This window comes from Boleophthalmus pectinirostris, unplaced genomic scaffold (genome assembly GCF_026225935.1).
Source record: "Boleophthalmus pectinirostris isolate CB_2022bp ecotype Guang Dong unplaced genomic scaffold, ASM2622593v1 HiC_scaffold_22, whole genome shotgun sequence".
In the NCBI taxonomy this organism is placed as follows: Eukaryota; Metazoa; Chordata; class Actinopteri; order Gobiiformes; family Gobiidae; genus Boleophthalmus; species Boleophthalmus pectinirostris.
The window spans coordinates 3,622,777-3,694,865 of NW_026571190.1; the positions used below are offsets into that span (position 1 = coordinate 3,622,777).

General features: G+C 41.2%; 1 protein-coding gene across 1 annotated transcript; it reads left to right on the forward strand.

The window, feature by feature from the left end:
* Nucleotides 1–11,601: 11,601 nt before the first annotated feature.
* LOC110165650 (beta-1,3-N-acetylglucosaminyltransferase lunatic fringe-like) lies at nucleotides 11,602–45,390 on the forward strand. Its single transcript, XM_055158684.1, has 8 exons — nucleotides 11,602–12,121; nucleotides 36,469–36,517; nucleotides 36,735–36,837; nucleotides 37,171–37,327; nucleotides 39,483–39,565; nucleotides 41,132–41,291; nucleotides 41,802–41,887; nucleotides 44,587–45,390. The coding sequence occupies exons 1-8, from the start codon at nucleotides 11,768–11,770 to the stop codon at nucleotides 44,645–44,647; spliced, it is 1,053 nt and encodes a 350-aa protein (XP_055014659.1). The 5' UTR covers nucleotides 11,602–11,767; the 3' UTR covers nucleotides 44,648–45,390.
* Nucleotides 45,391–72,089: the final 26,699 nt, after the last annotated feature.

A 72,089-nucleotide genomic window follows, 5' to 3' on the forward strand; every position in this document is an offset into this window, starting at 1 on the left:
TGAAGGACAAAACATTAGATAATGACACAAAAATTAGACAAATTAAATTATATGTGAAGGAGCTGCGAGAAACACAATGTCAAATGTTACGAGCCAGCTCTACTAGGGACAGGGAAGTAACAAAAATAAAACCCAAGATGTAAAATAGAATAAATTTAATAATGTTTAATTAACAGTGGTGTAAAAGGTAAATTAACAAAAGACTAAAATATACCGAAAATAACCTAAACTAAGAAACAGAACAACAGAATAAACTGAGCTTTGTGCCACAAAATGGCTCATGCAGGCTTACAAAAAAGGTAAAGTTAAGGGACACACATGAACTAAAACACAAGTTCCCAAATTAAACCACATAAACCACAAACAGAATCGAGTGACCAAATTAAAAAAGGCACAAAACAGAACTAAACTAAACTCCACACATGAACACAAACACAAACACAAAATGACAGACTGGCCACTAAGGCCAGCGCCCTGAACAGGTGCAGACAATCTTCTTAAATAGGGGGTGTGGCTGCAGGTGAGGTGGGCGTCGACCTGCCCAACCAGTCACAAGCCAGGGCTCCCACAGCAGGAATCAAGGTGTTCCACAAAAATAATTTAAAGCACACTAAATAAATTACAAATTAAGGCCTGGTTCCATAACATCAAATCATTTCATATTAAAGCTTCTGTCACTTTAGACTCACTCACAGTGAGAAGAACCAAACTTTTACTCAAGTAAAAGTATTTTTACTGCAATCAAAACATAAAGCAAGTAGGAGGAAAAGTGTGCTGCAACAAAAGTACTCTGAAACAAAGTTTCTCGAAAAAGTAACTCAAGTAAGTGTAACTGAGCAAATGTAACTGAGTTACATTTACTCAGTTACATTTACTCAGTTACACTTACTTAGTGTAACTTTGTAAATGTAAATAAGTGTAACTGAGTAAATGTAATTGAATAAGTGTAACTGAGTAAATGTAACTGAATAAGTGTAACTGAGTAAATGTAACTGAATAAGTGTAACTGAGTAAATGTAACTGAGTTAGTGTAACTGAGTAAATATAACTGAGTAAATGTAACTGAGTAAATGTAACTGAGTACTACCCACGTCTGTTCATCCTGGTGATCACTGGTGAGGGACAAATCTCATGTGAGTTGTGGAAAGTACCAGAGCTGAGGCCACTTTGGGACAGTCTCTTTGTTTACAGACACTCAAGAATAACGGATCACTGTCCTGGGCTCATTCAAACCGAGGGACCGAGGTTCCAGGGGTATCAGGGGTCCCAGGGGTTCCAGAGGTTCCAGTGAGGATAAGTGGATGGGTGTTGACTGGAAAAAATAATAATATTCCAAACAAAACACTCTCCAAACAGAGCTAAGGCTGAAAAAACTAGTCACAGGCCGGTTTTGCAAAACATGGGTACAAAACACGTCGGTGGGCCTGCATCACATGTTGTCTGATGAAAAATGCCCATTACAGATTTCAAAAGGGCCCCTCCCTACACTCGCCCTGGGTAAACAGTATCTGACCAGATCAGGCTTTGACAAGGAGCTTTGTCCACTACTAATAACTGACTAACTCACACTTCTTCATCCTTGGACAATAAAACGCTTTATAAGTAGACACAGATGAAGAAGAGAAGAGGTGCTTATACAATATATCCGTGTTGGGGCAAGACACATTTAGCAAGTCCCCACCTCTGCTGCAGTGCGCATGCGTCGGCGTCTGTTTTGCTAGTTCGATCGACTCTCAAACTATTAGTTTAACTAATAACCACGGCATCTTTTAGAGGAGAATAATAAACACCTGGGCTACCACCTGAAGTTGTAAATCCCAAAAAATTACACCAACCAACGACATCACACCGGTAGGCCACAAACCGGCTGTGTGGCTGCAGGAGAGTCATGCACCCACTCACCTCTACATCGAGCTGTGACAGCCGCCATGTCCTGAGTCAGAGGATGGCTGAACTGGAACAACGCATATCCATGTTCCAAAGCCGAGTAGAAAACGACCAGAACATCGTCCTGGGCAAGACTCGTGCCTCCACCAACAGCGCCCTGGCTGACACCGTCCACTACTCCAGAGACGCCTCTGAGCACCAGCCCTCACCGCCCGACCCCGGTGTTCCAGCAGGTACAGACGAACACTACTGGCTCCAGTGAGGGGCTAGACCTAAAGCCTCGATCAGCTCTACTCCAGTCCGGTCAGATCCCTGGACTGTTGTACGCCCTAATTGCTCCGGAGGTAAACGAGCAAATCGGTCGCTGGCCCTGTGTTCCTGGTGGTGGTGGACGTCTCTCTGCTCCTGGTGTAGACGGCTCCTCTGATGGTGCTTTCTCAACTGGTTCACCTGTATTCAGCCTCACATTTTACTATGTGTAGTTTTATGTATTTTAGCATGTTAGTGTGTGTGTGTGTATATGTGTGTATGTGTGTGTGTGTGTGGGGGGGTGCATGTGTGTGTGTAGATGTGTGTATGTGTGTGTGTGTATGTGTGTATGTGTGTGTGTATGTATGTGTGTATGTGTGTGTGTATATATGTGTGTGTATATGTGTATATGTGTGTGTATATGTGTGTGTATATATGTATATATATGTATGTGTATATGTGTGTATATATGTGTGTGTATATGTGTGTGTATATATGTATATATATGTGTGTGTATAAGTGTGTGTATATGTGTGTGTATATATGTATATATATGTGTGTGTATATGTGTGTATATATGTGTGTGTATGTGTGTATATGTGTATGTGTGTATCGTATATGTGTGTATATGTGTGTATATGTGTGTATATGTGTGTATATGTGTATATGTGTGTATATGTGTGTATATGTGTGTATATGTGTGTATATGTGTGTATGTGTGTGTATGTGTGTATGTGTGTGTATGTGTGTTATGTGTGTGTATGTGTGTGTATATGTGTATGTGTGTGTATATGTGTGTATATAGGTATATGTGTGTGTATATGTGTGTATGTGTGTGGGTGTTCGTGTGTGTGTGTGTGTGTGCGTGTCTGGTTATGTGGTGTGGGGGTTGGGTTGGTGGAATGAAATGTGGGATTGTTTTAGTCACTGTAAAGCACTTTTTCTTACATTTTTGTATGAAAAGCGTTATATAAAGTTTGATTTGATTTTTGCAAAATTTGGATTATAAACAGTAAGTAGTTCATTTTCAGATTTGGCGTATCTGCAAACATGAATTACGATGATACACTAACCTAAACTACAGGTAAGCAGATCCAAACACACATGTTCATACCACATCCTCCAAAACCAACGGAATACTGTGGAGAGTAGCCGCAACACCACCAGGCCCCGCACCCCCACACCCCCACACCCCGACACTGAAGCATGATCCTGGGCCACATCTTCCCCTCGGCCCCCTCCCCCTGGTGCCTCTGGTGCCTGGTTCTTCTGTGGTTTAAACTCATCTGAGGACAGGAAAGACCTCTCCATGACTCTCCACAGGCCCCGCTCTCTGCTCTGACCACACGGCTCATGTTCACTCAGATGATGCACTGACGACAGCCCACACGACAGCGCTCCTGTGTGAGAGGAGACAGGAAGTACTGGCTCTGGTGGAAAACTGTGACCCTGCACTCCAAAAACAACAGCAGCAACATAAAACCTATTATACTTCTCATAATCTCTCACGGAATCAAAGAGCATTTTAGTCGGTGGTTAGCATGTAGAAGGTTCTTCACAGCAAGAAGGTTCCGGGTTCGATCCCCTGGTCTTCCCTGTCTGGAGTTTGCATGTTCTCCCTGTGTCTGGGTGGGTTTTCTCCAGGCAAAACAATAGATCAAATACTCCAGCTCAGGTAGTTCTGACTGAGCCTAGCAACAAGATCAGACTATGTGCTCATGCTGAAGGATGGGGCAAATGCAGAGGACAAGTTTCTCTACAGGGGCAATAAAAGTTAAAGGGCCCATCTCAAACAAAATAACTTCACATTATATCTTCTGCACTTAAACAAGCACAATTTGGGGTTTGGAACATCCATTACACAATAGTTCTGAAATCTTACTGATTTCTTGCAGTCACAGACCAGGAACTATGAAAGACCGACTATTGCCCGTCCTGAGAAAGCACAGGCTCTGCCCTCCAAATGAGACGTAGGTGACGAGTGAGCCGCCCTTCCTCCATCCATCTCAGGGAGGGAGGGGGAGACAGAAGACATAATTGGGCAAACTTGAATCCTATAATAATGTTCAATCAAATGAAGTCATCATAATCTGTACGGGCGACACTAAACATCAGTGGTGGTAAAGACTGAGGTGTGAGGTGTAATCACCATTTTGTTCTCATGCAGAAGCATTGAAGACGACTCACTAGAATAAAATGACGCCCTAAGTCTGTTGTTAGCATCAATGTAATATCGTAGGACTACGTAATGTTTGTCAAACTAAAACAGGTAGAACAAGGGAGATGACATGCAGACTGAAATTATGTTGGATAATCTTAAAAAATAAACACTGCAGTTTGCTTGTAGTTCTCTTCAGCGGTTTATTTGAGGTAAATTTACAGCTCTAGGATCACCATCACTGGATCCTGGTATCGTGGGAACATCCTTTTCCAAAATTAGTTCTGCTTCGTTGTAAGTCCAGTTTTAAAATACCCGTAGTTCTTGAAGCGTCTTCGGTGAAGTGTCGCTTGCAGACAAAAATATTCTTAAGGACCTTTTTGTCTGTGTTCGCAAAAATAAACTTGGTAACACTTTATAATAACTACACCTTATTTAGCCTCAATAAAGCATGAACAAAGACTTAATTAATAATGATTCACGCTTAGTAACTTAATTACTACCTGAATTAGCACTTAACTTGCACTTAATTCGCCTGTGCTGTAAATCGTAACTCAATACTTCTTAATTACTCATGAACTAACCATTTGCATGTTTACAAATGTATATTTAAGTACACATTTGAGCATTTATTAATGATTAGTAAGTTATGAGAGAATGATTTACTAATAATACAATGCAATGATCATTCAGGCAGCTGTTATCTGTTAGTTAAGTCTTTCTGAGAGCTTTTCTAAAATGAAGACTAATCATGTTTATTAAGCATTCGTTAAGGTTGGTCAAATTCCAGAGAAACAATAATGCATTACTAGTAAATCATTCTCTCATGGCTTAATAATCATTAATAAATGCTCAAATTTGGACTTAAATATACATTTACAAATGCACACACAAATGGTTAGTTCATGAGTAATTAAGTAAGAAATACTTATGAGTAACTATTTACAGCACAGGTAAATTAAGTGCAAGTTAAGTGCTAATTCAGGTAGTAATTAAGTAGTTACTAAGTGTGAATCATTATTAATTAAGTCTTTGTTCGTGTTTTATTAAGGCTAAATAAGGTGTAGTTATTATAAAGTGTTACCATAAACTCCAGCCACTGAGCACGTCTTGCTTCTTCTGCTAGCATGACAAATAATTTTGACTTGCCATCGCAGCCGAATACACACTTTCTCCATGAGGACATGGTTACAAAAAGCGTGTCTGAAGCGAAAAAATAAAGATAAATAACGCAGAACAGCAGACCTGTACGGTGAAGCACTTTCTGCTACGTCAAACAACATGTCATAGGTGTATCTGCCGCGTCATCGTTGTAGCAGCTTTAATTCGTCGTCACGTGGGAGGGTGGCAGAAATAAGCTGCAATTTGTAAAAAAAAAAAACACAGAATCAATCTAAAAACCACTTCAGCGACCAATACAAAAAAGTAGATTTTGCATGAGATGGGCCCTTTACGTTAACCTTAACCTGAACAGACAAGCAGGTGGCTGACCTACTGAAATGTTACGTATGGCAGCTTTAAAGAAAAATCTGTTTTCATCCAGCCCTATCACAATAACCACTTTTGACATATGACGCTGAAGAAAATATACATGATAAACGAGAATATTGAACTGATGACAGGGGCGTGCATCAAATTCTGGGCTCTGGGAACAAACTTTTTTGATGGGCCCCTAATACATAATCTGGTTTATTTTCCAGAGCAAATGTATTATTTTTCCATACACTAATGATAGAAAATACACTTCTACAGAACAATCTCTCGCCAATTTATACATTATCCTTCTTAAGGTTTGTAGGCTTTTTTTAATCTTGCACCATTTCCACTATTTTGATTGACTGAACTTAAGCAAGTGTATGATGTATGAATGTCAACAATGATATAGGCGAGTTTCATTGTTGACAAAAGCGCGCGTTGCATGCTGGGAATTATTTTGGACAGAGTGAGAAAGCACGTAAAGGGTATTGATCCCGGTTATTTATCCACTCTAACGGCAGAGGACCCAAGACCATTTGACCAGAAATTGGTCATAAGCATCGATGGACGACAAATCACCCTTCTCAACCCCGACAAAAGGTGGACCAAACCACATTTCTGGTCAGAATCTCCAACTACCTGGACAAATATTCACTTGGGCGATATCCACAATGACTTGGTGGAAACTCCTGGGCCATTCACAGCAGAAAAGATGAAAACCTCCAAGAGTCTCGATGTGTTGTTGAACTTGTTGGAGTCCACGGTTTGTTAGGATCTTCTACATTTGCTCTGCGAATGTTTGAAAGACATTTAATTCACTCAGAATACGAAAAAGACATCTTCCTTCTTCCGTGCTTCTTTTTGTGCATCCGATAATGCAGCAGGAATTTACCATTATCGGGGAGAAATACACGAGGTTACGCACTGTGTTTGACCACTACCGTGTTTCTTGCCTCTGACCAAAATATTTCCCATCATGCAATGCGGGCTTTTAATAACAATGAACTTGTTCTGTTCATCTTCCTCACTACACTCAGTACATGCATTTCCCTTTCCTCAGCCTCACATTACAAACAGAAGTGTGAAGAATCCCTCCATCGTCCAGATAGAATCCATCGCGAGGAGAAAATTCAGTTTGTTGACTGGACGAAAGTTAGTGTGGTTGAAGACATTTGCTGCTTCTTCAGCTTTGGTCAGCATTCACCACCAGCGTCTAACCAGAAATGAAGAAGCAGCAAACGTCTTCAGCCAAACTAACTTTTATCCAGTCGACAAACTGAATTTTCTCCTCGCCATTACAAACAGAAATATGGCTTATCTGGTAAAAAACAGTCATCAAAAATTTGGAGAATATTGTGGGAAGTGATTTTGACATATGTATAAGCAGTGTTGGGGAGTAACAGATTACATGTACCGGAGTTATGTAATCAGAGTACAAATTATGAGTAACTGTATTCAGTTACAGTTACTGTTTCAGTGAGTGGTAATTGGATTACAGTTACTTTGCTGCAATAAATGGATTACACAGCAGTATTTTCCTGTTTTCAAAATTTGGGCTATATCCTTTTTTTTTTTTCCCTGGTAATTTGACTCATTCTCAGAAACTAAACCAGGTCTAAACTAGATCTAAACCAGGTCTAAAACCAGGACCAAACCAGGTCTAAACGAGGACTAAATCAGGACTAAAACAGGACTAAAACAGGACTAAAAGCAGGTCTAAACTAGATCTAAAACAGGTCTAAAACCTGGACTAATATAGAAAATATAGTGGCTTTATTATTTTTAGAGTTGATATCATTGCTTACAATCATGATTAAAACTACAGAATATCTGGACATCCACAATATACAGTATCCTGTATCCTGTATTACCACATGATATCACTGAAGGATATCTAGTTTACATTAAGCCTTATTAAAATGTTCATTCTTTTTTCATTGAATCTCTGGTGAAATGTGTATAAGGCTGCGTTCACACTGCAGCCTGAAGTGACCCAAATCCGATTTTTTGGCTTCTATGTGACCTGTATCCGATCTTTTAATGACACAGATCCGATTTTTTCAAATGTGGCCCAGGCCACTTGGATATGTGCTCCTGAAACCGACACATATCTGATCTTTTGACATGCGACTTCAGTGTGAACGGCCAAAGCTCATTCATTCGACCTACACGTTATCAACAAGCCACAAACGTCACTATTCTGCGCTGAAGTAGGTGAAAATTATTAATGAACTCCGTGTCACTGAAGTGAAGCACATCACCACTCACCACTCTTGGCTACGTCTCCACATCCACACGTTCCTTTCAACAGACGTCGCTGCCGCTGTCCCACAAAACGCCATGGCCAAAAACCTCGTCCTTCTCCTTCTCAATCTCCTCCTTAAAACAAGTAAGTTGTTCATGTTCTGGCTCCGGTACGAGAGGAACTTTAAAATCGCCAGGTGCTCAATGCTTCGTCCATGTTTTGACAACTTCCGTAAACACAGAGCACGCTCACTGCGGTTGACGACATCGTGTCTCCAGTGCACAGGTGGGACACTTTCGGGCCGTTTAACTTTCACACAGGGGATCACATACAAGTCGCATTTAATTGGAAATGTGAACGACTTCGCAAAAACATTGGATTTCACAAAAAAATCGGAATTAAGCGTTAAGCCCTGCTGTCTGAACGTATCCAAGAAGCCTACCAGCTATAAAAATACAAATACTACAAGTGGGTGAGTGACTCATTTGGCATAATAATTCAAACCACTGTGGAACATTCTAAACAACAACATATGGAGACAAGCAGGTGGCGGAACCTCTACCAGAAAAGTTACAGGGCGTATTTTTTAAAGCCCAAACTAATAAATAATGAATGAAAAGTAGAGGGGCCTAAACACGTGCTTGGGTGATTCCTCACAGATGCTCTGCATGTATCCGGGTTTGGATTCGTTCCCTGGGGCTGCTCGGTCACGCCGCTGCTCGCCCCACCGCTCTGAGCCCTGGCAGCACAACACACACACTTGTGCGTCGCGGTGTGGAGAACATCTGCGCGCTGACCACACCAGCTCCTCTCCGCAGAAGACCAGAGGACAGGCGGATCTGTGTGAGCAGAGGGCACTGCACATTCACATGCTCTCATCTGCTGACACCACCTTACATTTTAGTCACAGTGAACCCCAGTGTCCCTTTTACCAGAGTGTAGCCGGTTCATATTACTTACTGTACCGTTTAGAAAGTCTGCATGTGGCTTTTGAAGAGGTCATCTGCTTTTACACAACACTCTTTGTACAAATACTAATTGTATTCTCCAGTTATATCTGTAAATAAAAACAGGAGAGTTTTGTTAATATGGGTGTTGGACCAAACAGAAAGGCAAAGACAAAGTATAAAAATAAGTTTAAATTTAATAAAGTCCAAAAAAGATATAATTTAACAAAGGCTCAAATTAGGCATATTATTAACAAAAAAAAAGCTGGGCCCAACTGGGGTAACTCCAAATCAAACTGAACAGAACAAAACTAACCCAACCAGACAAAGGAACAGGGGTGTTTAAATACCTGAGGGCCAACTAAAGCTAAACACAAGAGGGAGGAATTACACTATTAATTAAACTACTATATATATTACAGAAAATAAGTGATAATAAAGTGACCTCAACACAAACTAAACAAACTTAGTAAAACAAACTAAATAGTGCTCCCCCCTTTGCTGAATCCTGATGGTCTCTCCCAGGGTCCTCCGTCCGGTGCTCAACAAAAATAAAAAAAGTAGGGGTGTGCAAAAATATTGAAATATCGATATATCTTATCGTTTAATGTGATGATACAGGATCGATATCATCGGCTGCTGTATTGATATATCATCAAGAGTATTTTTTGCTGCATTTTACTAAATTATTTTGTTACAGAGCTACAGTTTTGTTACTTGTTCAGAGGAAGGAAACTCATTTATGTGACACATTTGACATTTTTACCGTTTTGACGATTAAAATGTTTGTGTTTCAGAAGAACTTTGCACAGGAAGTGATTTAACAAAAACTTTTAGTATCACAGACATGATTTAGCAATTATGTTTTATTGTACTGTATGGAATTGATCTGAAATATATCTTATTGAATCGTATCGAATCGAAAGCTCACTGTATCGAGATATGTATCGTATCCTGGCCTATGTATCGAGGTGTGTATCGTATCGGCATCTTCTTAATGATACCCAGCTCAAAGAACAAGTTTAAGTAAATTAGACTTATATTAACTAAAATACGTGCACTCAAATTAGAATATACAGTAAATCTAAATAAAGGAATTAAATTATGTGTAATGTAATTAACTTAATGTAAATAATGCTAATTAAATAATACTGACACTATGGAGCGGTGGCAGAGGGATCCACCACAAGGGGCACGTGGTGTTTTTTGTAAATTGGCCAAACCCTTTTATGATAAACAACTCATTCATTGCTGGATTTTATTGTAAAAAGAATGTGAAGTCTGAAACATATTGCCAGTCAGTTTTAGTGGACATGCAAGCCTGCTTATAGCATAACCAAAATGAAAAAAAAAAAAAATTATATATATATATATATATATATATATATATATATATATATATATATATATATATATATATATATATATAAAATCCTGTTTTTGGCAAAAAGATTACATAAGGTTTTTATGTAAACACTAGAATTACCGTTCTGATAGACCTAAATAGGCCTACTAAAAGAAGTGGGTAGTACTCAATTATATTTACTCAGTTACATTTACTTATTTTTAGTACGGTACTTTTCAGAGCACTTTTCTAGCAGGATACTTTTACTCCTGCTTGAGTAATATTTTTATTTATGTGTAGCAGAGGGGGGCGGGCTATAAAGGGGATCCCCACTTTCATGTATTTATTTAGGTAAGTCTGGCTAAAACACAGGACAAATGTAATAAATAGTGGCAAAAAAATACAATTCTTTATTTTAGTTAATATTAAGAGTTAATTTTACACATTTAAAAAAACAGTATATTCAAAAAGGTGCTGTAGTATATTTCTTTCAGATGTAAAGTGTTAGGTGCGTGGTCTTAAGTGCTGTGACTTTAGATGTTTTAAAGTGCAAAGTGCTACTACACTGCACTATTGCACAAACCACCCCAGCCAATAAATACACACTACAGCAGGTATACTAATTCTACATACTTTGAGAGAGAATTTAAGGTTTACGAGACAATATCAAGAGAATTTGAGAGCAGAAACAAACATTAGCTTGCGCAGCCTTTTCTAATCTCTAATCAGTGACTCCGGGACAGTCACAGTAGAAAAACAGTCAAACCACCTGGTTACATGTAACAGTACTGTAGTAGTTGTGGTTACTTGTAGATGTACTAGTGACAGAAGCTTTATGTGACATGAAATGATTTGAACATTCGTGTTTCTTGAAGCACTCCTTCACATATGATTACTACTCTTTATTTTGAGATTTTTTTTAAATTTCTTTTCAAAAGATATTTTTATCTTTTCAAATACAGAATTGTGTGCATTATTTCATGTTTCATAATTTCAATTACATTCACTTTAAATTATAAAGGAAATGTCCCGTCCTACTCTTACTTGAGTAGTTGTTTTTCCAAATACTTTTTTACTCTTATTTGAGTAATTTCTTGGACCACTACTTTGTACTTCTACTTGAGTAATATTATTCTGAAGTAACGTTACTCTTACTTCAGTACAATTGTTGGTTAAGTTCATGTGAAACACATGGAAAGCAAAAACTTTAGCCCCGCCCATGCTACGGAACCAAACACCCCGCCCCTTATATAAAAGCCTCCCTCCCCCGCTCAGAGCCGAGTTGAGACAAACTTCCACATCGCTCTACTAAACTGCGCTCAGCTCCAGAGTCCCGCGGAGGTGGACGGACACATGTGTGAGCCCAGAGCCGCGTGAAGCCGCTGTCTTAACCCCGGAGAACCGCTGCCAATGCGCGGAACTATAACCCCCCTCGCCTTTGTACGTTTATATCCCCAAACATGAACAGAAAACACCGGACCTCCACCCCTACTCCCGCGGCCTCTCTCCTCTTTCTTACCGGGATGCTGGTGCTCTCGAGCGGGCACCGGAGCAGCTGTCTCCCGCTGGAAGGAGAGACCGCTCCGGGGACGACACGCTCCGCCGGTGCTAAGGTTTTCTCCGCGTACTTCCAGAGGCTAACCCGGGAGAGGAGGACGACGACACCAGGAGCCCGGTCCAGCAGTGTCTCTCCCCGGGTCGTGGAGCAGCTGTCCCCCGCTGACCTCTTCATAGCGGTGAAGACCACGGGCAGGTACCACCGCTCCCGACTGGAGCTGCTGCTGGAGACGTGGATGTCCCGGAGCATGGCGCAGGTGAGGGTGAGGGGTGAGGGGTGAGGGTTCAACACCTCAAACAGTGGTGCACATAGACTGTAGAAGATGTATGGAGCAGTGACGTTTTGCACTTTTCAAATGCTCAAAAAGTGAAAATATAATGACTTGCAAAATGTGTAGATTTATTTTATTTTTTTTTGGTATATTTAAGTGTATATTTTATCATTTCATATATATACTCCTAGAAAAAAAAAAAACTTTGAAAAACATTTTTCTGCATTTAACGCCAGGGACATCGTAAAAGTGTCATTTGGTGCAACGGATTTATTGTTAAAATTGTATCAAATTTAAAATAACTTTATTGAAAATGATGAAAAACAAAAAACTGAGAACTACAAATAAACAGTTTGCTATAAAAAAAAGTTTTTATTTGCCCTAATACAGCATTAACCCTTAACTCTGGTACCATTTAAAACATTTGAAAATTGAATTAGACTTAAGCATGTTAGCGCTTTCCCTCTTTAAATTTAAGATCTTATGTAAATATATATATATATATATATTTATGATAAACAAACTTTTTTGATACTTTTCACAGTAATTTCAGTGTTTCACGGCATGACATCTGCCGTACAGTCTATGGTGGCACCTCAGATGACAAATGAACTATAGTTTGATTGTCACTGGCTTATGCTGAAACAAGTTATTTTATGGTTTTAACTTGTTCAGGCTACAGTCTTTTAGCCTGATTCATCAGCCAGTTTTACTTTGCTTCACTTCGTAGAAACAGTCTGACCTCGCAGCCTTAGATTTCGTTAGCTCTGCGGTAGGCGGGTACGTTTTTATCATTTAACAACGCTGCTATTTGGTCGTGATGTATGTAATGCGCCGCTAACAGGGCTAACTGGTATATTAAGCTTTTCCCAAATCCCGTTGGAAGAAGGACAATAACGTCTTTCCCCTTGATGAAATTCACCAAACATTCTCTTTGTTCCGGTTTTAAATCCTTGATCTCAAGAATCAATGGCAACACTGAATATATGGCTCTTCGCTGATTGACTTCTGCCCGAACTTGCACTTCCGGGGTTTTTGCGAACCATCTAGTAGGAGTGTGCAAAAATATCAAAATATTAATATATTGTATCGTTTAATGTGCTGATACAGTATTGATATCATGGGCTGCTGTATCGATATATCGTCATAAGTATTTTAGGTATATTTTTACTAAATTAGTTTGTGTAAGAGCTACAGTTGTGTTGACATTTTCACTGTTTTGAGTAAAATGGATGTTTTTCACATTCACTTTTCACAAACTTGGTAGACTTTTAGTATTAGAGCCATCATTTTGCCTTTTTTACACTGAACCGTATCAAATCGATGTGAAATATATTGTATCGAATCGTACTGAATCGAAATCTCACTGTATCGGAAAGTGTATCACATCGTGGCCTATGTATCGTATCGGTAACTTCTTAATGATACCCAGCCCTACCATCTAGTGTATTTTGATTCCTGACCTAGTCGCTGGAGAGAAATGAAATTAAGTGGAGGCACTAGGTGGTGCCAGCCTGGCTAACAGGCTTCGCATTTGAAGAGTTAATTAATTTGAGCAATTGAGCTGCTCTTTGTATAGTAGTGTATTCAACAAAAGCAAAAATACATCATCAAGTCTAGTAATTGGTGGGTTTCAGATGACATCACAACATTGTATAGGCCATTGTTATTTAATACAGATGGAGGGGTTTAGTCAATCACCAGGTTCAACATTTGTGACTTTACCTTTTGGATATTCCACAAAAGGGACATCTGGGAGTATGACATCATCACATTCAAGAATCTGAAAACCACCAATATTTAAGAAGGTGTCTAGAAATTGGTCAAGAAAAAGTAGATGTACTTCTCAACAGTTTGATTGTTTTTAAATGTTCCATATGGACCCAGTGTATCTGGAATAATACTTGATTGATGGATTAAATACAATAGGCTTGAACGCATCATATTAGGGTTGTGCAAAAATATCGATATATCGTGATACTAAATTTTTTTGACAGTATTGTTATTGTGGGCTGGCTGCGGTATCGATATATCACCAAGCAGTTTTAGCAGTTTTTTTGTGACTACGTGACAGTTTGGCTGCTTATTTAGTGGAATGAAACTTGCACTTGAAGCACTTGAAATACTGTTGTTAGAATGTATTTGTATATCGTGATATTATCATATCGTGAACTGTGTATCGAATCATGAGGGACTTCTCAGCCCTACTTGAAATTGTCAGTTTTTTCTTAACTGTTGTAGCTTTGACTGAAATGTTTCACAGTATGGCATTAAACTATTATCACCGGAGAAACGTGGGTGACGACATCAGGCGCATTGACAGGTCAGATCTGTTGGAAAGGCGACTCCACAGTGAAAAGTGTGCTTTTTTTTTTTATAGTAATAAAGACACATTTGAATAAATGTGTGAGAAAAGTTGCAGTTTTAAGATACCAATATTAGTGTCTTACTTTTCCCCTCATTTGTTTATTATTTGGAAACATAGCCTTAAGTAATTGCACATTATTGTGTTTAATCAATATGTAGAATTAAAGGTCCTATATTACTGTATTTTTCAGAGTATTTTTATTTTATTTATTTATTTATTTCGGTCACGGTATATTCATATTCATATAGTCATATTTAACATATACAGACCGAAAAGGTGCAGGCTGAAGCTTAAGCTTATTATGCCTACCCTTTATTCCTTTGTCAGAGCGTCGTCTTGACATCAGTTCATCTTCATAAATACAGCAGGAAGAAACAAGCTAATCAGTAACAGAACAACAAAGTTCTACAGCACAAACTAAGTCTCATATTTCATGTATCTGTCCAGAGTTAAACATTTAAACTTCTTTATGAAGTGAAAAAAAGTGGTGCACAATTTAAGGTTTTCTGTACAGTTGTTCCAGAGCTCCACTCCTTTAACAGATTTACAAAATTTCATAATGTTTGTTCTGATTTTCTTTTTAATAAACATGGTCGTGCCTCTGAGCTCATATTGGCTCTTTCGGATTTTGAACATGTTCTGTAACGATTTTGACAGGAGATTGTTGTTTACTTTGAACATGATTTTAAGAGTGTAAAGGTCGACTAAACCATAAAATTTCAGCGTTTGAAGGTTTATAAATAATGCATTGGTTGGTTCGTTATAAGTTGATAATGTGATGCTCTTATTGCCTTTTTTTGCAGGTAAAGACTGGCTTTGTATTCGCCTTATATGTATTGCCCCAAATCTCAATACCGTAGGTTATGTGTAGGGCATTACCAGCGAGTTATATATAATAAAAAGACTGTTATCACTTTGGATAATTTGTTCGGAATTGTATTTATGTGTGATTTCCAGTTTAAATTATGATCTATGGTTACTCCTAAAAATTAGAGTATAAGTCGTACCAGCCAAAAAATGCTTAATGAAGAAGAAAAAAACATAAGTCACACCGGACTATAAGTGGCACTTTTTGGGGGAAATGTATTTTATAATATCAGAGACCAGGAACTGACATTTTATCTTGAAAGTCAAATTCTAGCAATAACAACAGAAGAGAGAAGAACAGACTGTTAACGTCACATATGAACAGTTCTTCAGATAAACTATAACATAAACAACAGAACAGAACAAGTTTACCAAACTCTCCATCTCACTCCAAATCACTAAATCCATTCAATTCTTCATCCTCGGTGTCACTTCTGAACAACTCGACCTCGACCTCCGGAGGTAAACAGAGCGCCGCTTCCTCTTCTGTGTCGCTGTCGTCAGACTCAGCATCAGTTCCAGTTAGAATTATTCGGGTCTTTCTGAATCCCGACAGGATGGTTTCAGTGTCACTGAAGTCCAGACTTTGTCCATCCATCCAGTGACTTCAGGAAAGTTTCATGGTGCATCCTCCTGGAGTCACAAGTTTCTCTCTCACTCCAAACTTTCTTTCTGCTGCTCGATTAACGTTTTCAGCTGCAGATTTCACGACTTGTAGCTTGTAATCTGCAAAATATGATTTTCTTTTTGGAGGCATTTGTGTTCAGTCTTCTCAGTCGTCTTTATAAGTTTGTTTAATGTTAAATTTTCAGTAATGGTGCGATCGACTGACATGATACAGACAGAACAGAGGCTCTTTCTGCAGGAGACATGTGCAGTAGAGTGAAGTGACAGTGGTACAGGAGGAACAGGAGCAGCAGAGCCTCACACACAAGACTAGAACCTCTCACCACTTCAGTGTGAACATTTTAATATATAAGTCGCACCAGTGTATAAGTCACAGGAAACACCCAAACCATGAAAAAAAGTTTGACTTTGTTTGAAAAATACAGTACACAAAATTGACTCTTGTGAGCTTTAAGCCATGTTAGAATGCTTTTACCTCCCCAAAAACATATCCAGAGTTGTGTTTTTTGTTACATTAGTTGGAGTAGCCACTTTATCATTAGTCTGTCTACATCTCCAGAGCTCAAAATGCTCTGTTCCACCTTGTGATGTCATGAAGCTGTCGTTTTGAAGTTACCATTTACCTTTTATTCAACAGATTGACAACTAAATGGCTGAAACTATCCAAATGATTCTAGTGAAGGTGTGTAGTGTAAGAAGCACTTCCTGTATTACCACGTCTGTAACCTAGATCAGAAAATAGCGCGGTGTGGGCCCTTTTAAAGCATTCCACCAAATGTAGGGCCACTTATACTTATTCTGTTTCTCGTTTTTTTAGGTCTAAGTTGAACTAACAACCAATGCCACTGCGAGCCCTCCCCAAATTCAGTTACTAAGTTAAGGACTGAGCTGGAATGTGAAAATTCCTCCACCATTTGGCCTTGTTAGCTCCCCCTGCTCTGCTTGTCAGCGCGTTACGGGGCTGATACCGGACCATTTGATGCGGTGGTGCGGCTCTGCTCCGGCGCTGGTTATAAATAGCTGAGGTGGTGTGAAGAGTCTGCGGGGAGGTGTTTGATGTGATCTTCCGCCGGCAGAGCTCTTCACACCTCTGCTGTGGCCCCGCGGCGGACCCTGCGGTGTGGAGCTCTGATATGAGCGCCCTCCTTTGTCATGAATGAAGCCGTGCGAGGTGTGAGCTGAGCAGACCCGTCCTACCGCTCAGAGAAGACTAAAGACAAGTCCTCTATTACACAAAACTGACTCCTGAGAGGTTTAAGAGCGTTTAAATGTCCAACACTACACAACATTGATTTTCGTGAGCTTTAAGTCATGTTTTAATGTTGTTACCTCCTCAAAAACTGAGCTGGAGTAGTGTTTTATCTCAAAAGACTCATGTCATGAAGCAGTAGTTTTCAAGTGAACAGCTACATTTTAGCTTTAGTTCAGTAGAGATCGGCAGTTCTAGGACTGAAATGATCCAACTGATTCTAGTGAAGGCGTGAGGAATTTAAAAACACTGGAGCACTTCCTGTATCACCATGTACTTTAAAGGTCCCATAATACACGAACAACCCCTGTACATTTAGACTCAGTTCTACTCTCAAACTGAAAACACTCTGTTCCACCTTGTGACTAGGCCTGTAACGATAACAAATTTTACTGGACGATTAATTGACCAAGAATTTATTGCGATAAACGATAATATTGACATTTTGAGACCAATTTCAACTAATATAATGACCATGGAATAAAAATACAAATACACCCTTTTAAAGATCAATAAACCTGACTTTCCAAATAACAGTTAACACAGGAACTGTAAGACAAACAAAAACAACAGGCCTAAATAAAACAGACTTGTTAACACAGGACTAGTCTAATGTGTCTGGCTCACAGCAAAGACTTGTTCACAAAAATGTACCTGAATAAACTATTGCTGAACTAAACACAACCAAAGCATCAAATAAAATGGATTATTAAGTGTCTGTAACAAAATTGCCCTTAAAAGTGATTTTAGTCCCTGACTTACATTGGAATATTGTGTCTCGTCTCTCTGTGGCTGCTGCTGTAAGACTCGTCATTTTGGTCTTGAAGTGTTTGTATTAACCTGCGACACAGGATGTTATTTCCACTGTTCCGTCTGGTGTCATGCTGGTTTCTTGTGGGATTTCGGGTTCTTCCGGGCGCTAGGCTAGTTCTATCACTTGGGTTTGGGTTTATATCAGCTGTTCGTTTGACACATTTCTTCTCGTCGTTTGCGTGCTCGCTGCATTTGAACCATGTGTCTGTTGAGATGTGTCCCGCTCACCAGTGCTGATTCGGCATCGTGACTTGTTTAGGCGCTCTGAGATGAACTGTTTTGTCACTCTGACAGCGGCGCTAGCTTGTGTTGCTAGCACACAGCACAGACAGCAGCGCTTTCTGCACTCGCAGAAAGCGATAAACAAAGTGCACGTTGGTTCAAGTATCATTACACTTGTTAAACGAGAGGAGTCAGAGAGCAATAGAAGCATTCTAACATTCAGTCTCTTTGAGAGTGAGAGAGAATGAGAGAGAGCGAGGAAAAGAAACAAATATGCAAATAGAATTTATCGCAGCCGGAAAAGTTATCAAGCTTGTTAAAAGTACGATAAAATACGATTAATCGATTTATTGATTATTGTTACAGGCCTACTTGTGATGTCATGTAGTCAGGGTTCCCACAGTCACGGAAATCCTGAAAAAGTCAAGGAAACTGAAAAGGTAATTTTCCAGGCCTGAAAATGTCATGAAATTTTAGTATCTCTTTCATGCAGCTCCAGTGTTCTGTTAAGTTATCATTAGACTGATTATTTGTGAACGTTTGTGCCTTTTGTTTAAAAGAGACAACAATAAATGCACTGACAGGATTTTGAATGTTAAAAACTATAATCCCAAAGGTGAGTGGAAAGAGTTAACAATTCAGATTTAGCCCTAAAAGTCTGATCAATTGTACACATGTAGGAGCCGTAAAGTCATGGAAAATTCACTTTAGGTCATGAAAAAGTTATTGAAAAGTTTTGAAATGTTGTCAGTGAAAAGGAGTGGGGGCCCTGTTCTAGTGAAGGTGTGTGGAATTTAAAAACACAGTGGAGCACTTCCTGTATCACCGCATTATTTAAAGGGCTCATATTGCACTATTTTGTGATCCATGTTCTAACGTCATTTCCTCATCACAAACAGACCTGGAGTTGTGTTTTGTTTCATTCACAAGTTTGAGAAACCTTTTATTATTAGTCTGTTTACATCTCCAAAGCTCAAAGTGCTCTGTTCCAATCATGAAGTTGTAGTTTTCAAGTTAACATCTACCTTTTAGACTCTGTAATCTTTTTGCTTGTTTTGAGCTTTTTTTTTTAAATCAAAGGCTTGGTTGCTGGTTGTTCTCCGAAAATCTGTCAACCCTGAAACCAGCTCAGCGTCAGTCTGCGCTGAGGCTCACATGGAGAAGTTTAAACTCAATAAATGCACTTAAGTCATCAATGGAGGTCTGTGTGGAGTAGATAAGAGCAACTAAGGCTACATTCAGACTTGGGATGGGCGTTCGATTAAATGTTCTTAATTGAGCGTTGAAAGAATTTTGATTAATCATTAATGTTTTTATATTAAAAGTACCATCACTATTATTATTACTGTATTTTCCAGGCTATTAGGTGCTCTGGATTATAAGGCGCACTGTCATTAAATGGCCTATTTTCAAACTTTTTTCACAAATAAACTGCACCGGACTAAAGGAAACCCAACAGTGTGATGGGTGAGTGATTTTGTTTGTTTGGCGCGTTCACGGTGACTCTGGGCTTTGTTCAGTTGTGGCGTGTAGGGAGGGTGCTGTCTGGGACCAACTGGATTGTCGGTGTGTTCACAGTGACTCAGTTGTTCAGTTGTGTCTAGAAGCGGCACATTGCACTCGCTTTTTCGGTTCGTTCCTCCGTTCCGTTCCTTTCCGTTCCGTTCCTCGTCGGCGTGGAGTGGAGTGTGGCTGCGGGTGTGTTTCGCTGTGCGGTCTCTGTCTGCTCCGGGTGTGTTTGCGTGTTCTGTGGGTGGTGCGGCTTTGTAGTTTACTGAAGTCGTGCTGGGACACCCGAGTGTTTTCATGTATAGGGCGCTCTGGATTGCGGGGCGCGCGGTTGTTTTTTGATGGGGTTGGAGGCTTAAGAGTGCGCCTAATAGCCCAGAAAATACTGTACCATAAATTCCAGACTATTGAGCGCACCTGAATATAAGCCGCATCAACAAAATTTTAACACAATTTTCAAATTGTACATATATAGGCCGCACCTGAATATAAGCCGCAGGTGTCCAGGTCTTCAAGAATGTTTTCAAGTTCGTACCATCTGCTTTTATCTCCTGAAAGCTTTTGTCTTCTTTTTGCGTTGAGTCAGTTCGTCACGCTGCCGTCGCCAAAATCTCACAATCGACTCATTGATGTCGAGTTCACATGCAGCAGTTCTGTTTCCTTCTTCAACAGCCACACTCAATTACATTTCTCAACTTAAAATCTGCATCATCTGCATTTCTTATTTTGCACTTCATACACACACCCTCCTCATGAAAAACTAACTGTTCAAAACACAATTAAACGAGCATCTTCCTCGACACATCACCCCCGTCTCTCCCCGCGCTCTACTGTGCATGTTTCCTGCAGAAAGAGTCTCTGTTCTGTCTGTATCATGTCAGTGTCTTGGAGGATTTCAGCAGATTTCAGACTCTTGGGGGCGGGGATAGTTCTGTCAATCAGGTATGACTACTGAAGATTGAGCCCTTTCTTCTCGTCATTTACACACACGAGTAAGACGTATCCTCCTCACTAATGTTCATTTAGCATCATAACTTACTTTATCACACGGCGATAAACTATTTGAGTGCACTGACAATATCGTGGCATTTTCTGCACTCAGGCTGCACATGTCCGCTGTGTTGCCAAACCATAGACCATAGACAATTTTGCATGCTTTTTTTTTATTTTTTATTTACACTGTATGAACATGCATTGTGTTCCTCCCCCTGCGTCCTGATTGGCTAAGGGACTCCTCTGTGCCGTGTCTCCTGTACAGTACAGAATGTGTTCAGCTTGACAAATGTACATAAATGTTGGATCAATGTGATTCTGAAGTGCTGTATGTTTGTAAGTTTTCTCTCCGACAAAACCCACAATGTCAACGAAACGTTCTGCACCGAAAAAGGCTCCTGTGGTCTCACTCAAAATACAGAGGAAGATGATAAAAATGAGCATGATTAATCGAATAATCGATAATTGATCATTAAGAATTTCGTTGACTACGTTCATTTCTAATAAACAAACTGAACTGTGAGTTTCTGTGTGTAGATATAAAGCTCTGTGTCTGACAGCACAAACACTGGAGTTGAGGCCTCACAGTCCCACGTTTAGGCTCTGGCTCCTCCTTGAAGGTAACTACAGCACGCGGTGAGTGTGTTTACATGCACATCCCGGTTTCATCATGGTGCATATAGACACGGTATCCCGGTTACTGCAACATAAAGAGCTGCACTAAACCTGCACATGTATGATCTTTGAAAACATCGCAACACACAGAACAGACTCACCATCAGCATCAACATCCCTCTGTCACAGAAAGAACACTCATATTCCACCGAGTCCTGTCCTTTAGTCTGACAGAAGCTGAACCACATCAGCGCACAAGAGGGTTTTTTTTCTCAACTTAATTTATGCAAATTAGCCATGCATTTTTTAGTTTTGTTTCTGTGAGACTTGTGCAAAGCTGCATTAAACACATTCTAATGTCAAACAGGCTGATATGGCTCTAGAGTGGAGATGGTTTATATGTTGTAAAGTTGAGTTTATTTATGCAGATTAGTAATAGTAATAATAATAATGATACTTATTATATAAAAACGTAAATGATTAATCGAAAATTGGTCGTTAATTCTCCCGACAATCGATTAATAAAATTTCATCGAATGCCCATCCCTAGAAGATAATAACCGTCGCACAAAAAGTTGTGGACACGCTGAAGGGAGATAGAAGTTACACAGCTGTAGGCTCCGTTACGGAATAAATGAATCTTCGGTTCATTACATAGAGAAGGAGGAATATAACATAAGGATGACAGCAGCAATAAGTTTTAAGAAGGATGTAAAAAGAGTTGTAAGTGTCCTGTCTGAGAAAAGTGTTTAAAGTGTGTGGTGACGGGTTTAACAGCCTTAAAACAGATATAATAATAAAGTTGTCTACTTCGCGGATTTCGCCTATTGCAAGTTATTTTTAGAAGGTAATCCAACGATAAAAGATTGACCACTGTATTGCAGCTATTGGTCTTGTTTATTTGTGACACTGCAGGTCACACAGCTGCACAGACGTGTGTTCTACAAACTCCGGCTCCTGTCAATCACCACCTGTACACGCACGCCAAGAAAACCAGATAACTGGCCTAGTCCAATTTAAACAGATTTTCCCAGTTTAAATTTAACTACGATTGAGGTGTCGCAGGTCGAATTTCAAAGATCCCGATAACCCACCTGGAGAAGCTGGTAAGTACTCGGATTCCATGTGACAGTGCAGTCAGATTCACATTATTCACTTGGAGAGGCATTCAACTGCAGGGGGTAAGAAACAGCCAGGCAAATATTCCACTTGTGTCCGGACGATAACTCACCCACATGACAAACGACTCTACCATGGGCTAGCACTCCTTATTTTGTTTTGGTACATGATGCTCTGTTAAAGTGAAAATAAATCCCTGGAGCTTCAGTGGTTGTATGTGAGAGAATAAATGAAATGACACTTGACACTCTTTTTTTTTTAAATGAATAATTACAGCTGCAAAGTTTTAGTGGTAACGCAGAGCAGGACTGTCCCGTGTGTGACCCCAGCCCCTCAGAGCAGTGTGTGTGTGGGTGTGGGTGTGTGGGTGTGGGTGGTGGTGGGACGACGTGTGTGTGGTGACCCGCCCAGTGGTGAGGTTTTAATAGGATACAGGCATCAGGCTGTTATAGATACAAGAAAAACAGAAGTATTTCATCTAATTTGACATGCTCAGGCTAGATTAGCATTGTTGTTGTTATTGTTATTGTTATTGTGATGCAGAGTTGTGAAAAGCACTGATGAATTCATTACTGTGAATAATTAAGATGCAATTTGGAGCACTGCAAACTAGGCCTGTAACGATAATCAATAAGTTGATTAATCGTACGATAACTTTTAACAAGCTCGATAACTTTTCCAGCCACGATAAATTCTATTTGTGTGCTTGTTTGTTTTCCTCGCTCTCTCTCACTCTCAAAGAGACTGAATGTTAGAAGGTTTCTGTCAGACTCTTCTCGTTTAACAAGTTTAATGACGCTTGAACCAACGTGCGCTGTGATTATCAACAACGTGGATGCGCGCGTAGCCTGAGTGCAGAAACACAAGCTAGCACCTCTGTCTGTGCTGTGCGCTAGCAGCACAAGCTAGCGCCGCTCTCAGAGTGACAAAATAGTTCATCTCCGAGTGCCAAAACAAGTCACGATGCCGAATCAACACGAGTGAGCGGGACACGTCTCAGCATCCACATACGTCAAATACAATATACAATTAAATACAATAAAATAATCCATTTTATTTATTGCTTTGGATGCGTTTAGTTCAACAATGGTTTATTCAAGTGCATTTTTGGGAACAAGTCTTTGCTGTGAGCCAGACACATTAGACTAGTCCTATGTTAAGTCTGTTTTATTTAGGCTTATTGTTTTTGGTTGTCTTACACTTCCTGTGTTAAATGTTCTTTAGAAAGCCAGGTTTATTGATCATTGAGAGGATGTATTTGCATTTTTATTCCATGGTCATTATATTAGTTGAAATTGGTCTCAAAATGTCAATATTGTCATTTATCGCAATAAATTCTTGGTCAATTAATCGTCCTGCAAAATTTGTTATCGTTACAGGCCTACCGCAAATTCTTTCAAATGCATTAGTTCTGTTTTTCATGTTTTAAGAGAATAAAAATCAGGTACAGCACCTTTGAAAACCCTTCAAGTCCTAAGGGACAATCCTCACCTGGATTTTTTTCTTAACTTTGCTATTAAAACTCCCACTTTTACCCCCTAATGAAGTGTTATACATCCTTTTCTTCAGTACGACCTGTTATTTCATAGTCTGCTGCTGTAGTTGTGTCATATGGATGTAAGAAAAACTATAGAACCAGAAATACAAATGAAAATAAATAAATAAATAAATAACACTCTTTCATACAAAACACAGAGCAAACATGTATAAACAACTTTTTGGATGTAAAAAATGCTTAATTAATGGACGTGGATACAAAAGTACAAAATATCAAGTCTGTAAATAAACAAAAAATATCCTTATTGCCTCAGAACAAAAAAGTGTACTGGTCCCATGAGTTTCCTGGTGTCAGTCATGGAAGCAGCTGGATTCAGGTCCAGGACACAGAGCCACATCACTTTCTGCATTTCCATGGGGTTTATTACATTTGGATTTGGACATTTTGACTGAAATAATCCTGAAAATACAAATAACAAGGGATGTGCAATTGCACAGACCAAGATGCATAAATTACTTGAGAAATTTGAGAAATATCTGCACTTAGAGCGGCTTTTTTAATTGTTATGAACACAGACGCTCAGAGCATTGACCATTTTGACTCACTACACCCTTTGGCAATGTTTGGCCCAATCAAAATAGACAGAGCACATGAGTTTGGCGGAAAACGCTCGTTCCTATTGGACACTTGTTTTCCATAATGCCAGAAATATGCTGGGAAAATTTATTTTTTTTATGGTTGGAAAGTTATGTGTGGTTATATAAAATATATGACCATGTATTGTATACGATACCACTGGGCTGGGAGGGTTAAAGTACATTCTGGGAGGGCTAAAGTGCATTCTGGACGGGTTAAAGTGCATTCTGGATGGGTTAAAGTGCATTCTGGACGGGTTAAAGTGCATTCTGGACGGGTTAAAGTGCACTCTGGAAGGGTTAAAGTGCACTCTGGAAGGGTTAAAGTGCACTCTGGGAGGGTTAAAGTGCACTCTGGGAGGGTTAAAGTGCATTCAGGGAGGGTTAAAGTACATTCTGGGAGGGTTAAAGTGCATTCTGGGAGGGTTAAAGTACATTCTGGGAGGGTTAAAGTAGATTCTGAGAGTGAGTGAGCTGCAGTGAGGTGAGAGGAGCTCCACAGACCTGCTCCGTTCACACACTCACCTGAAACGGGCTGAACACGGCTGACTCATGGGACATCCACACTCTGTTCCCATGGGAAGTCCACAGACAGACACTTGAGTTTCCATGCGGGTAAAGTACTTGACACAATACTGCAGTGTCAAACGGTTCAACAACAATGGCGTAAAACCCTGGGACTGGAATGTGTGGTGTTGTTGAAGTGGCTTAGGAACAATCTAGAATAGGCTGACCAGATTTTCAAATTAAAAAACTGGGACATCCCTGGTTTGTGGTGGGTGGTAAAAATAAAATTGTGAAACGAGTGCACTTGGTTCTAATGTGATTCATTATAGTCACATGTTCTTTATGTGTTGGTCATTTTTAAGCAGCTTTTCTGTATTTTACCTAAACAAATGACAGTTTATGTCTCTCTTTACTGTTGGCAGGGATCAGATTGGTCAAAAATATTTTATTTAATTTTATTAAATTTATTATTATTTTTATTTATATAGCACTTTTCACAGACATATTTTTGTCCCCGAAGACGCTTTACAGAGCATTATTCAGAATTATTCATTCACTCTATACCTGGTGATGATAAGCTACTATTGTTGCCACAGCTGCCTTGGGGCACACTGACAGAAGCGCGGCTGCCATGCTAATCAGCGCCAACGGTCCCTCTGGCCACGACCATCACTCACACACACACACACACACACACACACACCACTTTCATACTAGGCAATGTGGGTGAAGTGTCTTGCCTAAGGACACAATGATTGAATTGATTGTATTTTTTAATTGACCTTGACTATCAACTGTTCTGAAGACCTGTAGCATGTTTTGGGTTGATGGGGGAAACCTGAGCACCCGGAGGAAACCCATCCAGACACGGGGAGAAACATGCAAACTCCACACAGAAAATAGGGACACCTGGGACATTTCTTGTATAAAATTGGGACAAATCAGTGGTTTTGTATAAATCTGCTGGGACAGGGGACACAAGACTCAAAACTGGGACTGTCTTGGGTAAATGGTGATGTCTGGTCACCCTGATCCATTGGGAACTACAAATGCTGCTTTTCTTAAAATGTCCTATTAGTCCAATATAGATTTTTTTTTGGTCACCTTGTCATTTTGTTTAATGTTTGTTCAGTGGTCTGAGGTCCTCACATTTTAGTAATTTCTTCTCATTGACCCTCTGAAGTTGTATTTGGAATGATTTGTGCATGTTTGAGCAATCTTTAATCACTCTTTTTCAAGATACCATTTTGCAGATCAAACCATTTTTACAGTTACCGGCACGCACCACCACTGCTCTGTACGCAAGTAGTTCTCCAATTTTCTTTTGTTAATCTGATGTATGTAGGATTCGGCAGCGTACCATTTTGGCACAAATGATAATGATAATGATAAAATAAAATCTCCTACTCAATAGTGTGATGTGCGACGATCCATGGGAGGTGCCAAGTACTTCACGGATCTTTGCTGTGATGATGTTTACGGCAAACTCATCAAACTTGTTTCCTAAATGATTTTTTTTTTTAGATGAATACTGTGAATACTTTAAAACTTCAGATGATGACATAATGATCCACAGGTGTCATTAGGGATGACACCTTGAAATTGAAAATAATTTTGTGAGATTTTTTCCCCATGTTTTTACATTTGGATTGGATAAAAAAATTGAGTTAAGTACTGGTGAGTTACTTTTTTTTTCTTTTTTTTTTTTTTTAGAAGCTGCAATCCCAAAAAGCAGTGCTGCAAAGAGAGCAAAAACATTAAATAAAATAAATCAAAAAATGCTGAGGGTAAAATTGGGAACTGGACTGTACAATTTATTATAAAAAATATCAAAATCGTCTTGTTTCATTCCGTAGTTCCAATCTCTTCCAGTGTCTCACTCGTATTGTGGAAACTGTACGTCATCCCATGTTATAGATTATCTCAAGTCCTCTTCTTGACTCCTTCTATCACTCTGTCCATCTTTTCTTAGTACAGTATATTTTGGGACTTATCGTGGCTACATTTTCTTTGCATTAGTGCTGAGATTGTTGTTTTTTTTAGTTGTAATACGGTGACACTGGAGTTATATGTATCTTCTATAGTTAATTATTGGTTCATTCTGCATTGATTAGTTGGAGCTCATGCCTTTTAATGATACTGTCTGCTTAAATAATGGTGTATTGGAACTATCTTACTTTATTTTGATTGTCATTGGTTTCAATATTACGTATATATTGGGCTTGGACACTTATTTTCGTGACGTACCTGCTGCTTTCCTATTTTCTGCATTGTTGTTGTCCTTTTGAGACGCCCAAACATTTTCTCTCACTCTTTTCTGTTGTTGTTGCAGAGTCCATTTCCTGTGACAAACCTCCTCCCCCTCCCTCCACCCACAGCTCCCCATTTGTGTTCCCTCCAAAACCACCTCCCCAGACCCCAGCCCTCCTCCTCCTCCTCTGATCCTGGGGTCACATCTCCAGGGGCGCTGCTCGTCTGGAGCTCCTGACAGACTCCAGCAGCTGCTCCTGTCTGCAGCTCTGCCACTCCACAACGTTCTACACACAATAGGCTGTTTCACCAGTTTGTCTTGTTGTGTGTGACTTTTGGCAATTTAATCTGGAAAAATATCTTCTTTTTATTGTGAATCCATCAGATAAACTTTTCCCAGGCTGATTCCCAGTCCTAAAATACATCACACTTTCCCTGAGCAAATTGTTTAGTAAATTGTATATAGTAGTTGTAGTAATGTCTTAGTAGTAGTAATCTGAAATTAATTTTGTGTCATGGCTGTGAAATGGATTAAAGCGGAAAACTAATGCACATTTTCATTTCCCTTGAATTGTCCCTTGGAGCTCTTAGAGCTCAATGGTTGGTTAACAGATTAGGTTATTGCAGTGCATTTTTACCCACAGGAGCAGAGGTGCAGGAGCAGAGGTGCAGGAGCAGAGGTGCAGGAGCAGAGGTGCAGGAGCAGAGGCGCAGGAGCAGAGGCGCAGGAGCAGAGGCGCAGGAGCAGAGGCGCAGGAGCAGAGGCGCAGGGCAGTGACAGGCTCGTGCACAACATGAATGAATAGCAGCAGACAGAAGCAATACGCACTATTCAGGCCAGATTATGAATGAAGCACTCTTAAATAGACGGTGTAAAGCTGCTCGCATTTGTCACTTACTTTATCTTGAGCTGTTTCAAAGATCAATAATTTCCCAACCCAGGCTAAAGGCTGATAACCCACTCTGTTTTCCCCTCTAATGTGACATCTAAGTCAACTCAAACATGTATGATTAATACTGGAGCAAAAACACTGCAGTGTAGGTTTGTTTAAAGTATTGAAAATCAGATACTAATCAATGCTAAAGCTACCATATTTTTTGCACTTAAAATCCTTTAATTTTCTCAAAAATCGACAGTGCACCTTATAGGGATGGGCATTCGATGAAATTTTCTTAATCGATCATCGGAAGAATTAACGATCGATTATCGATTAATAATTAACGTTTTTATATTGAAATGATCATCATTATTATTACTATTTGCACTAATCTGCATAAATAAATTCAACTTTACGACAAATAAACCATAACCACTCTAGAGCCACATCAGCCCGTTTTAGATTACAATGTGTTTAATTCAGTTTTGCGCAGCTCTCACAGAAACGAAACTTAAAACCGCATCGCCAATTTGCATAAACTAAGCGAAGATAAAACTACAGCTCTTGTGTCACTAATGCGGTTCAACTTCTGTCGGATTAAAATACATGACTCAGTGGAATACAGGTTAGTGTGACCATATTTGCGTTTGTCAAAACCAGGACAGCGTACGGGGGGAGGGAGGTGGGGCCTCAACATCGATATCACGCGACTCTCACCTGGTAAAACTTTTTGTCACTGGACACCGAAACATATGTGCTGCTTTGTACACTGTGCACATGGTCTCACACTTGTCCCGAACGCAACGGAAAGCGTGGAATTTCTTGTACAAGTCATCGTTGCACATCGTTCGCATTTAGACTTCAGTACTTTGCAGACTGACCGACTGTTTGTGTCTTGCTCCTTCTGAGTGCAGAGAGAGACACATGTACTGACCCCTGTTTGGTCACGCTACACACCGCAACCTACATTTGGATGGTCGATTATAATGAACATAATCGATGAAATTCTTAATGCTCAATTATCAATTAATCAAGTAATCATGCCCATCCCTAGCGCCTTATAATCCGGTGCACTTTATGTATTAATTCTGGTTGTGCTTACTGACCTCGAACCTATTTCATGTGGTACAAAGATCTGTCAAAATGTTTTAGTACGACTTTTGTAAACTATGAAGCCACACCGTTTGATGGATTGTCAGAGCCTCACTAAGTAAAGGGGAAAGTATAGTTCTGCGTCGGCATTTATGACATCAATGAAATGCTACAGAGAATATATGTCATTCATATCTGTCTGTCTGTGCGTATGACCTGCAGATTTATAATTTCTGAAAAGTTTGACATGAACCATCTCCAACGCGTTACACACACAGAACAGACTCACCATCAGGAGAACATCCTGTCACAGAAAGAACACTCATATTCCACTGAGTCGTGTTCTTTAGTCCGACAGAAGCTGAACCGCATCAGCGCACAAGAAGCGACCTGTTTTTTTCAGCTCTTATAGTTTATGCAAATGAGTCATGTGGTTTTACGTTTTGTTTGTGTAAAACATAAACAAATGTGCACAAAGCTGCATTAAACACATTATTACTCAATGTATATTTGAGTGCTCCTCGTAGGATCCACCCACATTCACATTCATAATTCACCAAGACATGGAGGCAACGCCGGGCGGATTACGTCATGATCTGCCAACGGATCGTGGACGCCTGGGCTAAGGATCAGTCTCAAGTGTCGTCTGTTTGTTTCACTTAATACACCTTATAATCTGGTGAACCTTATGTATTGACAATAGATGAGAGAATTCAACATTATTGATATTGCGCCTTATAATCCGGTGTGCTTTATAGTCCGAAAAATACTGTAATATCGAAACTAGATACTCATTAAAGCAGGTATACTATACTTTTTTTTTCAATACCAGTACTTTAATGATAGCTCATTTTCGATACCAGTTCCTGAACGGTTGGCTCTTTTTTTTTTTTGGTGCCTGTATTTTTTGAATGTAAATGAATAACTTTTCAGTCCTTCTATTACTTTAAAAGTGTTAATTCATATTTTAAAACAGAGCAGGTTACTATACAATGTTCAGTTCTAACTCCAAACAAACACAAAACAAATGGACCAGAGCTGAAGTCATGCGCTTAAGTTTCACTTCAGTTTTGTTTTTTGTTTAAAGCACTTGATATCAAAGGCAGCGTACGGGACACACTTTTTTGATAAATAATTTAACGCTTTTTTTGTGCAATTACCTGGACAGAAGAGGAGGATTATGGAGAACTTTATACAGTCTTGGTTGGATCCATCTTTGCACTCACACGCTCCACACTGGATACACTTACTACCCCACATTTATTTGTGAATTACTGGGGCCAATGAGGAGGAGGACTGTGGATTGTGGCAGAGTTTTGGTTTATAGTGTTTGGCTGCATCTTAACACAGACACATGCTCCACACTGGATATAACCACACTTATTTGGCAATTACACTTTTACCAGGACCATTAGTTTGGTCCATATTATCTGTTTGGCTTCAACTTAACGTGCACACTACAGACTGTGACTGTGGATTTATTATTACGCACTTCGACTTTGACAAGAACCGCTTAGAGAAGAGAAGACTTGTGCAGCAGCGCGGTTCTAAACAGGACAATATCTGGAGACTCAGGAAGAAGAATGGTTGGAATCAGAGAAGATCCTTCAACAACTAGCTCCATGTTGTCACATTCTTGCAAAATAAACACACTGCACTATATTCTATAAATAAAATGCTACACAATTAAAAATTTTACCATTGCACATAAAGTACAACCTTCACCTAGAGTTGTCAGCTTCAGTTGTATGTGCTTTTTGTGTTTTACCAAGATTACGAACTATGAAGTACTAGAAGTGGTAGTGATGATAGACTGATAAGTGTCTTAAGCTGCGTTCACTCTGCAGCCTGAAGTGAACCAAATCCGATTTTTTTTGGCCCCTATGTGACCTGTATCTGATCTTTTAATGACAGTCTGAACCACACAGTTTCAATTTTTTCAAATGTGACCCAGGACACTTGGATATGTGCTCCTGAAACTGATACATATCAGATCTATTGACATGTGACTTCAGTGTGAACAGCCAAAGTGCATTCATCCAACCTACACGTTATCAACAAGCCACAAACGTCACTATTCTGCGCTGAAGTAGGCAAAAATTGTTAATGAACTCCGTGTCACTGAAGTGAAGCACATCACCACTCACCACTCTTGGCTACGTCTCCACATCCACACGTTCCTTTCAACGGACGTCGCTGCCACTGTCCCACAAAACACCACGACCAAAAACCTCGTCCTTCTCCTTCTCAATCTCCTCCTTAAAACAAGTAAGTTGTTCATGTTCTGGCTCCGGTACGAGAGGAACTTTAAAATCTCCAGGTGCTCAATGCTGCGTCCATGTTTGGACAACTTCTGTAAACACAGAGACGCTCACTGCGGTTGATGTCATCGTGTCTCCAGTGCACATGAGGGACACTTTTGGGCCATTTAATGTTCACACTGGAGTCACATACAAGTCACATTTAATTGTAAATGTGAACGACCTCACAAAAACATCGGATTTCACAAAAAAAATCTGAATTGAGCGTTAAGCCCTGCAGTCTGAACGTAGCCTAAGAGGCTCAAACCATGGTTCTGTGTGGAGTTTGCATGTTTTCTCTTGGGCTGGCCCCGTCTTTCTCAAACCCAGGAGAATTCCAGGGGTCATGAAGACCTCTCAACAAAGAGGCTAAAGATAAATAACTCAGAAAATATAAACTGAGATTTGAATTGTCTGCCTTATATTGGGTATTTGATGTTTTTAAGGTAAATTAACTTTTAAAAATATATAAAATACATAAATGCCGCCAAGTGCAGTGGCAACGTAACTTGATTTACAATTCCCCACATGGGCGCATGAGAACTTGCAAAAGCAGTGAGTTAAATGGTATTTTAAAAAAAGACAATGACCAGACTCCAGGGACAGGAAGAGAAAAGAAGACTGTATCACAAAGATTTTTTATTGGTTTCATGGAAGCACTGGACAAAATCAAGATTGAGTGCATCTTTTGTGGTGAGAAACTGGCAAATCAAAGTATGAAACCCAGTGAGCTCAAGCCACTGCAGAACACTAAGCCCCCAGAGACAATGAGGAAACCATGGGAGTATTCTTTTCACAAAAAAGCACTGACTGCAGAATATAAGGAAAAGTTTGCCAGGGCTGGAAGTGACCCAAAGCAAGCCAGTACTGCTTTGTTTTTGTGCTCTCTCCTCATAGCAAAGACTAAAAAAAAACACACAACATCATATTAAAATGGCAGAAATAATGTGTGGAGCTCAGGTGTCTTATAAATTAAAACTGTGCTATTGTCAGACTACACCATGAGAGACAGGACTGACAGAATGCAGCAAATGTTAAAACTGTCTACGAGAACAGTAGTTGTACAATCCCAGTACTTACTGAACCTTTTTGATCGGTTACTAGTTGGAGCAGAGTTTCAGTACCCAGCCCTAGAATACACTCATGGACACTATGCAACCTGCCAGGACGACTGAGGAATTACACACATATAAGACCACATGGGAATAGAAAAGAAAGTACTATTTAATGTTGAAAATCACATTGTATTTTCTAAAGAGTATTTCTATCATCACTGTGAGATTGGAATAGGTCTTGATTCTGTTCTTTGGTATCAAAATGGAGTTTGAAGTTTAGTAGAGTGACAGACTAGTGCAGTGTCACTCAGGTGTTTTTCAGTTTAAATAAGAGAAACCAGTTGTACTGCAGTTCAGATAAAGTGTTTTACAGTTGTATGGGGCATGTGCATGCTCCCTGGTTGTCAGTGTTGGGGAGTAACAGATTACATGTACCGGAGTTACGTAATCAGAGTACAAATTATGAGTAACTGTATTCAGTTACAGTTACTGTTTCAGTGAGTGTTAATTGGATTACAGTTACTTTGTTGAAATAAATGGATTACACGGCGGTATTTTCCTGTTTTCACATTTTGGGCTAAACCAGGACTAAAACCAGAACTAAAACCAGGACTAAACCAGGACTAAACTAGGACTAAAACCAGGACTAAAACCAGACTAAAACCAGGACTAAACCAGGACTAAACCAGAACTAAAACTAGAACTAAAACCAGGACTAAACTAGAACTAAAACCGGGACTAAAACCAGGACTAAAACCAGGACTAAAACCAGGACTAAACCAGGACTAAAACCAGGACTAAAACCAGGACTAAACCAGGACTAAACTAGAACTAAACTAGGACTAAAACCAGGTCTAAACTAGGACTAAACTAACACAATATGACACTAACAGTAGGTGGACATAATTGTGATTTCATATAAAAATAATTTCTCTATCAATAATATTTTTTATGTGGTCAAGTATGAGTCATTTTCAGGATGTGGTTGTTACATTCATGTAGTTTTAAAAAACATGACGATATATATATTTTTAATTTATTTATTAAATGACAAATGGTAATATACAAAACAAGTGAAAAATGACAATATCAAGTAATCCAAAGTATTCAGATTACGTTACTCACTTTAAGTAATTTAATGGATTACGTTACAAACTACATTTTGGGGTATGTAATCTGTAATCTGTAGGGGAATACATTTTAAAAGTCACCTTCCCAACATTGTTGGTTGTGCAACTGTGTGTGCACAAGTATACAGGAAAAACAAGGAAACGTGCCAGTTAACCAAGCAAAATGTTTTTGCTGGGTTAAAAGGACAACTAAACACCAAAACCTGATTATCTGTGTAAATGGGTCTAAAAGGGACGGCAGTAGAGCGTAGGGGTGTGCAAAAATATTGAAATATCGATATATCGTATAATTTAATGTGATGATACAGTATTGATATTGGGCACTGCTGTATCGATATATCGGCAAGAGTATTTTTTGGTATTTTACTCAATTATTTTGTTACAGCGTTACAGTTTTGTTGCTTATTTAGTGGAATGAAACTCGTTTATGAGACACATTTGGCATTTTCACTGTTCTGATGAATAAAATGTTTGTGTTTCATATGAACTTTGTGTAGTTTAACAAAAACTTTTAGTATCACAGCTATGATTTAGCCATTATTTTTTATTGAACCGTATCGAATCAATTTGAAATATATCGTATCGAATCGAAAATGCACTGTATCGAGATATGTATAGTATCATGACCTATGTATCGACGTATGTATCGTATTGGCAACTTCTTAATGATACCCAGCCCTGGTAGAGCGTTTGTCCGCTGATCTGAAGGTTGGTGGTTCGAATCCCGCTCTCGAGATCAGCATCATTGGTTGAGCCTCAGATCCATTGACCCACAGGTCGGCTGGTGTGATTTCAGCTCCCACAGATGAATGCTGTCTTTGTGTCCTTGGGCAAGACACTTAACCCACCTTGCCCCAGTATCTGCGTAGACTGATGTGAATGTGTGTGGGTGTGGGTGTGGGTGAGTGGTTCCTTGTTTACAACAAGACTTTGATTGTATTGAAGGTGGAAAAGCGCTGTATATAAATGTGACCATTTACCATTTTAAAAATAGAAGTGTATCTCTATCTCTGGCCTTATTTTATTTTAATATTTTAGTTAATATTTGTCAAAAAATGGGTTTAAAGTCATGTCTGTAACGGTCTCTTTAAGATCAACTACGGCCATGACATTTGAATTTCCGGGTTGGACTAACGGCCGCCAGTGAGCAAGGTTATTACGGGATGAGCGCAGACACTGGCGTCTACAGGCGGGTCGTGAGGAGCCCCTCTCAGCCCCACCCCTACCTGGCACCACCGGGCACCGCCATGTCCCGCCGTGTCTGGAGAAAAGGGAAACGGCGTGATCTGAGCACAAATGTTCGTTCTGTTTTCAAAGTCTGGAGCATACCTGTCCACGCCATGTTGGATTATTATGGCTGTCAATCAGCTGTCAATCATCGCTCCAGAGCCCGCCCCACACCGACACTCCGATTTTGCTTAGGGGCAGAGTAAAGCTGTTTAATGGCTCTTTAAGATGTCTTGAGTGTGTAACAGAATGACTTGGGTGAAGGTGAATGGTCTTTAAAAACACAGAGGAGCACCCTGGATTACCACTAGATGAGAAAAAGTGATTGTGAAGTTTTGTCAAGTCATTTTAGGGATAATATTGGACTTTCAGTATTTTTACTTTTACTCAGTGGACTTCCCCCTCTAATGAGCGGCTGTGTGCTGGTGAGGCGTGCCCTGTAGCACAGCCGTCTGACAGTGCCATCATTAAACTCAGAGTCACCAGACCCTCATGTGCTTTTCTGACCAGTTTAGACACTGCCAAAATGATTCAAACTGTTAAAAATATCCACCAAATGTGACTGAGACTCACTTTGCCAAAGTGAGTGTACTGGAGCGAGAGTACTGCTGACAGTTGTTGACTTGTAATGTGATACACTGTGATGGTCCATGATATTATTTTGAGACCTTTGACGATACAATACTATGATATTTCAGTTATTGTAGACAAATAGACAAATGTCATGTTTGGGTCTTTACTAATGGCAACACCAGACTGATCTGTGTGTGACTGTGAGCTGAGTTCTACACATGATCAGTCTGAACGGCTCTCACTGAATCTACTGAGGCATCACAAATGATTATTCTGTAGAATGTAATTGGAGTTGGGGTTTTTTAAGTCTTATTTGAAACGTATTCATTTAAATATCAATTTTATAAACAGAAACAATACTTGCATTTTAATGTATTCTAAATAATAATATAATAATAATAATTTAATTTATTCTTTCTTTTTTGTTTTTCTCTTGTTTTTCCTCTTTCTCCTTTTCTCTTTTGCTCTTTCTTTTTCTTTCACTTTCTCTTTTTATCCTTTCTTTCATTATCATTTTCTTTTTTGCGCTTTTTCTTTTTCACATTGCCTCATTTTTTTCTTCTTTCTTTCTTTTTTCTCTTATTTTTTCTCCCTCTTTTTCTTTTTCCTCTTTCTTTTCTTTGTCTCTTTTGCTTTTTCTCTCTCCCTCTCCTTTCATTTTCTCATTTCTTGCTCTTTTTTCCTCTTTCTTTTTCTCTTTTTTCACTTTTCTTTCTCTCTTAATCTCTTTTTAATCTCTCACTCTCTTTCGCTCTCTCCCTCCCTCCCCCTCTCTCTCCCTGTTTCCCTTTCTCTGTGTCGTCAGTCATTTGTGTTCACAGACACAGAGGATCCTCGGCTGCAGCAGAGGCTCGGTGAGTCCAGCTCCTCTGCGACACTCAAAAGTTTTACACAATCGTCAAGTGGTGCTAAAACGATAAAATAATAGCAGAAATATTATCAGCACTAGAATCTACGCATAGGCCATGAACACATCAGATCATTTCTTCATCTTTTCTATCACTTGTCCTCTCCTCCGTGCTCATGACAGTACTTGTGTTGTGTTCTGAACTTCTTGTGTGTGTTTCCTAGGTGACCATCTGATCCACACCCACTGCTCCGGCGCGCACACTCGCCAGGCGCTGTCCTGTAAGATGTCCCACGAGTACGACGCCTTCCTCCGCTCAGGCAGGAAGTACGGCCCCGCCCCTTCACGCGTGACTCCTCCCCCCCATCCAGTGTCTCTGTACCAGCTCTCCACCTCTGTCTACTTTCTGTGACTCTCTCCTTTCTCTTTCCACTTTCCTCCACCCTTTCTCTTCTTTTTCTCTTTCTCTGTCACCCTGCTTCTTCCTCTTTCGAGCTCTCCTATTTCTCACACTCTCAGGATCTCCTCTCTCTCTCTTCATCTCCTCTCTGTCTCCCTCTTCTGTCTCTCCATCTTTCCTCTCTTTCTGTCTCGTCCTCCGTGTGTGGTGTTGTCTCTCTCTCTCTCTCGTGACGTCCTCTTGTGTGCTGTGTATTTCAGATGGCTATGTCACGTCGATGATGATAACTATGTGAACATGTCTGCTCTGCTGAAGCTGTTGTCTCAGTTCCGTCACACTCAGGACGTGTACCTGGGGCGCCCCAGCACTGGGACCCCTCTGCAGGCCTCACTCAGCACACGGGGGGCTGCTCCAAAGGTCGGACCACTACAGTACACCTGTTATCAATATAATGTCTAGTTAAATAGAGCTTTTATTTTTTATTTGTATTGTGTAGCACTTTGGAATCGGTTCTGTTTATGAAACGTGCTGTAGAAATAAAGTGGAGTGGATTACCGTATTTTCTGCATTATAGGGCGCACTCAAAAGCCTTTAATTTCATCAAAAACAACTGCGCGCCTTATATATGAATTTATTGGGGTGTCTTAGTACGACTTTAGTAAACTACAAAGCCACACCACTTGCAGCATTATGGCTCCCGTAGTCAGGATCATCAGGAGTAATACTGATGATGATGATTCCTTTTAATATCAAAATGCACCTGTCAAGAGACAAGCTCACAACGCCCACTTTAAACTCAAGGTTATTATAAAGTGAAAGTGTGAGCTGCGTGGGAGCAGTGGATGAGAGAAGGAGAACACACATTCACCAAGACAGAGAGACAGCACCGAGCCACTTACGCCACAATCTGCCAATGGATCCTGGAGGCCTGGGTTAAGGATCAGTATCAACTGTGGTTCGACCAGAATCATCATTGAACTGCCAGGGAACAGTAACCACACTGACTCGGATAATGACAGAGGGATGTGGACATGCTGGACGCCGGAATCACCCAACTGTTTGAACTATTATGACTTATTGTGAATACTCTAACAATTTAGCGTTTCACACAGTATTTTTTTTTACGCATTACAGCTGAACAAAATTGAGAGTTGGCTGACTTATCTAACTGTTGTGTGTCATTTCATTCGCCTTATAGTCCAGTGTGGTTTATATGTGAAAAAAGTTTGAAAATAGACCATTCAATGACAGCGCGCCTTATAATCCAGAGTGCCTGTAGTGTGGGAAATACGGTATACTGTATAGTTTAAAATTTTCTCTGAACTTTGAGGAAGACCCTGAGTGTCTCGTCCATCCAATGTTGAAGTGCTTTAAACATGTCTGTTCCTACAGTTTTAAAAAAAAAGTACTACAATCACAACCATAGACTGTATATAAATGGACATAGCTAACACACTAACCGCCGCTTTCCAAATAGGAAGTTCACATGTGGCTCTTCTGGCTCCTTCTGACCATGGCTCCCTTTGACTTACATTGAAATATTGTGACCCCGCGCAGTCTTAAAATGTTCGTATTAACTCGCTCTACATGATCCTGGTGATTTTTTTTCACTATTTCGTCAGATAATTCATATTCCTAATATACAGCTTGGCTCCAAATTCGCAGCTGTAACTGCTCCCATCACGAGTTTCATTTGAGTGGAGCCAAACACTGTGAGTGACGTTACACTCACTTAGTCCATTGTTTTATACAGTCTATAATCACAAGTGAACCTGTGTCTCCAGAGTCTTAACCTGCAGACAGAAACACATCCAAGTTTGTCACATTCTCATCAGAAAGAACAAAAATGTGTCTGTTTGCTGCAGGTGTTCCAGTCAGTGGGAGCAGGTAGAGGGTGCTCTTGGAAAAAGGATCAAAACTCAAACACAACAGGACTCCAGGCGCTCCAAAGAAGTAAAGATGATGAAGACCAGTTCAAGGTCAAAACATGTTGGCTTTGGCCATTTAAATAAAGGCCTTTTACTATGTTTTTCCTCGTGCTCTTTTTACTTCTTTGGAGTGCCTGGAGTCCTGTTGTGTTTGAATTGTTCCATTCTCAGTTTATGAACAGACCTCATGTAAAAGCTCAGAACCTTCAGAATTCCCTCCCTGAGCTGCAGAGGCTGCACTAGCACTGACTCATGATGAGCTGCAGGTGTAGTGACCATTTAGGTCAGAGAGAGTATTTTTATTTATTTATTTTTTTTTAAATCAACAGGATTTCAGCATTGAAACTGGCAGCCCAGATGAGAGATTGGTGTGAGGCTCATTCTGCTTTCTGATTGCAGAATTGTCTTGTGAAGTAAAACAATGCTCAGTGTTTTTGTCGTGTAGAATAAATCAGCATTGTTATAAGTAAAAAAAAAAAATCTTTGAACATGTTTACCTCATCTGAGCTCTATGTTTATGAAATCTGAAACAGAAATTGTGCATACCCTCCCTTTTTAAAGAGAAGCTACTAGAATTCTTGATGTTTCTGTAAATGGTTAATTGTACATAACCATAGTGTGTGTGTGTGTGTGTGTTTTGTCAGGAGGTGAGGTTCTGGTTCGCCACAGGAGGAGCAGGGTTCTGTCTGAGTCGCAGTCTGGCCCTCAGGATGCAGCCCTGGACCAGGTACTGTGCACGTTGTCATGGTAACAGTCATGTGAGAGACAGTAGGGACACCACCTTTATTCATCTCAACTGAGTTCCCAAGTTTTCATATTCACAACTTGGGAACGCGCTTGTGTATTAGGTCTGTGTCCCCCTTGTAGTGTTGTCATGATACTAAAATTTCAAGATCAAAATGTCGATACTAAGCAACTCGATACTCATTATGATGCAATGCAATTCCACAATGATCATAAAAAATCATGATTTAAACTATAGAAGGTGATTTTCAACTTTCCATCTGTAGTCCCTGAGTCTTGTCTGTGCAGCTAACTGACTTTAAAAGCTTTGATTCTGATTAAAACTTCAGTCTGTCCTCTGTTGACATTTTTCTCTGTTGTTTTCTATATATTTGCACTATTTTAAAGGGCCCATCTCATGCAAAATAATGCTTTTCACATTGTATCTTCTGCACATAAACAAGCACAATTTGGGTTTTGGAACATCCATTACACAATAGTTCTGAAATCTTACTGATTTCTTGGAGACAGTCACAGACCAGGAACTATGAAAGTCCGACTATTGCTCCTCCCCCCACCCGTCCTGAGAAAGCACAGGCTCCGCCCTCCAAACGTGACGTAGGCGACGAGTGAGCCGCCCTTCCTCCGCCCATCTCAGGGAGGGAGGGGGAGACAGGCGTGCACCCTGATAGTGGTAGGAATAAACTTTTATTCATCATGGAGATACAGCGCGTTCAGCCGCATGTGTTGGACATGTGTCGGCATCAGCTGAACATTACTGATTGGTAAAGTATTAATAAACACTAGTAGATCAACTTATTATATCATGTTCACTGCAGTGGAGAACAATGAGCTTATGCTGTCGCTTTTGTTTAGGTGTTCATGTGGGAATTGTCAGACGATGTGGGGTGGAGGTGGTGGAGTGTGGGGAGGGGGGCAGGTGCGAAGCGCTTTCTGCTACGTCAAATGCGTCATAGGTGTATCTGCCGCGTCATCGTTGTAGCAGCTTTAGTTGTCACGTGGGAGGTTGGCAGAAATACACTGCAATTTGTTAAAAAAAAAGCTGAATCAATCTAAAAAACACTTCGGCGACATATACAAGACATCACTCTCAGAAGGTAGAAAACTGAAAAATTGATTTTGCATGAGATGGGCTCTTTAAAGATGCCTCATGTAACTTTTCTGTAGGAGGGTCTGCCACCTGTTGGATTCTATGGAGATGTTATTGCTTTGTCTGGAAAGTTCCACAGTTGCCCGTCTCCATGTAGACAAGCTGATGGTGGTGACAGGCCAAGTTACCGGTCAGATCTGTGGAGAGGCGGCCCACCTCACAGCAATAATTGATGTTTTCTAAGCTGTTTTTGAGCAATAAAAACACTCACAAGTTAGTGTAGAATATTCCAGGCAAAGTAATAGTATCTCATGTACAGTGGACCAATACACACAGATCGTTTAATGGGTCTCGATGTTAATGCTGCGGAAAGAGGAGTTTTAAAGCCAGCTCTTCTGTCCCTGTGTGTGTGTGTATATGTGTGTGTGTGTGTGTGTGTGTGTGTATGTGTGTGTGCAGTGGCGGTGCGTTCATGAACACCTCGGACATGATCAGACTGCCTGATGACTGCACTGTGGGCTTCATCGTGGAGGGTCTTCTGGGGGTGGCTCTGACCCACTCCCCTCTGTTCCACTCTCACCTGGAGAACCTGAGCACCGTCACAGACCTGCGCTCTCAGGTACCTGCAGTCCCAGGGCAGCAGTGATCAGTCAAACTTCTTATAGCCAGAGTTAAACCTGTGTTTTAGACTTTTACAAACATGTTCTGAAAGGCATGAGACTCTTTCAGTCCTCCCCAAATGTTCAGTCTGAAAACCTACATTTGTTCTTGGAAATAAGGAACTAAGGAACAAGTTAAATTGAAATACCTACTCCTCCTGGAAAACACTGTTCCACCTTGTGATGTCATGTGATAACAGAGGAAGTGCTCCACTGTGTTTTTAAACGTCATACACCTTCAACAGAACCTGTTGATTTCAGTCCTGGAATTGTCAGTCTCTACTAAAGGTAAACGTAAAGGAACTGTTCACTTGAAAACTACCACTTCATGACATCACAAACGTGTGAATGAAACAGAACATAACTAAGTAGATGTTTCTTCAAAACAGTTAAGTCTGATACCTTTGTTGGTGTAGAACAGTTCTGTATGAAACAGATGCAGTGTAAAGTCTGTGTGTTGTTCTGTGCAGGTGACTCTGAGCTACAGCCTTGTGGAGAACACCAGGAACACTGTGCACATCACAGGAGGCTTCTCCACACAGCAGGACCCCACCAGGTACTGCTCCTCCAACTCTGCAAACACCACACCACGAACCTTCTCATTCAGTCATATTTAAAGTTTATGTCCAGTTTTAGTTGTGCTCTTTTTTATTTCTGGAACAGGAGCCCATGTTCCACATCTCATGTTCTTATAAGACTAAATCAGATGCTCACAGCTGGAGCTCAGTCATATATTCATATTTTAAATATCTCAGTATCATTTTGCACAAGATATACATTTGTCCATTCTGTAAATATTGTGCTGTGAAAATAGAGTTGCTCTCCTCTCTGAGCACAGAGCTACAGTGTGCTCATGTCTGTCTGCTCCCTCTGCTCTGAGACTCTGAGTCTGGACTAAAGCTGTCCACTGTCCACTGGGACACACAGCAACATCTATCCAGGATTTATCTGAGGTGTTAGTTTGCTCATGTTTGAGTTTTCACACACAGCATCTGTTGCAGAGCTCTATTAGCCTCTTTCAACCTTTTTTTTTTCTCTGTAATACTACAGATAGCTTCATGTTAGTCAGTGTTTATTACAAAATGCACTCAAACTGTCCCAGACCTACTCCACACTGTGTCTCCACAGGTATGTGGGCTGTAGTCTCTCTTATAAAAGTTTGCTGAGGAGAGGTTGCTAACATGTGGATACTTTGTGTGTAGTTTCATTTTCCACCTGGTTAAAATAAATCCTGTCTCAGAAATGCACAAGCACTACATACACAACAGGAGAAAACATGTGTACTCCACAGTTCAACTGAAAAGTTACAAAGTTACTAAGAGAAATGATTAACAGGAGTTAGACCAGTGAGACTTGTTTCCTGCAGGAGGTCAATTCAGATGAGTTAGTCCAGCTGTAATGGGCTGTAACCGCGGGCAACAGTAGTTTTGTGTAATACTATTATTATCTGTTGGATTTTGAAACAGAAACGGGCAAAATAAGTCTGACATTTACATTTTAACATTTAAACCATCAGCCTCTAGGGAAAGTGTGATGTGTTTCTCATCAAATCATATGCAGATATAGACTGAATATGGTGATATAGAAAATGATATTGAGGTTTCCATTTATGTCCTTATGGCTGAGCCGGTCTCATTGCTGTACAAAACCCTGATACTACAGTAGTGTGTTTCTGTGACCTGTTTACAGTCCCAGTGTGGAACTGCACTTGTGTGTGATTCTAAATTACACAGAGTTGTGTATTTTATTGTTTCTGTGAATAGTGGGAAGATTGGATCAGTTCATTGTGCTGTGATAAGAGCCTATAGAGACATGGCCTAAACAAAAAGCCATTGAGCTGCGAGGACAATGCACCTGACGCCTGCACCACTTTTATTCTGGGCTGTGTTACTGTGGGGGAGGAGTGTGTGGCTGAGTTTTCTGTAAGAACACAGAGCAGAGCAGTGGAGTAAGGCTTTTCCGGGGTTTGTCCTGTCACATGTGAACAGGACACTCCACTGGACTCCTTCCAGCTATTCACACCACTTCCTCTCTCCCTGTTTCTCTTTCTTTTCCTCTCCCTCTCTTTCTCCCTGTCTGTCTCTGTCTCCCTCCTCCTTTCTTCTATCCATCCACACTCCTCTCTCTTCTCCCTCGCTTATTTCTGTTCTGTGTAAAAGTCAGAGTGCACAGAACTCAACCTGGTCTCATGTAAATCTTCCACATGAGCCCATCAAATCTCATCATCACCCCCACACTCTCTCCTCCTCTGCATCTCTCATCCCTCTCTTATTTTCTCGTCCATCCTCGCTCTCACCCCTCTCCTCCTCCTTTTGCCCCCTTTCAATTTTGCTCTCTCCTCACCTCACTTCTCTCCTTCTCTTTTCTCTCGTTTATCTCTACTCCCGCTCTTTTTTCTCTCCTCTTTTTACTCACTCGCACCTGCTTTTTTCTCCACTTTCTCTTCTCCCTTCTTTTTCTCTCCTCTCTCTCTCCTCTCTCAACTCTCCTTACCTTTCCCTCCCCTCTCTCTTCTCTCGTCCTCCCTCTCTCCTCTCACGCCTCTCTCCTTACCTCTCTCCCTTCATCTCTTTTCTCTCCTCTCTCCTTTTTCTTCATCTCTCCTCTCTCCCTCCCTCTTTTCTCTCCTCTCTCCTTTTTCTTCATCTCTCCTCTCTCCCTCCCTCTTTTCTCTCCTCTCTCCTCTTTTTCTTCCTCTTTTCTCTCCTCTCTCTCCTTACCTCTCTCACTTCTCTCCCTTCTTCTCTTTTCTCTCTTCTCTCTCTCTCCTCTCACACCTCCCCCTCTTCTCTCTCTCGTCTCTCTCTCATCCCTCGTCTCTCTTCTCTCGTCTCTCTTCTCTTCTCACAGTCTCTCTCTCTTCTCTTCTCTCGTCTCTCTCTCTCGTCTCTCTCTCTCATCTCTCTCTCTCTCTCGTCTCTCTCTCTCTCTCTCTCTCTCTCTCTCTCTCTCTCTCTCTCTGTCTCTCTCTGTCTCTCTCTCTCTCTCTCTCTCTCTCGTCTCTCTTCTCTCTCTCTCTCTCGTCTCTCTCTCTCTCTCTCGTCTCTCTCTCTCTCTCTCGTCTCTCTTCTCTCTCTCGTCTCTCTCTCTCTCTCTCGTCTCTCTTCTCTCTCTCTCGTCTCTCTTCTCTCTCTCTCTCGTCTCTCTTCTCTCTCTCTCTCTCTCTCTCATCTCTCTCTCTCTCTCTCTCATCTCTCTTCTCTCTCTCGTCTCTCTTCTCTCTCGTCTCTGACTCATCTGTGTCTGTGTGTCCAGGTTGCGGTCTGTGCACTGCCTGTTGTACCCGGACACTCCCTGGTGTCCCCGTCCAACCTGAGGAGCGACAGAGGGAGGGATGAAGAGGAGGAGTGCACTGGAGCGTCTGAAGGGGGCAGTCACGTCCACTTCATTTTTTTTATTTGGATCAAAACGCTATGGTTCAGTGTTTGGTCTCAGACAGCCTGTTCAGAGCCGAGCAGGAGAGAGAAGAGTGTGACGTCCAACCACCACCACGAGAAGAAGGACACAGAAGGACACAGAAGGACACAGAAGGACACAGAAGGACACAGAAGGACACAGAAGGACACAGAAGGACACAGAAGGACACAGAAGGACACAGAAGGAGAGTGAGGCCGGAGCTCTCGTGGCTCAGAGAGAGAGAGGCTTTAAAGGTTGTATGGAGGATTTTTAGTTTTTAGTTTCAAAATGTCAATGAAAGTTTAAAATACCATTACAGAGAGGCAGCAGCCTTGTAATTATGATGACCAAAAAAAAAAGAATGAAAATCTATCAACTGTGGACGTGTTGAGGCCAGATAAACATCAGCCAATAGAGACTACCTCATTTTCTATTGGCTGTTGGGTTGTCAATCAAACTCCCTACGTTTCTAGTGTAACTGACTCACCGGCGCGCAGGGATTATGTGGTTTATGCAGCGGTTTTTAGTAGGGGTGTGCAAAAATATCGGAATATCGATATATCGTATCATTTAATGTGATGATACAGTATCAATATTGTGGGCTATTGTATCGATATATCACCAAGAGTATTTTTACGTGTGTTTTACTAAATTATTCTGTTACAGTGCTACAGTTTTGTTGCTTGTGGACAGGTTTTGACATTTTGACACTATTTTGAGGATTTAAATGTTTGTGTTTCATATGAACTTTGGACAGAAAGTGGTTTAACAAACACTTTTAGTATCACAGCCACGATTTAGCCTTTATTTTTTATTGAACTGTATCGAATCGATTTGAAATAGATCATATCGAATCGAAAGTGCACTGTATCGAGATTTGTATCATATCGTGGCCTGTGTATCGAGGTATGTGTCGTATCGGCAACTTCTTAATGATACCCAGCCCTGGTTTTTAGAGGCTTTTTCAAACTGTCGCTTCCTCGCAGTTTCGCACAAAGTTTGTCGCGATGGCGGACGAGAATCCACGACCAGTTCGCCGCAAAAGAAAGTCAGTTTTTGAGGTCGCTGAAAGAAGAAGAGAAGGGGAAAAGGAGCAAAGCCAAACTGAGGTGATTCTTGGAGATTCCTTCCAGCAATTGTGCAAATGATGCAGACGAAGGGTCTAAAAACTGACATGTCGGTTGCTAAATTACTTCTAGACTGGTCACTTCAACAGTAAGTCTGAACATGCACCGGCTATAAACAAGCGTGATTTCTAGAGTAAAGAGGCTGGAGGAGGTGTTTCTACTTGTGGAGCTGTGGAGGAGGAAGGTGATGTCACGTTTGCACAACATTTGAAAAAGAACTGTCGCTGTATTTCTTTTCCCTTAAAAAAAAATCCTCTGTACAACCTTTAAGATGCACAGTATGAAGTGACTTTGGCTCTGCTGACGGACAGGTCTGAGCTGCAAACTGCTGAGCTATTTTTTTTAATTTCTATTCTATTCAGCCTCTACAAAAAACAAATGAGAAGGATTTCAGTGTTGATTTCATGAGCGTAAACAAAACTTACAGACTTTTAATCTGTAACATGTAACACAAAAAAACAAACACATTTCTTCCTCCAAAGCCTGAACTCTTCTCCAAACCACATCGTTTTCCTGACAGAGGACTGACCGTGAACGTCTCCACTCAGAAACCTCAACCACATCACTGACCGAGAGGCATGACTGACACATCTTTGGACTAATTGCTCAGCTCTGTAGGTCAGGCGTTCCCAACTTTCCAGACCACGACTTCCAAAGTTAAGGAGCTGACGACCCGTGACTCAGCTGCAACCCCCCACACATGCTCTGGATGGGCACGATTAGTCGATTAATTGATAATTGATCATTAAGAATTTCATCCATTACGTTCATTTTTAATTGACAAACTGAATGTAGGTTGCTGTGTGAAGTGTAGTGTGACCAAAGATCAATTTTTTCCCCCGGACATGTCTATTTTTCATGTCCTGTTCTGGCCGTCTGTTTTTTGTTTTTTGTTTTTATAAAGTGATGCAAATGTCCGGGTTTTCATGACCTTTCATTGGGCCATTAAACTGAGCGTCTCTTGTAGCTCTCTGTAACTCAGAAGGAGCGAGCAAACACAAACAGTCGGTCAGTCTGCAACATGCCGAAGCACAAATGCGCATTTAACGATGACTTGTACAAGAAATTCCACGCTTTCCGTCCCGGTCGAGACAGTTGTGTGGCCATGTGCACAGTGTACAAAGCAGCACATATGTTTCAGTGCACAGTGGTGGTGACAGGGATTTCAAAGCACCAGGACACCGAAAAACATGAAAATGTTTTGTCAGGTGAGTCGCTCAATGTCGATGATGAGTCCCCACCTCCCTCCCCCCGTACGGTGTCCTGGTTTTGACAAACGCAGATATGGTCACACTAACCTGTATTCCACTCGGTCATGTCCTTTAGTCCGACAGAAATTGAATCACATCAGCGCACAAGAGCCGTTTTTTTCTTCGCTTAGTTTATGCAAATTAGACATGCAAGTTTAGTTTAAGTTTGGTTTCTGTGAGACTTGCACAAATCTGCATTAAACACATTCTAATGTGGCTCTAGAGTCGTTACAGTTTATATGTTGTAAAGTTGAATTTATTTATGCAGATTAGTCGTGCAGATAGTAATAATAATCATGATAATTTTAATATAAAAATGTTAATGATTAATCGATAATCGATCGTAAATTCTCTCGACGATTAAGAAATTTTTATCGAATGCCCATCCCTAACACATACACTCCCTCTCTTTACCAGTAACACAGTACTGAAAGCTGGGTATAGAGGCTTTGCACCGTCACGTGTCCCCATGGCAATGGTACCTACGCCTGCCATGACACCGGGCAACACTATGTCATTGACTTCAGTGGCATCGGAGAAACATGGGCAGGTTTTGTTGTGTATTTGGTTGTTCTAGACGCTCTGAAAGGGATAAAACGATTCGTTTCTTCACTGTTCCTCTGGAAATGACTCATCAGGAGCTTAAACAAGGGAATTATCAAAAAAAAGACGGGAATTATGTCTAGAGAACATAAACCGCCAAGAGATTTCCTATGGTCCCATCAAGACACACTCACGTCACTTTCATCAAGGTATTTGCTATTTAAATTGGTTTCATAGTTTATTTAATGAGAGAAGCAATTTACTGAACTAAAATATAAAAAGAAAACATTTGCAGTGTGAGTGGCAGTAGAAACTGGATCTTCCAGCACATATAAACATGTCACTCGTCGTAGGACCCATGTTTTCTTTATTGTCTTGTTTATCCACAACTATGTCTTCTAGAATGAATCTGCTTTTTGTGAGTGGATCTTTCTAACATTCGTGAGGATCTTTTCATGGGCCGATTCTTTCGAGGTTCGACTCGTGCACCATGTTGATCACAGGAGCCCAGTGTGGGTTCGTTGAATCATAAACTAGTGCGGGTTTTCCTGGATAAATTAATGACATTTGAGTTCAGTAAATGTGCTTCTTTCAATAAATAAGCTATGAAACCATCTAAATAGCAAATACCTTGATGAAACTTCGGGTGTCTTGATGGTACAGTAGGAAATCTCTTCGTGGTTTATTTTTACTAGCCGTAATCCGCATCTTTTTTCGATAATTCCCTTGTTTGAGCTCCTGATGAATCATTTCCAGAGGAGTAGTGAAGAAACGATTCGTTTTATCCTTTTCAGAGCGTCTAGAACAACCAAATACACAACAAAACCTGTCCATGTTTCTCTGATGCTGCTGAAGTCAGTGACATAGTGTGCCTGGTGTCATGGCGGCGTAGGTACCGTTGCTATAGGGACACGTGACGGTGCAAAGCCTCTATTTCAGTTTAAAGACCTACTACACTTTGGTGCACACTTTGATCAGTCTCAGCTCTTCATGAATCTGGAGCTAGACCCGTACCGAGTTAGTAATGTAGTTAAGTACCTTGGGTGTGTATGTTCCGTGTGGCAGAGTAAGTGCGCATGATAGAGCGTCATGTGTTCACACGGGGCTGGGAACTAAACAGCAGCACAGGTGAATAATAAATCTAAATCCTTGGACACGTGGAAGTCCATCAGTCCTGGTGAAAGTGCAATTCCCAAATAAATGTGGATTCTCCAGAGTGGAGCGTGTGTGTGTGTGCGTCAAGATCCAAACAAGTCTTTTGTAAAGTTCGCCAAAATCCTCCTCCTCTTCCCAGGAAACTGTGCAATAAAAGTGTAAAGTAATCAAAACAAAAAGCACGTGTACCGCCCCGCTGTCTTAGATATAAAGTGTTTTTATGGGGAAAGTAAAACTCACCTGTGCATATCATTTGTTTTCATTTGTGTTTAGTTCTAACTGGACAGAGGTGGTATAGTCACATAGGCTTGTAAATGTTTTAAAACAGGAATTCACATTGTTATGGAAGAGTGTGACCCGTCAGATCCTCGAGCGGAAAATCTGGGCTCAGACTCAGCCAATTTATTTTCAGTAATCATCCCTCGTTTACTCACATTATTATTACAGTGGTATTTTTAACCAAAGTGTTTTTTTTAAGTATTTATATAACCTATTTAAAAAAAAAAAAAATCTGAAATCATCTTCCCTCACAGGTGATGTGTTTGTGGGTCATGTTGCCTTCAGTGGTCAGTCCCTGCTCTCTGTCCTCTGTCTTCTGTCTTCTGACCTGCACTTTTGCCCATGATTGTTGAAAAAAGGACTTTATCTGTTTGTCAGTATTTCCTTGGTGCTACAGAAGGTGGCGCTGTTGCAGGGTTTGATCATGTTTTGTTTTGTGGAGCTGAGCGTTCCAAAGAGACACATTCCCAGTGGCGTGCTGGAGAGGACTGACCCATGTTGGGTTGTGTGAGCTTCTGTCACTGTGATCATACTGAAAATATCATCTTTTAATCGTAAATCATGTGTTTTTTGTTAGCTTTTTTTGTAAATCTGATGTTTTTTCTGAGTGTACCATAATGCTGAAGCTGCTCGTGAAGCAGAGTGCTGTCTCCAGTATCTGGACCTGAATAAAATCATGTTTGACCGTGGTTGTTCTCTCTATTACAGGCTCTTCAGTGTGACCAGACTGAGGGGGTGCTGCCATCTGCTGGCTCTATGTGGCATTACATTCAATTGATCAAATTCCAAGTTCTGACGTTTTAATATGAAATCTAAAATTTATTTGCACCATTCTCAGACCAGACTGAAAGAGCTAAAAGTTCCTGTGGTGATGGTCTCCAGATATGACACACCTCAGAGATTCCTTTGTTTAAATAAAACATTAAAGAGTCTGTACACTAGTAACATAAGCATTCAATGATTCTGGTGGGACTACATTTAAAATCCTCTAAATCAGGGGTGTCCAACCTTTTCTCATCAAGGGCCACATCTCTAAACACAGATGAAGCAGAGGGCTGATCGAGGGCCGTAGACTGATGCTCAATACAGTGAATAATTGAAATCTGTGCATGTTTAACATGTTAGAATGAGCCATCAGTCTTTATTCATGCTGAGATCCTTAAAATCACACTAAATGTTAAATATTAGCTCGATCGAGGTCAATTTTCAAAAAAAAAAAAATGCATTAAAAGGTTAATTTTTTATTTAATTTAATTTGGACCAATTCTCCTGGAAGACTGAGTGCCAAGAAAAACTTGTCTGAGGGCCGCATTTGTAGTTGGACATGCCTGCTCTAAATCAAAACTACATAACTTGCTGTGAAACTAAAGTCCACTTCACCTGCCCGTGACTGATTCAGAATGTGACTGTCAGAAGCTAAAGCTGTGGCTCTGTGGAAGTTTGACAGTTTTTGAAGGAAATCTCCAAACTATTGATCCACAAATGTTTAACTTTGTGGAGCTAATCCCAAATAAATATTGACAAACTTGTTTTATGTAATTCAAGTAGTTCAAGTACCTTCTACACACTGCATTCAGGTCTTCGGTTGGAGAAGGGCACCAGTTTTTGAAGCTACTGTGAAAACATGACTTCAATTTTGTGTCTTTTTTGTTTTTGTTGTTAGTTTGGATGGGCCTAGTAATTCTGGAGATATGAACCATAAACCAGGCCAACAAATCTGCAGTGTTAAAGAGCAAATCTCACCATGGCCTTGTGACCTATCCAGCTCTGTTCTGAACGACCAAACTGCAGGAAATTCACGTGGAGAACATGCATTTTCCTTTTTTCTGTATATCTATATATCTATAAGAAAAAGACAATATATTCCTCTGTTGGTGGGTAACAAATTGGTGAAAAATAGGGACAACTAAGAGATTTCTTGTATAAAACTGGGAGGTATGGTGCCAAAATAGTCCAAAAATAAGAAAAGAAAAAAATCTACAATTTTCTTCATTACTTGTCTCCAAAACCAAAATGAAAAATGGATAACAATTGTTTCAGTTTTCAATTTTGTGTTTAAATGAAAAATTGAAAAAAAAAAAAGACTAAGAACCGTTTCCCGTTTCAGTGACTTAAACTGTGATGCCGGACATTCGCTCTGCATACGGACTAAACCAGGACTAAACCAGGACTAAACCAGGACTAAACCAGGACTAAACCGGTCTCAGTCCCAGTCTTGGTCCTAGTCTAGTCCCGGTCTCAGTCTCAGTCTGGTCCTGATCTCAGTCCCAAACTTGGTCCTACTCTTGTCCCGGTCTGGTCCAGGTCTCAGTCCTGGTCTTAGTCCCAGTCTAGTCCCGGTCTCAGTCCCAGTCTTGGTCCTAGTCTAGTCCCAGTCTGGTCCCAGTCTCAGTCCTGGTCTCAGTCCCAATCTTGGTCCTAGTCTAGTCCCGGTCTCAGTCCCGGTCTCAGTCCCAAACTTGGTCCTAGTCTTGTCCCGGTTTGGTCCAGGTCTCAGTACTGGTCTCAGTCCCAGTACTGGTCCTAGTCTAGTCCCAGTCTGGTCCAGGTCTCAGTCCTGGTCTTAGTCCCAGTCTAGTCCCGGTCTCAGTCCCAGTCTTGGTCCTAGTCTAGTCCCAGTCTGGTCCTGGTCTCAGTCCCAAACTTGGTCCTAGTCTAGTCCTGGTCTGGTCCCGGTCTCCGTCCTGGTCTCAGTCCCGGACCAGGACGAAACGAATCATTATCCATTTTTTCATTTTGGTTTTGTAGACAAATAATGAAGAAAACGGTTTTGTTTTTTTGTTGTTTTTTTTTCTTATTTTTGGTTTTATTTTGAAAAACGAATGAAATCCACCTCACACGCAACAAACAGCAAATAAGTTGGAGAGAGCTCGTCTTTTCGAGGGTGCGTCTGCCCCCTAGTGGTTGTTTTGCTGGCAGATCACACATTTCTCCTCCAGATTTACTTGCTCACAGTTTAAATCTACATGTGTGAAATAAAAACAATACACCCAAATGCATGTTTTATCGTGCGTGTGTGTATTCTGGGACTATAGACAGGAGACCCAGGGCTCAAAACTGGGACTGTCCTGGGTAAAAAGGAACATCTGGTCACCCTAAACACTGTCCATTCTTAACTCACTTCTTTGTGGATCATAATCATAATCCGAGGGACTTCTGACGGTGCTTTTTTTTTTTCTTTCCAAGCTCAATTTTGTGTATTGTAGCTAAACAAAATACAATATATTCACCTCTTTACTGTTGGTGGGTAACAAATAGGTCAAAAATAGTGATGACCGAGACATTTCTTGTATAAAACTGGGACAAATCAGTGGTTTTGGATCAATCTGGGACGTCTGCGTGAGGTTAGTGATCAATAAGCACAGCAGTGGTTCCGGTGGGTAAGTTAAAGTGGCGTTTATTCATTTGAAAACATTGACTCCAGGCTGCATGATTCCATTACCACAGTTTGGACATGTACATCGTTAATATTTTAGTCGTAAATAAAAACAGCAATAGAAAAAACCCGGCCGACGCGCTCTCCTTGTACAGTACTTTACACGAGCCTGGCTCCTCTCACCGACATCTGATGCCAGTTTCACCGTTTTCCCCGTCACGTCTTTGGAACGTTTCTGGTGTAGGGTTCCGCTGCCTCTTTGTTGCCATGGAGATGCTATTGCTTGCCTTGGATATTCCTCAGTGTGGCATTAAACATCTCAGTGGGACGTAAATAAAAGCGAGAGATGTTGTTCAAAAGCGAGTCACTTGTCAGTAGTTAGAAGATGGATACGTACGCCACATATCTCCATGGAGACAAGAACCCCGACCAGAAAAGCTCCATTAAAGCTCTATCTAACTTTTCTAATGGAGGTTCTGCCAACTGCTTGTCTCCGTGGAAACCGTATTGCTTTGCCTGGAATATTTAGTTTGTGTTGGCATTAAACGCTTCTACACACATAAAAGCTGCCAATAAATCCGCATTTGATTCAACAGATAGATAGTATAATGCCATACTGTGGAACATTGTAGCAGAGCAATACAATCTCCATGGAGACAAGCAGGGAGAGGATCCTGATTAGAAAAGCTCCATAGCGCAGCATTAAAGTCATTCACTATGTAACTTTTTAAATGGAGGTTCTGCTTGATTAGTGCTTGTCTCCATGGAAACCTTATTGCTTTGCTGGAATATTTCACACTATGGCATTAAATGCTTCTACACAAATAAAAGCTGGATAGAAGATAAATGTTATAAAGCCATACTGTGGAACATTGTACGCAGAGCAATATAATCTCCATGAAGGCAAGCAGGTAGAGGATCCCGATCGGAAAAATTCCATAGCGCAGCATTAAAGTCATGCACTATCTAACTTTTCTGATACAGGTTCTGCTTGGTTAGTGCTTGTCTCCATGGAAACCTTATTGCTTTGCGAGAATATTTCACACTATGGCATTAAACGCTTCTAGTATAATGCCATATGGTGGAACATTTTACGCAGAGCAATTCCATCTCCATGGAGACAAGCAGGTAAAGGACCCCGATCAAAAGTTTCATGGCGCAGCATTAAATTACCGTAACGTTTCTGGTGAAGGGGGTCTGCCGCCTGCTCGTCTCCATGGAAACGGCCGAAATATTCCACAGTATTAAGCATTTCTGTCTCAACACGGCACGAACAAACGTTGGCAATCCCAATCCAAAAACTTTCCATAATTACAAGATGTATGAGTGTAATGCCCTACGGTGGAACATTCTACGCAAAGCAGTAACATCTCCATGGAGACCAGAAAAGTTCCACACCGTTAAATTCATTCGCCGTTCTCAAGAGAAAACACGGCTTCCTCCGCCTCCTACGAAACAGCTAGAGTTTTTTTTTTTTTTACAAGACAAAGGTGATATGAAGAGTGCGGATTAAAAATGTTACGAAACTCGGCCTTTCGTTGAATCCGACCGTCATGGAGTAATGTAGGTAGCATTGGAACGCCTCTCGTGAGATTGTCCCGCTAAAAAGTGGTCACCCTTTTTAAAAACAATACTAAACGCTGTACAATGACGGCCCGACGTTCGCTCTCTCGGCTACGACGCTACTTTTAGAAACTACGTCACCCAGAATGCATCAGGTGGAGACGACGCGTTCGAATATGCTTTCTGGATTTTTTATTTTATGTTTTTTTTGTTTCCCCCGTCTGTACAAATGGGACTCCGGGCAGTACGTGTGAAAAATCGACTTGTGCTTGTGGCTAAAAATGTAAAAAAAAAGAAAGAAAAAGCGATTCCCTTCGAAAGACCGACTGAGCCGCTTCGCTTCTGGGACTTTAACGACGTCTGAATTCATAAGCTTCATTTGAGTATTTTTGACATGCTAAAATGTGTTTCTGATTTTCAATTTTCTTTTTTAATTTTGTAGATATTTTTTATTTAAATTGGAACTAAGCACTAACTCAGCTTTTTACGACTACACATTGTATTGTGTTTTTCTTTTGTTTTTTTCATTTAAGGACAATATCAGATCAATCAATGTGGTGTTCTAGTGTTTTTATCCTATAGATGCATCAAGAATCTCGGACTTCCGGTCATTGCGCAATCCATACTGGGAAGGATTTTCAGAAAAAGTGAGCATCAAACCTCCATGTTTGTTTTCCCAGTGGGATGTGTCTATTGACAAAGTCGATCTTTTCAAGTCTTTTGAACCATATCACTTTTGTTTCTGGTTCTGATATTGTCATATTTTAGTTTTGGGATTCGGACATTGTAATTGTGTGGTTGTTGGATCCTAACAGTCAAAGGTCAGTCAAAGGTTTGCTTTTTGGTTCTTCAAATCCTGCCCATCACCTTCACCTTTCACTATTTTTCAATTCCGTTGGGAAGGGAAACAGTTTGAACAGAGGTTTGGAGTCACACACATCTGATTCACTTTTGCAGTTATGGAGTTCGCAAACACATTTCTCGAGTCATTTTCCGCTGTTAGGATCCAACAACCACACAATTACAATGTCCGAATCCCAAAACTAAAATATGACAATATCAGAACCAGAAACAAAAGTGATATGGTTCAAAAGACTTGAAAAGATCGACTTTGTCAATAGACGCATCCCACTGGGAAAACAAACATGGAGGTTTGATGCTCACTTTTTTGGAAAATCCTTCCCAGTATGGATTGCGCAATGACCTGAAGTCCGAGATTCTTGATGCATGTATTCTAGTCTGCTGTTCTTGTCAGTTGTTTGGCAATTTTAAAATAAACAAGGTACATTTGCAGCTTTCTAGGTACAGTAGGATCCATTGCAAAACTCCAGTTGACAGAGTTCGATTTTCATTAAAATAAAGGACAAAACTACTCAAATCAAGACTGATCTTGTGAATTCCGATGGTTTGAAGTGTCTTTTTGCAGCCCCTGTGGTTTGGACAGAAACATTTGGCGTCTAAGTGACTTGTTGTTGTAAACATGTTAAAAGACGGAGCAGCAGATGCTCACAGTCAGGTCAGGATGTCCAGAGGTGGGTAGAGCGGCCGTCACTGCGCTCAGGGACGAGTGGTGAAACGTGGAGGAAAAGTGAAAAGGAACCACCCAAAGAGTCATTAATTATAAATGTACACTTGTGCCATTCCTCCACAAAAAAAAAAAAAAAGAAAACATTGGAATGCATAAAATACAATGGAACAGTTTACATTAAAAACATTAAAACACCAAATCTTCAGCATAGTGTTCAAAACATTTACACTGCAAATAGGAACAAGCTCACATGAAATTGAATAAATCCATGTGTTCAAAACTTAATTTTAAATCATTTGAATAAACGGATTCTTTGACAATGTTATAGATTTTTGTTACTGAATTGCTTATCTCTAGACCAAAAATATATATTACCGTATTTTCCGCACTATAGGACGCACTTAAAAGCCTTTAATTTCATCAAAAAACGACAGCACGCATTATAATCCAGAGCGCCTTATATATGAATTTATTGGGGTGTCTTAGTACGACTTTAGTAAACTACAAAGCCGCACCACTTGCAGCATTACGGCTCCCGTCGTCAGGAGCATCAGGGGTAATACATAGTGTGATTCCTTTTAAAGGTTGTATGGAGGATTTTTTTTTTGTTTCAAATTGTCAATGAAAGTTTAAAATACCATTACAGAGACGCAGCAGCTTTGTAATTATGATGAAAAAAAAAGAATGAAAATCATCAACTGTGGACGTAGTGAGGCCAGAGAAACATCAGCCAATAGAAAACGATGCTCCCTCTTTATCTATTGGCTGTTGGGTTGTCAATCAAACTCCCTACGTTTCTAGTGTAACTGACTCGCCGGCGCACGGGGATTATGTGGTTTATGCAGCGGTTTTTAGAGGCTTTTTTAAACTGTAGCTTCCTCACAGTTTGCACAAAGTTTGTGCCAATGGATCGTGGACGCCTGGGTTAAAGATCAGTATCAACTGTGGTCCGAGCTTTCACCAAGACCAGAATCATCACTGAACTGCAGGGAACAGTAACCACACTGACTCGGATCATGACGAGAGGGATGTGGACGTGCTGGACGCCGTAATCGCCCAACTGTTTGACTCGGACACAGAAGATAAAGAATTTGAGGGATTTGTGGATGAAGAATGAACTGAAAAAGTGAGTGTAATGTGTTATCTTTAGTTATAACTAGTGATGGGCAAATGAGTTGGAGCTCCGGAGCACGTCTCGTTCTTTCTGAAACAAATTGCTCTGAAGCACTGCCACCAGCCGCTCACGTGACCAAAATGTGGAAGTGTCGGTCCCTCCCCCTACTGCTTCGCTCTGCATGTCGATCGCTTCAGTGTATCGAAGCGTTTCATTGGCTCAGCGAATGTTCCGCTCTGCGATTGGTTCAGAATGTTCAGAGTGTTCAGTGCACTTCCGTGATTTGACAAGCGCTAAACTGCTACAGTATAAAAGATGCACCAATATTTGTTAAAAATGTTGAGTAATGAGGAGTATTGTGTGACGTTAGTGGTGATTTTGGCGACTTTTGACATTTGTTTCATTTTCGATGGCATCTACAAGTGGAAAAAAGCGATCCATGGTTTGGGATCACTTTGATCTAAATCCAACCTCTTTTCTTATTAACAGCAGCTATTTATGTTGCTCTTTACATATTATTTTAAATCATCATCATTATTGTTGTTGTTGTTAGGAACGGTGTATGCTCTACACACAAGTATTGGCTTATTGTTAAATTTGTCCACTAGAGGTCAGTGTTTCTCCAAGACCTCAGATACGTCGAACCATTTGAGACAAATATTGCGACTGAGGTGTCAATGCTTCACGAGGCTCCATTCGGCGATCACTAGTTATAACTGAACAATTATGAGTTATTGTGAATACGCGAACACTTTAGACAGTATTTTTTTTACACGTTACAACTGAACAAAGTTGAGAGTTATTGTGAATGCGTTAAATAAAGTTTGACTGACATATCTAACTGTTGTGTTTTGTTTAATGCGCCTTATAGTCCGGTGCGGTTTAAAAAAGTTCAAAAATAGACCATTCAATGGCCTTATAATCCAGAGCGCCCTATAGTGCAGAAAATACAGTATATTATTAACAAGTAGGATTGTTCCAATACCGATACTGGTATCTGCAAAAGCTTCGACACCAATTTAATACCCAAATCACAGATGAGAATTCGCCATGTCCTTCGAGGATTTACGGGCCTCACTGTTGGTTTTATCCATGTGCTTATATCAGACCTACTTATCAAAATCTTTATACATTTGACGCACTTAGTTCTTAGATTTTCTTTAGAGATAGCCTTTTAGTCGTTTTATTTATTGCTCTTGAGTAGCCTACTTCTTCACACTATTGGTATCGGTATCGGCGAGTACACTAAAGCCAAGTATCGGATCAGATCACTCCAAAAAAAGGTATCGGAACAACACTACTAACAAGTAAGACCAATGTCAGAGTCAATGATTCACTGGCAAACTCGTCCACCTCATGGATGATTACAAAGATGATTCCTAAACAATCTGAATGTCCTTTTGACTTTTGCTCGTTGCTTTTGCGGGTTTTACGCTTGGTTTACATTTGGAGTAGCCCCAAGCAGCTACGACAGCATAAAATCAACCCACATCTACCCACCTCTGTGACTTCTACTTCAAAGCCGCTGTAAAAACCTGGACGTTTCACTTCTTAAGCTTTTGTTCAGATGGTTGTCCAGACAAACCGAAACAAGAAGAATACTCAGAGTCATTTGTCACAGTATCACATCATATCAGCTTATGGAACAACAGAAGACACCAGCACGCTTCACCGGGACACCGCGTGGACTTCCCTTCTGTCCCGCGTGTCCTCTACGTCCTCTTCCGTCCACTCGGTCCATGTATGTACACTTGGATGGGAGACAGTCCCGGCTCCCTGGGTGTGGAGGCAGTACGAGACAAAATCAGGCAATATAGAGTTTTTTTGGCACAGGTGATTCCAAAATGTCCTCCATGTCTCTTCAGTTTTTCAGGCTCATTTTCAAAGTGAACAACTGTGGAAGATCGTTTCATCCGATTTGGAGTTTTAAATGCCGTAGAATTTCTCACTCATGATGAAAAAACATGTTTGAGTCATTTTTATTCTGAATTTTTGTTGGTGAAATTATAAGTATAAATTTTACACATATTTTTGAAGTGGGTGACGGAGGAGGACAAAGGCTGTTTTCTATTGGATGCTCTCTTCTGTGGGCGGGGCTTATAGTTAGAAATCAAAGAGATGAGGTTTTGATTAGGCCGATTTTGACCAATTGGATTGATTCCCAACAGCATTTCCTGTTACCAAGTTAGATCCACTCACTTAGGATCCATGGCTCATGTCTTGGCATCTTGGATCTCTGCTGCAAGATTTTACACTCTGAATTTTACACTCTGGATTTTACACTACAAATTTTGGACTGTACACTACAGATTTTACACTCCGGATTTTGCACTCTGGATTTTGCAGTACGAATTTTGGACTTTACACTAGATTTTACACTACGGATTTTACACTCCAGATTTTGCACTCTGAATTTTGGACTTTCCACTACAAAATTTACACTACGCATTTTACAATCTGGAGTTTACACTACGGATTTTACATTCTGGATTTTACACTCTATGGATGTTGGACATTACACTACAGACTTTACACTACGGATTTTACACTACAGATTTTACAATCTGGATTTTTTCACTACAGATTTTACAAAACAGATTTTACATTCTGGATTTTGGATTTTTCACTCCAGATTTTTCACTCCGGATTTTACAAACTGGATTTTACACTCTGGATTTTACACTACTGACTTTGCACTCTGGATTCTAGACTACAAATTTTACATTCTGGATTTTACACTCCAGATTTTACACTCTCAATTTTACACTCTGGATTTTGGAATTTGAGGTCTTGGAAATCTACGTGCTGAAAATTTAAAAGGCAAATTTGTTATGTTGAATCTTTTTAAACACACACTTACAATGTCATCATCTCAAACTCAGAATAAAAATGATGTTTTTTCAAAGTAAAAACAAAAGTGAGAAATTCAGCAGCATTCAAAACTCAGAATGGGATGAGACAAATTCTCCTCCACAGGCAACGAACGCTCAAACGATTCAAGTTAATTTGGAGTTAAGCGAATGGTGTGTGCACGTTCTACACTAAACTCTGTCCGTTATGACGTATTAATCCCACGTAGTATAATCGTTATAATGACGAGTCTCATGTTTGGATGAGTGACAGCCATGACCAACAGACAGTACAGTACCAGTAAAGATCCACGTTTGATCAGTGCACACGATTCTATTTACACACATATGTACAAGTGACGCCTGCAGTGGGATGCTCCTCACCAGGGTGGGGTCGGAATGTTACTTGGGATTTTTTGAGGGGCAAATTTGACAAGGAGGTTAATGTTTTTGGACATTTAAAATAACTGAATTTTGTATTTTATAAAAAACTCATTCACTGAGCTGGTTCAAATTGTCTGTACCTGATTTTTTCATATAATAAAATAACTCTGTTTTTTTTTTCTCCAGGACAGTAATATTACATAAGCAGCTCTTAAGGTCAAAGTGAGAGCGCTGTGTGCTGTCTGCATCTAATCTTACATGTTTTTTATCATCCGGCAGTTAGCATGTTTGTTGTTAGTTTTACTGTGACAGCAAAACACTCTGACCTCAGAAAACTGTGAAAAGTGCTTGTAAACTCAGAGGGTCTTTGAGATATTAAAATTAGCAGCACAGTTGTTTTCAAGATTACGGTAGTCACTTCAAAAACATAAAACCACCAAAAAATATTTTCATGCCCATAATTGAACAAAATGTCAAACTAAACGTGTTCTGAAATTCAAACATACCGACCCAACCCGTGGAAAAAGTGTTTGCTAAAACCCGGAATTATCTGTTGATGTTGTAACCGTGCTCTCCTCTAGGGGGCAGTGTAGAGAACCCAGAGGCTGTGCGGAGAGGAGAGAGAGGGGGGGGGGGTCCCGTCCTGGAGGGGGGGTCCCAGGCGAGGAGGGCGCGGGCTGGGCTCAGTGCACCGAGGACTGGGGGCGGGCGCTGGGGTGGGGCCGGCTCGAGGGGTCCAGCTGCTCATTGGGCACAGAGCGGCGGTTCTGCTCGGGCCGGTTGGTGGCCAGGTACTTGGCCCTCATGCTGGACGTGTACTGAGGAGAGAGGCACAGTTAGAACACGAGCAGACGGCGAGTCACAAACCAAGAAACAAATCAAGTTTAAGATCAACGCACGATGTCCACAGGTTTTGTTTTTGCTACACAAGTGAACACAACCAGAACATTCACTTGTAGCAGTTGTGTTGGAGTAAAAATCTACAAATCCTGACGTAAGGCTGTCTGTCAATCACATCATGTTCAACACTTTACAATGAGGTTGGCCAGTGACTAGTTACAAAATAATCATATTACTTTTTAGTAACACAGTAATGTAACTAGTTACACTAGAGAAGAGAGAAGCACAGGACGTCCTCTCCTGTGTCAGACACAGAACCACACAAATACACTTTATAGACGACTGAGGCGCTGTCTCTGTGAGAAATGAGCTTCTAGAACAGAACGTGTCATTAGAGCGACAGGTTCATGCTTTTATATGTCAGTATGTTGAGCTGTGTGTTCCTTTTTAAAGTAACTTACTACTTAAAGCCTTAGTCACAATAACCTGCACGGGTCTCCATGGGCCAAGAAATGTCAGCACCCGTACGGGTGAATCGCCCTTGCAGGTTATTGTGACTAAGCCTTTACTAACTACTTCTGAAATAAAGTAATCAGAGTAGTGATTAGATTACTGACTACTGCTTCCTCCTCCACCAGAGCACAGAAAGGCTCATGTTTGTGTCTTGATACTAGTGGTAACATTTATTCAAACTCTCACTCTAAGAGCTCAAAGTAAAGAGTCGAGTTTATTTGAGTGTAGAACCTTCCTCTTAGTGCTGTTTTCTTTTTTTTTTCTTTTTTTTTTGATATTAGCATTAGCATCAAGATTAAAAGCTCTCACTTTAAACATAATGTGTCCTCTGCTCAAGTTTACTCCTCATTTGTAAACTCTTGTGACATGACATGTCAGAGACATCCACCCACACCTCCTGTCCTCTGTCTCCTGTGTCCTCAGCTGCACCGTGTGCAGTACTGAACATCTGTACAGTGTGCAGTACTGAACATCTGCACAGTGCAGTACTGAACATCTGCACAATGTGCAGTACTGAACATCTGCACAGTGTGCAGTACTGAACATCTGCACGGTGTGCAGTACTGAACATCTGCACAATGTGCAGTACTGAACACCTGTATGGTGTGCAGTACTGTTCAGCTGCAGGGACACAGCTGAGTCTCCACAGGACACAGGTTGCAGGATGTGCAGGATTAGATTTGCCTCCTGGTGGATCACATCGTGTTGATATTAAACCTGTTTGATTGCTTTCCCGTGACATTTAACATGAGCAACCAAACACACACACGCACACACATCTCACACACACACACACACACACACACACACACACACACACACAGTGGTTAAGTCATTTGGACAGCCGGGTGTAATCGGAGCAGCAGTAGCATTAGGTCGATTGTGTTATTCACTATTGGTTTGGTTGAAGTTAGTGCTCTAGTTCTGATGTAGTAGGTTAGCCCATGAGTTAGTGCACACGAGCGGGGCCCCGGTCATCTGAAACCAAACAGCCACATCCCACATGAGAGTGCTCGGCGGGTGTAGAAATGTTCCGTACAGGGCCTCATCACGGCGGCGACGTGGGGCCAGCTCTGGACACTGTGATGTGAGGGTGAGAACAGAGGACACACACCAGCTCATGTATATACACACACAGAGTGGGGAGAGTGGGGGAGGGGGAGGGGAGGGAGGGGTGGGCTATCAGCTTGGTCACTCCCTCAAACGCGTCTGTCTGCAGCTCACAGCGAGAGGTCGCCCGTCGCTAACGACGCCCGGCCCCGGTGCCACCTCCAGGTGAGGGCGCTACAGGGCACCCACGGTTACATCAGAAATAGAGCCTTCGGATTGTGCGGGGCCGACGTGAGCCCGAGTGCCCAGGCTGCCAAAATGACCCCCAGCACACAGGACACATTCTGAGGGGCGGGGTCCTCCAACACCCACATGAGCGGGACTGGGAGCGGGCGCAGTGTGGACAGAGGGCGTGTGGGACTAACTGCCTGTTACACTTCCATGAGGTTTAACCTGCTGACATTTAGATCATCACCAACATGTCACCTTCTGTCACTTTGAAAATGATATATTTGCCCAAAACAACATATTAAACAGCGTGAGGAGAACTTCCTGATTATATAAATATTTAGGCTTGTGGGCGGAGCTTTAGACAAGAGGCGGAGCCTCGTACTCTTAACTGTAAACAGGGTCTGAATACGGCTCGTGAGATTACTCAAAAACACATGGATGATTCAGAAAACTTCTTCTGACATGTTTTTGATGAGGGAACGATGTTATAAGATGGAAGAAAACTCCTCACAGTCCATTGTGCATAAATGTGTTTGTGGGAGGATTCTGGAGCTCTTCTATTTGAACATGTTCATGTGCAGTTTTGGGCAAATAAAACATTTTCAAACCAATAAAAGGGAACACAGTGATCTAAACATGTGACGTGTTCCAGGCCGTCTTTAACATGACGCTCTGACTAAACGTGTGAGAAATAAAAGAGTGTGTTTGATTGAGTGATGAGCTCAGAGTGAGAACAGAGAGGCAGCTGTGGCTCTCACTCATCTCAAGTGCCTTTGTCAGTCCTTTGTGTACTGTGAGTACTGTGAGTACTGTGAATAGTGTGTGTACTGTGTATTATGTGTACTGTGTAAGTACAGTTGTGCTGCTCTGTTGTCGTGTTGGTGTGTGGTGACTTCATGAGAGTGAAGTGCGTTGCTTCAGAGCTCCGTCCTCTGCACGTGGGTGTTGGAGGAGCGTGGAGGAGTGACATCAGAGAGTGCACTTACAGAGGGTGGAGGGGACTCCCTGCCAATCAGAGGGGTGTTCTCACACCGAGGGTTCTGAAAGTTTGCGTTCTGGCTCCTGTGTGTTAAAGGTCAAAGGTTACTGCGTGTGCCTCAGGGCCTTTGCTCTGGCTGTATCATTGACCTGACTCTCTACTGACCTGACTCTACTGACCTGACTCTCTACTGACCTGACTCTACTGACTGACTCTCTACTGACTGACTCTGACTGACTCTCTACTGACCTGACTCTACTGACCTGACTCTCTACTGACCTGACTCTCTACTGACCTGACTCTCTACTGACCTGACTCTACTGACCTGACTCTCTACTGACCTGACTCTACTGACCTGACTCTCTACTGACCTGAGTTCACAGGTTTTCCCCACTGAGCCTGACGTGTGGTTAAAGTGACAGGTGCAGCTTCACTCTGTCTCACCTCAACACTGTGTGACTCATCTGACTGCAGTGTGCAGAGGCCCGACTACAGCGCCTCTCACAGGCTCACACCAGCACTGCACTCTGCTCTGGGAAGGACAAGTCTGACTCTGTACTCTGTACTCTGTACTCTGTACTCTGTACTCTGTACTCTGTACTCTACTCTGTACTCTGTACTCTGTACTCTTCACTCTGTACTCTGTACTCTGTACTCTTCACTCTGTACTCTGTACTCTTCACTCTGTACTCTGTACTCTTCACTCTGTACTCTGTACTCTTCACTCTGTACTCTATACTCTGTACTCTTCTTCACTCTGTACTCTTCACTCTGTACTCTGTACTCTGTACTCTCTGTACTCTGTACTCTCTGTACTCTGTACTCTTCACTCTGTCACTCTGTACTCTGTACTCTTCACTCTGTACTCTGTACTCTGTACTCTTCACTCTGTACTCTTCACTCTGTCACTCTTCACTCTGTACTCTGTACTCTGTACTCTGTACTCTGTACTCTTCACTCTTCACTGTACTCTTCACTCTGTACTCTGTACTCTGTTCACTCTGTACTCTGTACTCTTCACTCTGTACTCTGTACTCTTCACTCTGTACTCTTCACTCTTCACTCTGTACTCTGTACTCTGTACTCTTCACTCTGTACTCTGTACTCTTCACTCTGTACTCTGTACTCTTCACTCTGTACTCTGTACTCTGTACTCTGTACTCTTCACTCTGTACTCTGTACTCTGTACTCTTCACTCTGTACTCTGTACTCTGTACTCTTCACTCTGTACTCTGTACTCTGTACTCTGTACTCTGTACTCTGTACTCTGTACTCTGTACTCTGTACTCTGTACTCTGCTCCAGCTCCAGTGATCAGGAGCTCTTCTTCTGCTGGAGGTGAGCATGTGGCTGTAGTGTGAGAGCTGCTGGGTGCTTAGCACTGTGCTCTTTAAAGCTGGTGAGTGCTGCCTCACAGCTGCTCTACAAACACACAGCTCTAGAGTGTGTGTGACTGCAGCACACACTCCTCTCACACCTTCACTAGAGAAACTCCTCTCCTCACCCAGCTCTGTCTACAGTGAGTGCATCAGCAGGCATGTGCGGCTAAGCTAACCCTGCAGACAGTGGTGCTCTGTTAGCTTGCTAGCAGTGCTGACTCACATGTATTCAGTGACGGGGGCATTGCTGACAGTGTGGGCGGTGGCGGGCAGGCTAGCTTCACTACCGTAGCTGGAGCCACAGCTGTAGAGACTGGGCATGTGAACGCGGTACAGGTTATCGTGTACGCCGCCGCGCGACGCGCCCTCATCCTCCCCGTCGTCATCCTCCGATCTTCATCACCAGCAGAGGGAGGCAGAGAGCGTGGACAGAGTGCACCAGCAGAGGGAGACACACAGCGTGGACAGTGTACACAGTTTTAGCAATGTGGCTTAATAAAGCGAGAGGAATAATCACCATGGTAACCTTTAGTAACAGACGTCACATCCTGCGGCCATGTTGTGACTGTAGACTTCTGAGGCAAAGTAAAAGGAGAGCACTTTTAGAGCACTTAAAATGCTTTAGATTGGATTTTATATTTTGTATTTGATCTAATGTGTCTAATGTTCATATTCAAACATGGGAACAAAAGCAGGAAAAAAAAGTATTATTATTTTTTTAATAGAACAGTTTATTGGGTAAAGAGAATAATAATCAGTGGATTTGCTCATATAGTTATTCTACATTCATGTAAGACCAGTGTGTGTTATTAAGGTGAATGTTCACAGGTCTTGACAGACATTGCTAGAGTTCTCTGCAATACTCTGCCCTAAATATATATCAGCAATATGTCAATTCAAAACTTTTAATCCACTGGATTACTGGTCCTGATTTTAAATGACTCTATTAGAATTTTGCTCTTCCTACAGTTACAAGATGGCTGCCACATTTCAACAGTGTCCATGGTTCCTCTAGCTTTATTTCGACCTCATTGATGTTTAGCCCACAGCAGCAGCAGCTTTCTTCAACATTACTTAAACACAGTCCATTCTAAAGTTGATTCCTTTTCACCTACCAAGACTACCACATCCGTACAGCTCCAAGATGTCCGACAGTCACACATGCACCGGCCTCATGCAGTCTGCTCTCACCCTGCGCTCCTCACCCACAGTCTGTGCTCAGCCTGTGAGCAGACACACTGTCCTACATCATGCATCGGTCAACAGTGCCTCGTGAAAAGAAAGCAAAACACCGGGGAAAAGGAGAGTATGGCTGGTGTGGGCAAAACCATTTCAGACACAAAATGGTCGTCATGTGAAAAAGGCCAGCAACGGAACACAATGAAGCGTTAATATGTGCTGATTTGGAACACGATCCGCGGCTACGGGTTTGTGATGGCTGCACTTTTGGCTCATGTTGCAGTTAGGGCATTGGGAGCAGAGCCTGGCGCGTCCACCAGGGGGAGCTGCCGTGTTTAGCGCTCACAGGGGACTCGTGATGGTGAGGCCTGGATCTCTGAGCGACAGTAAAAGACTAGAGGAAGACTACAGCGACATGCACGTCCTCATGTGTGTGAGCTGCCTCTTGGTGAACGCAATGTTAAATTAAAGTTATTTTAGCGTACATGAGGTTAGGGCACCTGTTTGACTTTAATCTGGACCGAACTTTTTCATGCGCTGGACAAAGCCTTTAACTCTGGTCAAATTGTACAGTTAAATTAGTCAATGTGTGATTTTCATTTCATTTCATTTTAGTAGAGCAGCTTAGCCAGGATTTCCACAGTATGGCATTAAACATATTCATCTTATCCATCTTATTTATTCAAGGGTCACTTTTTTATTTCTGCGCTCTTCTGCCTCGTCTCTGAAAACACCAACACAGAGTTCAGAGTTTAGGTTTTAAATAAAATTAGGGCTGTTCACAAACAAAAAAGAAAAAGAAACATGCATATGTATGTAAATGTGTAAAAGTAGATATATAGTATATAGTATATATATATATATATATATATATATATATATATATATATATATATATATATATATATATATATATATACTATGTATATATATATATATATATATATCTTACCTACCTATCCTAGTTTTTTTAAAGAGCGATAGGGGTAATGACAATGATATTATGATTATTATTATTGCCATCATTATCTTTTTGTATTGTTTTGTTTTGTTTTTGTATTGTTTTGTACTTTATATATTTATTTTATTGTGCGTATATGGTTTATTCTATGTCTTATGATGATTATGATGAGTATAGAAAATTGTTTACTTAAAGCTAAAGTATAAAAAAAAACAAAAAACGTTTGTGGACCAGACCCGTCATTCTTCATTTCTATATAAAATTCCTTTTATAGATCACAAACCTAACATGGAAATTCACGCATGTAACATTTTTATATGTACACTTTAGACTACTACTTTAGAAATATGTATTTGTCTTTGTTATTAAGACATACTGTGATGCGTGAGCTACTGTGTTCAAATCATTTCTCTTATGGATCAATAAAGTTTGTCTGAATCTAAGTTTTAATGAAATCCCTGACCTCCAAGACCCTGACCTTGAAACGTCACCTGCTTGTCTCCATGGAAATAGATACAAGTTTAATTAATTCCATACTGTGGAATTTTTTTATTTATTTATTTTCTTGAGGTGATCCAGTGTAAATCATAGTTAGAAAAATAATAGTAATTAATTATTAATAATAATAATAATAATAATAATAATAATAATAATAATATTATTATTATTATTATTATTATTATTATTATTATTAAATAAATAAAATAAAAAGAAAAAAATATGAAAGCACTATGAAAATAAAATAAATAAAAATTATAAAATGTGCTAAGTGCTCCCCTTAGCTGGTATTTAGCAGTAAACTTAGCATTATTTGAGGCATATGTCCTAAATTTTTTCTTCAGTTCAAAAATTCTCCCATTTATCCCACACTGATTGTCCCAATAGGCGAGTTTCAGCTGACGTCATTGTTATTAAAAGCCCGCGTTGCTGCTGGAAAATATTTTGGTCGGAGGCAAGAAACACGATAGCGTCAAACACAGTGCGTCACCTCGTGTATTTCTCCCTGATAATGGTAAATTCCTGCTGCATTATCGGATGCACAAATAGAAGCACGGAAGAAGGAAAATGTCTTTTTCGTATTCTGAGTGAAAAGAACCGCTAACTGGTGAATTTCAAACATCCGCAGAGCAAACGTAGAAGATCCTAACAAACCGTGGACTCCAACAAGTTCAACAACACATCGAGACTCTTGGAGGTTTTCATCTTTTCTGCTGTGAATGGACCCAGGAGTTTCCACCAAGTCATTGTGGATATCATCAAAGTGAATATTTGTCCAGGTAGTTGGAGATTCTGACCAGAAATGTGGTTTGGTCCACCTTTTGTCGGGGTTGAAAAGGGTGATTTGTCGTCCCGTCGATGCTTATGACCAATTTCTGGTCAAATGGTCTTGGTCCTCTGCCGTTAGAGTGGATAAATAACCGGGATCAATATCCTTTACGTGCTTTCTCGCTCCGTCCGTCATGTTGAATTAGTGTTTCTTGCCGCCGACCAAAATAATTCCCAGCATGCAACGTGCACTTTTGTCAACAATGAAACTCGCCTATTGTCCCAGACATTTAATTGTGGAACATTTTTAAATAGTCATTTCTATGGATTTAAACATATTTTTTACAAGACAAGGTCGCAGTAGGAGATAAGTTTATTATTCTATTTGTTTGTAAAGTGTCTTTGAGTGTCCAAAAGAGCGCTACATAAGTTTGATGTGTTATTATTTGTGTTATTATTATTATTATTATTATTATTATTATTATTGTGTGGTGTTAGAGTATTTACGCTCGCAGCATAAACTGGGCGAAGTCAAATGGTGCACGTGCTTCTACGTCCGCGGACTTTGCCGTTCCTGCGCCGTCGCTATGTCTGTTGTGTCTAAACAGCCTGAGTATTTTCCACCATCATTTCGCTGAAGCCCAAGGCATTTCCAAATCAGGACAGGGAGAGAGGGAGGGGGACAACAGAAGGCCCAAGTGGGACAGAGGAAAAAAAACACGAGGGATGAGAAGGAGGAGTGGAGCAACAGAACCGGGACAAACTGTCGGCAAAACAAAAGTAGAAAACAAAATGTCCGCAGACACACAAAGACATGCACGGCCCCAGTCTCTGCTCTGCGCCCTGGTTTAGTCCCAACGCTGCTCTGGTATGTGGAGGTGCTCCGAGTCAGGCGGGGATAGGCGTAAAGCTAGAGGAATCGTCGCCGCGGTAACCTATTCATGGGTTTTGGCTTCCTGTTTTAAGTGTCATTTTTGATATTTCGCTTTACATTCTTAATCGCTATGGTAACGGCTTTAATTTTGTGTCATTCTGAAACCCATGGATAGCGACGGACACCCAGTTCCAGCGGCCATGTTGTGACTGTAAAATTCCACGTCAATTTTGTTTGATTTTTTTTTTTTTCAAAATTTCTTATTCGAATTTGGCTCGTCCTACAGTCACAAGATGGCCGCCGCAATTCCCACGACAACAGCGTCTCTGGTTCCTCTAGCTTTATTTATACCCAAGTTTTAGAGTCAATTAGTTATGTAGTCGCTGAGGAGGGGATGGTGTAGGGAGTATGGAGGTGTGGGAGTACCCGCTGTAGGGTCATGGGGGTGGGGAGTAGCTGCAGTGGTGTTATAGGTGGTGCAGAGTAGGTTCGGTGGGGTTTTGAGGGTTATGGGAGTAGCTGCAGTGGAGTTTTTGGGGGGAGGGAGTAGCTATAGTGGGGTTATAGGGGTACAGGGAGTAGCTATAGTGGGGTTATGAGGGTAGGGAGTAGCTGCAGTGGCATTATGGGGGTTATGGGAGTAACTGCAGTGGAGTTTTGGTGGTTATGGGAGTAGCTGTGGTAGAGTTTTACGGGTAGGGAGTAGCTGCGGTGGAGTTTTGGGGGTAGGGAGTAGCTACAATGGCATTATAGGGGTACAGGGAGTAGCTGTGGACGGGCTTTGGAGATAGGGAGTAGCTGTGGTGGAGTTTTGGAGATAGGGAGTAGCTATAATGGGGTTATAGGGATAAGGAGTAGCTGTAGTGGAGTTATACGGGTAGGGAGTAGCTGTGGTGGAGTTTTGGGAGTAGGGAGTAGCTGCAATGAAGTTTTGGTGGTAGGGAGTAGCTGTGGTGAGGTTATGTGGGACAGGGAGTAGCTGCTGGGGGGGTTATAGGGGTTGGGAGGACCTACAGTGGAGTTATAAATGTAGGGAGTAGCTGCAGTGGAGTTCTGGGGGTAGGGAGTAGCTATAGTGGGGTTAAGGGGGTTATGGAGTAGCTGTGGTGGATTTATGGGGGAAAGGGAGTACCTCTAATGAAGTTATGCGGGTAGGAAGTAGCTATAATGGGGTTATAGGGGTAAGGAGTAGCTATAGTGGGGTTATAGGGGTAAGGAGTAGCTGCAGTGGAATTCTGGGGTACAGGGAGTAGCTGTACTGGGGTTTTGGAGCTAGGGAGTAGCTGCAGTGGGGTTATGGGGTAGGGAGTAGCTGTGGTGGGGTTATAGAGTTTGGAAGAAGCTGCAGTGGAGTTATGGGGGTAGGGAGTATCCGCTGTGGGGTTATAGGAGACAGGGAGTACCTATAGTGGGGTTTTGGGGGGTACAGAGTAGCTACAGTGGAGTTATAGGGGTAAGGAGTAGCTATAGTGGAGTTAATGGGACAGAAATAGCTGCAGTGGGGTTATGGGAGTAGAGAGTAGCTGTGGTGAGGTAGGGAGTAGCTCTAGTGAAGTTATGGGGGTTGGGAGTAGCTATAATGGTTATAGAGGTAGGGAGTAGCTGTGGTGGAGGAATGGGGGTAGGGACTTACTACAGTGGGGTTACGAGGGTTATGGAGTAACAGTAGTGGGGTTATGGGGATAGGGAGTAGCTGTGGTCGGGTTTTGGGGGTAGGGAGTAGCTGCGGTGGAGTTTTGATGGTAGTGAGTAGCCGAAAAGTGGAGTTATACAGTCGTTGAGTCATTCTAGAGGTAAGGAGTAGCCGCTGTGGAGTTATGGGAGTAGTGAGTAGCCGCTGTGGGGTGACGGGAGCAGTGGGAGTACCTCTTGGGGGGCCAGGTGTGGGGCACGCTGCACACGATGGAGGAGAACATGAGCGCCGTGACGAAGGAGAAGAGCACCAGGTAGATGAGCCCCTCCACACCGTCGTAACACAAACCCGTCAGAGCCTGAACGTAATCCTGCAACACACAACACGGTTTAGGACGCACACACACACACACACACACACACACACACACACACACACACACACACACACACACACACACACACCATACACACACACACACACACACACACACACACACACACACACACACACACACACACACACACACACACACACACACACACACACACACACACACACACACACACACACACACACACACACACACACACACACACACACACACATACACACACACAACCATACACACATACAAAACCACAGATGCACACACACACAACCATACACACGGAGACACACACATACAACCATATACACACACACAGACACACACAGTCCTGGTTTAGTCTTGGTTTAGTCCTGGTTTAGTCCTTGTTTAGTCCTGGTTTAGTTCTAGTTTAGTCCTGGTTTAGACAAGCTGTTCCGTGTGTATTGACAGAGGAGGTTCTGAGCGTGATCTTTTTCACGCACCTCCACACACGCCCACCCCTCGCGACGGTCCCGCCCGGGCCTGACTCACCATGTGGAGGCTGCGGCAGTCCACCAGGGCCGTGAGCTGATGGAGGCCCACCTCAGTGGAGTTCAGCACCGACTGGATCTGCTCCAGACTCCCCTGCGCACAACACACACATCACACACACACAACACACACACACACACACACACACACACATCACACACACACATCACACACACACAACACACACATCACACACACGCACAGACACAACACACACACACACACGTTATAGTGCAGGAAGAGACACACCCACACTCTGCAGATTTACGCTTTAGTTCTTCTCTCAAACACTCTGTTCCACTTTGTGATGTCATGTGATGTAATACAGGAAGTGCTCCACTGTGTTTTTAAACTCCACACACCTTCACTATCATTTGGATCATTTCAGC

What these genes read in the sequence shown, in the direction of transcription:
- LOC110165650 (XM_055158684.1), top strand. Translation starts at nt 11,768, where the DNA reads ATGAACAGAAAACACCGGACCTCCACCCCTACTCCCGCGGCCTCTCTC. An exon ending in TCACAGACCTGCGCTCTCAG is followed by an intron (nt 41,292 to 41,801) that starts GTACCTGCAGTC and finishes TGTTCTGTGCAG; the next exon opens with GTGACTCTGAGCTACAGCCT. An exon ending in ACACAGCAGGACCCCACCAG is followed by an intron (nt 41,888 to 44,586) that starts GTACTGCTCCTC and finishes CTGTGTGTCCAG; the next exon opens with GTTGCGGTCTGTGCACTGCC.